The 72,089-nt window shown below is 46.8% G+C and overlaps 1 pseudogene; it reads left to right on the forward strand.

The window, feature by feature from the left end:
* The first annotated feature begins 25,289 nt into the window (after positions 1-25,289).
* On the forward strand, positions 25,290-35,476 carry LOC147737783 (protein-L-histidine N-pros-methyltransferase pseudogene; annotated as a pseudogene).
* Positions 35,477-72,089: the final 36,613 nt, after the last annotated feature.

The following is a 72,089-nucleotide window of genomic DNA, read 5'->3' on the forward strand; positions in this document are numbered from 1 at the left end:
TCCGCTGAGAGTGGCCCAGGCGGTAGAGGGAGGTAAGAGGAGTCAATTCGAAGTTAAAACGCTTTTTTAAATCAAGCGAACAGTTTTGCACAAATAAGAATTAAAACACCTAAAATGCCTTTTTGGTCAAGCGTAGGTCTGCTGGCAGTATAGTGAAAAAGACAGAGCATAAGAACCTCCGGCTTCCGCCTCAGAGGGTGAAGAGTAAATTGGGGAAAGAAAAGGAAAAAGGCTGTTGGGGGAGGGGGGTAGTCTGGACCCAACAAGGTAACGGTAAAAGAATGCACACACAAACACGGCCGGGGGGAGCATGAATGGTGGCTGTACCGTTAACAAAGTCGAGCTCAGGTACTTACTGCGCGATGTCGCTGGGCCCGCAATGAACCTGTTGTCCGGGCAGAGGCTCCGTGAGAAATGAGCTTCATTGTGGAGAGCACTTAAATACCAGGAGAAAGCGCCAGGTGTTGCTTGTTAGCAGTGTCAGGTGTTCTGGCATGGGCACTTGTAGCGGGGCGTGTTCCTGCTTCCTGTTGTCTTGAGGAGGTGCCTGTAGTAGAGGAAATAGAAGAAAGACCCACAATAGAGGAAATAGAAGAAAAATAGAAGAAAGGCGTGCATGCTGGTGTATGTAGCGCTTTTTCTAATTTTTCTCATTGGCGCTGCTAAGCAGGATTACAAAAGCCTAGTTCGTTTATATGTGCGTGCAAGTGTGCGGTCATGTAGGAGAGTGCTAATCCATATTGGGGCAGTCGCGCTCCATCTGTGCACTATAATGGAGGGAGCCCTCTCTATTTATGCATATTGCAGCAGCTAGGCGGGACAAAGATGGTAACAGGCGCTAGTATGCAGTGATGTTGATGCATATTGGTTCTGCCATGAAGGGAGGTGATGAACCCACTGTGCGGGGGCTCATGGGGATGTGCAGGGGGATTACACCTGTGGTGGTTCACACGCTCTCCTTGGAAGGGACATCGCGGGGTCCTGATGGTCCCGTGTGGGTGTATACCCTGGCACGGTGTAGTAAGTCGGGCCGTGGAGGCTCAGTGCCCTGTCGTGGAGTAAGGTTCGAGGGGCATCAGTGGGTGAGATCTAGTGTCGTCTCACAGAGTGTTGGGTTAGCGCATTCTAAGAAGGAACTGTGAGTGAGTTGGTCACAACCTAGGTGTTAGATCCAGTACGTCTCACTGTGGACGTTTGGCATTGGAACATGTGGCAGGGCAGGGACATTCCAGGCCCAGCAAGGGCGCTGTTGGTGAGATGGCACTGGGAGAGTGTGATGTGTCAGGTATTGACAGGGGGGAGGCCTTATCTACTGAAGCTGTTCCACAGAATATTATCATTCAAACCCTCCGTGTCGGCTGACAATCTGTAGATCCAGCGTTGTTCTTTGGACAGTAGGTGCTTCTCGTTGTCTGTAGGGTGGACAGGGGTCTGCTCGATGACTGTCCATCTGAGGTCATTGGTGGTATGTCCATGCCTTGGGAAGTGGCCTGTAGGTTTGCTGATAGTCTTCTTGCACCGAACCGTACTTCTGTTTTCAATGATTCTGGTGCGTACTTTTCTCGTGGTCATCCCCACGTATCGGAGCTGGCATGGCCACTCAATCAAGTATACTAGGTTGGTAGAATTGCAGTTCGTGTGCTTGCGTTGGTGCCATGTTTTACCCGTTTCCAGACTGAGGGTTTTGGTATGTTATGTTATGTTAAAATAGCTTATATAGTGCTCAGCTGCCCCAGCAAAGGGGCGTCCCGGCGCTTTGTAGCAGATAGATAACTGACTCCGATGAGATTCAGCAGGGCATAATTCCAGAAAAGCTTAGTTTAGGGGGAAGAGATGGGTTTTGATTGCCTTTCTGGAGTCCAACAGGCCTTCCCGTTCTCGTATGTGGGCTGGTAACGAGTTCCACAATTTTGCTGCTAAGTAGCGGAAGGAGCGTCCTCCCGCTCGGCACGCTTAATCCGGGGTACCCTGACCAGATGTTGACCTGCAGAGCGTAATACGCGAGTTGGAACATACGGGGTCAAAAGGTTGCAGAGCATTTTAGGAGTAGCAAGTTTTAAGATTTTGAAAGACAGGCATAGAGTCTTAAACTGAATTCGCTGAGCCATAGAGAGCCAATGAAGGCTCCGGATGGTATCAGAGATGGAGCAGAATCGGGGAAGGCCTACTAAGGCTCTATTAGCCGCATTTTGGGTGCGCTGCATCCAAGAGATCTCTGCTCAATTGGCTCCCAGCAGCAGGGAGCAGGCGTAGTCCAATCGGGAAAGAACCGTGGACTGGACTATCAGCTGCCTTGTAGATGAGTCACAGAACTTTAAAATAGTTCTTAGACCTCGTAGAATGCCAAAGCATGTAGCAGCGACTCTTTTTTGGTCTGCAAGCAATAATTAAGGGAGGAATCCAGCCAGACCCCCAAGTATTTGACTTCTGTTTTGGGTTCTGGGGCTTTACCCAGAGCATTGGGCCACCAGTGATCACCCCATAGGTCTACGTTTTTTCCAACCAGTAGAATCCTCTGTCTTATTTGCATTTAGTTGCAGGCAGTTAGATGTCATCCAGTCTGCCACGGCAGTCAGGCCGCTTTTAAACCTGGAGACATTTGGGGCCGATCCTTCCGTTAGGGCAACCACTAGCTGTGTGTTGTCAGCATATAAGATGATGGCGAGGTCCCATTGGTTGGCGACAGCAGCTAGCGGCTGAATATAAAGATTAAAAATTATGGGGCTCAATGCCGAGCCTTGGGGGACACCCTGCTAAATAGGATGTGCCTGAGATAGGAAAGGAGGGGTGGATACACAAAATGACCTCTCGGTCAGAAAAGATCTGAACCAGGCAAGGGCCATATTAGTGATCCCTGCCTCCTCAAGCCGGTGGAGCAGAATCTTGGAAACAGTGTCAAAGGCGGCACTGAGATCTAACAGGATCAGTGCCGCCGTTTGACCATGGTCAAGGATAGATCACAGGTGTTCCGTCATGGCCAAGAGAGCGGTCTCGGTGCTATGACCAGCGCGGAAACCATGTTGTGTTTCATCTATAAATGTTATTGGAGCTCAGAACGTTGGTAAGTATAGTATTAACATGTGATTCTGCCACCTTCGCTATCCAGGGAAGAAGAGAGATAGGCCTGACATTTTTAGGCTTCATAGGGTCTAAATTAGGTTTTTTAAGGATGGGAGAGACCCACGCCTGTTTCCATTTCACCGGAACAATGACGGATGAGAAAGAGGCATTAATCAGCTGGTGTAGCGGGGCCATACAGGACAGAGAGGATTATCTGAACTGGGCACCTTTGAGTGGATCAGCCGGAGAGCCGGACTTAATTTTCACAGTCAATTTGCAAAATTCTTCCCAGGAAATCTCAAGAATAGCCATCAGATTAGAGGCTAAGGCTGGTCTAATGAAAGGAGATGGACCGGGCATAGTCATGGAAGAAAAAGATTGATAAATAGCCCATATTTTCTCCACGAAGAAGGAGGCCAATTCTTCACATTGGGATTCTGACGTGGGAATAGGCGCTGGAGATTTTTTGGCACTGAGATCTTTGATAATTTTGAAGATGACTTTAGCGGGGGTTGGAGCTCAATTTAATCTCAGAAGCATAGTACTCCGCTCGAGCCCTGCATACAGCTCTATGATATGTTTTAAGTTTGGCTAGATAGTAAGCTTTTTTTTCGGGAGCATAGTCTTTCCTCCACTTGCGCTCATACCTTTTGCATGTCTTCTTCAGGGAAGTCAAGGTGTCATTATACCAGGGGTTAGAATCCTGTGTGCAACCTTTAATCCAGGTTGCCGGTATAAGAGTGTCAAGTGCCCGGTGTGAGAAGTTGGCCTGATATATAATGTTCACTATTCTAGTGAGCACTTCGTATCAGTCCAAACAACCCTTATTGATGATTGGTTGTAAGTCAACCTTATAGACCAGCTATCCTAGTAGCATGGATACGAGCAGTCTTCGGGCTAAACTCTAGAGGGCGTGTTAAGCCAGCTGTTATACCATCACATATACCCCTTGAACACCAAGTGAAAGGACACCACACAAGTGTTATGAAAATAAACAGTGTATTTATTTAGATCACAACAGCCCTGTACTCTTTATGAGGACAGGGTACTAAGCACACAACAAAACTCTTCCGAAAATACTTTAAGTCGCACAATTTACACAAATGCCCGAGGGGCACGAAAAACCATATACTCTAAAAGTGGAATGCGAAATTACTAGCAGGTAAGTACTAATCTCATAGGGTTTGGAATCGCTAGGGCTGGACTACTGAACCTTTAGATTATGAGCAGGAGGCCTAGGGGACTCTGGTGCAGAGTGTGCACTCTCACGCGGGATGCGGGACAAAGTCTATGGAGGCTAGTAAAAGCAAAAGTTAGTGTTCTCGGGCGAACGCGACTAGGTAGGTCAAAAACGAAAGTGGATCTGGACCCTTGGATAGTGAGGCTATGCTGGGGCACCGAAATGCCGAAGTTACCTAGCCCAGGGGCTGCGGCTGCATAGGTCTGAAAAGACGTCGGGAATCCTCGTTGACGAACCAGGAGCCTGAAGAAAGAAGTTGCTGGCAGGCGACCAGTGAAGATTGTTCGATGGATCCAAGCCTGGATCGAAGATGGATGACACCTGAAAGCAGAGGGGACCAAGTTCTTAATCACTAGCCAGTGATTGTGTGGGCACCAGGATGGCACCGGGCGAAGTCACCTCGACCAGGTGAGTGGGCGACGCTGGGCTCTGCAGTCTCATGGACCAGGAGGCGTTGTCGGCGACCAGGATGGAGGTGCGAGCTGTCCCACGATGGTTGATGCTGTCGACGTCGCTGGACCCAGGATTGGGGCAACAAGTCTTGGCAAATTCAAGCCCACGTGGTGGACCTAAAATGGCGTCTGGAGTGGACCAGGAGGGTCCGGGGTGCTCCTCTTTTGGAAGGGAGCAAGGGCCAGTCTGGAGCAACCAGACCAGCAGTGTTGTCATCGTTGATCGTCGTCGGGAAGGCCACAAGCCAGCGGGCTAGTAGCCAGACAACGCGGTGAGCAGCCAAAAAGTAGAAGGGCCCCACGCCGATCTCGTGGATGCTGGGGGGCTGAACTTCGGTGCTGGAGCTGCTCAGGGTCGGGGCTTCTCGGACCCCAAAGCACTCACCAGAGGATCCCTCGGCGGTCGTGCTGGATAGAAGTCGTGCAGTTCTGATGATGGCCGGTCCCTCGAGGTCTCGTCGCACCTACGGTTCTCAGCTTAGCTGTAGATGTAGGTAGCGGTCAGAGGTGCCAGGGAAGCCGGGTCTCGTCGTGCTGGTCAGTCGGATTCCGGAGGAAGGACGTGCAGCAAACCGCAGTGTTCTTAGATGGTGCCTGCGGATGCAGGGTGACTACTCCTTAGTCACAAGGGAGAAATCTTGAGAAGAAGTCGAGAGTTCCTTTCGTAGAAAGTAGTTTCAGGATTCAAAGATGATCTAGTTTGGAAGGGGGCCTGCTCCTACCTTTATCCTGCAAAAGGGGGCAGGCGCGCGTCTAGGTCCTGCCCATGGGTGGGACCAGGAAGGGGGGTGGTTACACCCCTCTCCCATGCCGGACTTCCCCCAGCTCAGGGGCTGGTGTGCCCCTAGAACTGGTTTGAGCCGGCCTATGCATAGTGAGCACCGGGGTGCCACTTGCAGTCACCTTCCTCTAAAGCCCTGCCTACCCAGGATACACAAAACCCTGTCTGGGATGGTGCTAGCACCGCCCCGGACAGGAAACCCTTTGTCCAAGCTCTCCTAGCTGGAAGGACTCCCAGCAGCAGGAGGTCAAACTCGTGTCTGTGGTGGCAGCATCCATTTTGTGGAGCTGAGGCTCGAGTTAACTTTAACCGGGGTTCACAGTTACATCCATGTCGTGTCCCTCTAGAAGGGTGGAATGCTAACCCCGTCGCCAGAATTGGCGAGGGGTTAGTATTCCAATTCGTATGACACCTTACTCGACATGTTTTGATAAAGCGATACCAGAGTTGGCATATAACCGCGAGGATTATAATGCACTTAAGAGTATATGGTACGCGTTATCATGGAACAGCTATTAGGACTTGGTTCCGCAAGCTGCAGACAGGCTCAGCTCAGGCCAGAGCACCATCTCACATGATTCCAAGCACTCTGCCTTCAGGATTGTCAAGGCCTGCCATAGGAGTGACTGATAGGAATCTATGTGTCCATTTTAGGGTTAGATATAGGTATACTATATCTACAGCAAAGGGTGATTACACCACCTTGCCCCAGCTGTCGTGCAGCCAGTTGTGTCAGATTTAGATGGCCAGCCAGGGGTGGCATAATACATGCTGCAGCCCCTGGTAGGCCCTGGGTACACCTATGCCCTGAGTTACAGGGTCTGATAAGGTGGCCCAGTACCAATTGGATATGTACCTAAGGTACATGGAATCCATTTTACAGAGAGAGCAGTAGGCCTGGGGTCCTGATTGGCAGGGTCCCAGGCCAACTATGTCAAAAACCAGCTAAAACACAGGGCAAAAAGTTGGGGGCAACCATAGTCAGGATCTACCTTCCTACACCCGGGTGATCCAGGCACAGAATTAATCATATCCTGTCTCGACAATTACTAAAAGGGCCTAAAGGGTCCCCTCCTAGGAGTGCGTGGAAATCTTCAAGTCGAAACTTGCGCCACGGTCTTTTAAATACCGAACGTTGAGTATTGTTGTGTGAAGATGCAGGTGTGGGAATGGTCATTTCAACTAGGAGATGGTCGGACCAGGCCATAGGAGTAGGGGTAATCACAGTGGCCATCTCAATGTTTGTAAATATGGGGTCTAACAGATGACCTCCTTTATGTGTAAGGCTTTTAACTATTTGATGGAGCAGAAATGCGGCTAAATCGGCAAGCATAGTGCGAATAGTCTGATCCTGGTCCAGACCAAAGTGGAGGTTAAGATCGCCAAAAATGCTAAAATTAGCCGATTGCACGGCAAATGCTCCAACTGCCTCTAAGAGAGCATTGTAAAAACCGGAGGCAGGTCCGGGAGGCCTAAATATTAATAGACCGGAAGCACATTCACCTCGCTCCATATTAACTTTATCAAAGGGACAGGAGTAGCTAGACCTGGTGATCACAGCGATACCACCTCCCCTAGTTGCTCTATTCACCAAAGAAATCGAGTATTCAGAGGGTAGCGCCAGATTCGGTGTGGCCGTCATATCATCACTCAGCCAAGTCTCAGTCAGAAAGAAAATATCAGGAGTTTCATCAATGATACGGTCATATATTTCCGCATGGTGTTTAGCTAATGATCTTACATTTAACTGTAGTATTTTAAGCCGATGTTGAGGGAGTATGACAGGAGAAACAGATAAAGGCATAGGTTTAGAAAGTACAAAAGTGCAAAACTGACAGCATAATGGACCACTCAGGGGATGAAGTGGGGGAATGCTACAATGGTGAGATGGAGGTCGCAGATTTAATAAAACCTCTCTGGAGTAAAGATAGCTACCTGGCAGATTTTGGCCAGCGTTTCTGGCGAGAGGTGACCTACTGGCGCGGACGGGCGCAGACGGGCTTGCCCGCGCCATATTGGATATAAATAGTTGCCAGGGGGCGTGTAGCAACTAGAGCGCCGACCAAAATGGCGTGCTCCCGGAAGTAAGTGGTTCCGGTCTTTGCTCTTGTCTATGCCCTCCACATCAATAAAATTGATCTACCCTCCACCCACTGAACCTGAAGCCAAAATGCAGGAAATAGCCTTAACGATGTTTCCCCGTGTCAGCAGGATCGGACAACTTCACAAACAGTATGCCCGCGCCGTCTCTAAGCTTTAAATAGGAAAATGCGGCGTGCAGCAACTAGAGCGCTGACCAAAATGGCGTGCTCCCGGAAGTGAGTGGTTTCGGTCTTTGCTCTTGTCTATGCCCTCCACATCAATCAGCCACAGGGCTGCGGTGCACCGGGGCCCAAGAGTGTATAATAAGTCAGGTAGGTGTTCAGGGTTATTCACACTATTTTTAAAACAATGACGAAATAAAATAAATCTTCCCTCCACCCACTGAACCTGAAGCCAAAATGCAGGAAATAGCCTTAACGATGTGTCCCTGTGTCACCAGGATCGAAGAACTGTGTCGTGAGATGGCAAATGCTGCAACCGCCACAGGGGTAGTGACCCGTGACTTTGGGGAGGTTCCATACTAAATGTAGTGTAGGGTTGGTGGTGGTTTCCGTGGTTCTAGGCCGTGTAGAGATGAGTTGATCCCGTAGGCTCTTCGATTTTTTTGTAGGCAAAGAGGGGCAGGTCCCAGTCTCGTTTTCCTGTGTTGATGATTCTCCAGTTTTTCTTGATGATTTTACCCACTGAATTGGAGATAGGGTTGTACATAGTGACACAGGTCAATGGTGTTATTGTTTCTTGATGGGTCGGTGTTTCCAGGAGGGCATCTCTATTTTGTTTTTTGCCCGTTTCTTGGTCCTGTCGATGATCCTTCTTGGATAGCCTCGTTGTTGTAGTCTGTGGGAAGGGTCTGTGGCCTGTGTGTTGTAGTCCTCCTTATTGCTGCAATTGTGCCTTATGCGTAGAAATTGGCCATAGGGCAGGTTCTCCCTTAGTGGTCGTGGGTGGAAACTTTCAAAGGCCAGTAGTGAATTTCTTGCCGTGGGTTTGTAGTACGTGGTGGTTGATAGTTTGCCATTGGTGACCTTGATCAGTAGGTCCAGGAAAGGTAACTGGTCTTTGCTGCTGGTGTACGTGAAGCGTAGGTAGGGATCACGTGAGTTGAGCCAGGTCAGGAAGTTCTTTAAGGACTCCTCCGAGCCTTCCCAAATCATGAGGACGTCATCAATGTATCCTCGCCAGAAAAGTATTGATTCCGTGAAAGGGTTGTTGGGTTCAAGGATATGTGACTGTTCCAGGTGGTGGACGTATAGCCCCACCACACTGGGCGCAAAAATACTGACCATGGATGTTCCGTTTGTTTGGAGGTAGTATGTGCCCTCAAATTCAAAAATGTTCTCTTTTAATGCCAATCTTGCGCAGTCTAGGACAAATTCCCTTGGTGTGGTGTGTTCCCATTGTGAGTTGGTCAGGGTTTCTTCTAGGACCTTGAGGGTGACATCTTGGGGCAGGCTTGTGTACAGGCTTTCAATGTCCAGTCCCACAAGTAACTGGGTTGTGGGGTCAAAATCCAGGTCTAGAAGGAGGGACAGGAGATGTTTGGTGTCCTTGATGTAAGTGGTCGCTGCCTGTACTAGAGGGTTAAGAAAAAAGTCACAGAACCTTGAGAAGGGTTCAAGGAGTGAGTTGCAGCCTGAGACAATCGGTCGTCCGGGGGGTGGTCTCGTTTCCTTGTGTACTTTTGGTACTGTGTAAAAGTACGGTATCCAGGCTTGTGTGTTGCAGATGAAGGTAGCCTCCTCTTTGGAGATGTGGTTGTTGTCTGCCGCTGTGGTCACCAGGTTGGTGATTGCTAGCTTGAGTTGATTAGAAGGGTCGCCATTGAGGCGTCTGTAATTGCGGTTGTCATCGAGGACTCTCTGGCACTCCGCTCAGTAAGCCTCGGTGTCTTGTATCTCAATCCCACCGCCTTTGTCGGTGGGTTTAATGGTAATGTTGTTGTTGTCTCGGAGGGTTTTCAGTGCTGCCCGTTCTTCTTTTGATAGGTTGTTATAAGTCTCTGATTGATTGGTTTTCTCTACTTCATTGTAGACGGCCTGCTCGAAGGCAATGAACTCTACAGGTATACTGGAAGGTGGAGGCATGAATGTAGATTTGGGTCGTAGACCAGTCTCATTGGTTTCCCTTGTGTCATTATTGGTGTCTTGTCTTTCAAAAAAGGCGGGGAGCTTCAACTTCCGGAAGAATTCGGTTAGTTCGGTATGCAGGAGGAATTTGTCAACTCTCTTGGTAGGGACAAATATTTTGGTACATCAGTATGTGCGAGTGAGGAAACCAGGCCTAGTGGAAAAGGGGGCACCTCGTTGGTCTGATCCATTGAGGATCATAATGGTGTTAGAAAGTGCAGTGAAACTTAAAGATGGGAGAGTGCGGAATTTATGCCATGTGAGTAAGTGCAAGGAGGTTAGCGGATGTAGGAGTGTAGGGTCTGCTTCCTATGGTTACCCCCACTTTTTGCTGTGTTTCGCTGGTTTATCTACTTTAGTCTGGCTGTGGCCCTGCTAATCAGGACCACAGCCTAGCTGTTCCCTCTCTAAATTGGTTACATGTACTTTAGGTACACTCCAGATTGGTTACTGGGTTATCCTTATGAGTCCCTAGTATATTGTACCTTAGGTACCAAGGTCATAGGTACCCCAGAGGCCTACCAGGGGCTGAAGCATGTGTTATGCCACCCCTGGGAAGACTTCAATAATGGCACCACAGGTCAGCACGTGCAGCCTGGGTAAGGTGGTGTAAGCACCCCTTACTTAGATATAGTATACCTATATCAATATTACCTACTGGCGGTCGCCAGTAGGTAGTTATAGTTAGGATCTACTTTCCATAGGAAATCCGCAACATTCTATTGGGAATAACTTTGGCGCCGGTGGATGAATCTTCGCAAATTTCTCAAAGTTCCTGGCCCGCTCCGCTCCGCTTCTTCCCTGAAAATGTGGGAGGGATTCGTCAAGCGGGGGCCGAGATAAAAGGGGGGTCCCAAAACGTGTTTTCTCCATGTTAATTTCCATAGGGCGGTCGAACTCACTTTTAGCCCTAACGGCTGAATGGATTTCCACCAAACTTGGCAAAATTGTAGGGACTGGTAGCCCGATGTGCCTTTGCTATGTCTCAAGATATGTGCTCCAGTGGATTTTGAGTAATTTAGGTTCAAAAAAATATATAGATCTATAAGCGCGCCCCGGTACGCGCACCGGGCGTGCTACGCGACTTGCGCACGGAAAGCTGATTGGCTCTCGGGTGTCTGTAAACATTCCAAACAGTCCGGAGCGGCCGCCATCTTGTGTCTCGGTAAAATTGAGACACAAGAGGTGGCAAAAACAAAGGGGGAAATGACCATAAGGGGGCTGAGTAGACCCCCCCTGACCCCCTAGGTTTGATGTGGGGGCCATAAAAGGGCCCCGCGGGGCAAAAGAATTCTTTATTTTTTTCGATTTGCGCGGGGGGAGCGCCCGGTATGCGCACCGGGGAGCGTACCGGGGAGCGTACCATAGGGAAAAAAGAATGACAGAGTTTTCAAAAAATGTAGCATTTTTTTTATAAATTGGAGGTAGTTCTAAAAAGAACTGTTTTTTTCTTCTTTTTGTTGTTTTATATTTTTTTATCGTTTTTTGGAACATTTTTTACTTTTTTTGGCTTTTCTGAACACTTTTATATTTTTTTGTATTTTTTATGGGGAGAAACAAAAAACAGGGAATTGTAAATGGCTCAACTGGAGCAAAAAAAAATCAGGAACATTTAGGGTTTTCTTGGACACTTATGGTTATCACCAGCAACCATGATAAGTTCGATACTTTGCTCACCATAGCAAAGTGTCTTGTTACAATATTTGCACACGATTTTGTAATCGGCAAACTTAGGTTGAATAGTAGCCAATGTGTCTCTTGCCCCCGGACCCGATGGAGTGGGTTGTTTTGATGTTGAGCGTCTAGACGTTGATGGGGGTAGCTTACTGCAGAGATCCCTTAACTCTGCATTAGAATAATTGTTTGGATGCAATCATTGTATGATTCCCGAAGGAATACTTATTGTTAGGGTTCCCCCTGTACAACTCAGCATCACAAATTAAACAAGTCACCTTTGCAGCGTTGACTTTTTTAAAACCCCTTGGGATTTTGTAGAACTCCCAAATAAAGTGCTCTTTTGGTTGGTAGGGCTGTTTATTTTCAGGCAGGAATTCCCTTCTCTGTTCCTCCTCTTCATCATTCTCCTCCTCATCCTCTTGACCACCAATGTAATCTTCTGGTGGTCTTTTAGATGGTGGTGGTGGTGGTGGTGGTGGTGGTGGGGCAGATCCTCCAGCTGCTGCTGCTAATGTAGCCATTTCAAACTAGTAAAGAGTAGAGATAAAACTCCAAAAAGGTCTTCCTCAGTCAAAAGACAAAGTCAGAATAAGGAAAAAAGGTGGGGGCTTTCATCATTTGGAAAACAAAACTGTTCTGGACCAATGAAAAGTGTTATTTTTAAGTCACATGACACAGGCTTTCATCATTTGGAAACCAAAACTGATCTGCACCAATGAAAAGTGTTATTTTCAGATCACATGACCTGACCCGCTTACGCTACGCGCCCCGGGGCACGCGGCGTAAGCGCGTCGAGACGTTGCGCGATCGTATGCGATTGCGTGCTTCCGGGTGCGCTTGCGCAGTTTGTCATATGACGCATCACGCGACTGCGCGAAACGTCACGATGTTGTTTTCGTTCGCGGCAATAGCGCTAATGGGACGCTCCCCGGTACGTGCCCTGGGGCGCGCTGCAAAATTGCGCTGACCGGGGCGCTCCCCGGTATGCGCCCCGGGAGCGCTCCGGGGCAAAAAAAAAAAAGTAAAAATATAAAAATATTATTACATAATTATACAATATAAAATTCGTTATGAAAAATATTACTTTTCATACCTATAGAGATTTGCTATTCAAAAACCATTGAAATTCACTGAAAAAACCATAGGTTTCACACCAGTTATAGTTAGGAATTAGCATTTAAAAAACCTATTAAATTCACTGAAAAAACCATAGGTTTCACACCAGTTATAGTTATCTGGAAATTTTACTCGCATAAAGCAATTGAAATTCCCACGTTATAGTTAGTTGGATTCACTATAACTTGCGCGTGCAATGCACTGCTGATGACGTCACATATTACATCACTCATGACATGGTCAGTGACATCACTCATGACATCACTGATGACACCATCCTTGTGACAGAGTGACAGACCTCCTTTCACTGTAATGTAACTCTTGAAACACATATTCAAAAATAGAAACTTAAATTTACAAAAAAATAGACATACCGATATCAGTTACAACAACCAATTTAGTAATTCCACCATCTATATACACATCCACTCATTCACCAACAGTTCTATATAATCACTCATACGTATACTCACTCATCATATGTAGTGATACACCTATACATCCTGTTACACACCGACAGTCATCCATAAGTTACTCACACACATACTCACACATGCAACTAAACTATTGAACATCCATTTATTTGCATATAGAGCTGTACACACACTACCTCCTTACTTCTATGGAAATTTACACATATTTATTCTCTTAAACAATCACTTATAGAAACATATACTTATTTAAACAGGAACTCTGACAATCTCTTACTCTCACATATACTCACTTATATGCATCAATATTCACATATTCTAGATTAAAACATATGTAGTTACTGATAAAGACACTAGTGAGACAGTCATCCACTCACTAACATACACATATACACACTATTCAACCATACAGTCCTGCACATATGCAGTCTTTAAAATACATACAAACAGAGAGTCAGCCACTCATGCATCAATGTTGTAAGTAATACCCACACTAAACAATACAGACACTCATACTGATACTACAAAAACATCTAATAACAAGTATACATACACATGTAGTTACTCACCAACCCATGCAGCCACTTATATACAAAGTGAAACACTAATACATATATTTAAATATTTAAACATTACTCACTAATATTTATTTTTCAGAAAGACACACATTCACTGGATGGTGGACATCAGTGATGTCATGAGTGATGTCACTGACCATGTCATGAGTGATGTAATATGTGTGCAACTAATAACATGCCATTCTATACCTGTCAATTGGAAAGTATAATTATGTTGACGTTAATTCACCATTCCAACATGTCTGCCATTTACTTGCTTACTAGTCCTATGTTTATGTTGGTATGTGATTGACAACGCTGAACTTTATTTAAATACCGGTGTCACTCGTGTTGGTTTACACGTGAACAAGGCTGTTGAGCTGAAACGCGTTGTGTAAATAAACTGCTTATCTTACACTTTGGATTCCTTTGCCTGATTGCCTGAGAGCGCAAGACGAACTTTGTTTTCCTTGGATGTTGTAAAAAACCGGACTGCTTCGCCGGTATCTGCGCCAACTTTCTCGGGTCCCAGCACTTCGGAAGAAGCTTTGCTTTGTTGTGGATTAATGGAGGAGTGCACCGGACCGGCCCAGTAAGGTGATTTTCACCAACGTTTGTGGACTTTTGCGACGATCTTATCGCATCACCTCCCGTGCAAGGTAAGCTGTGTCACTTGAGGTCAGTCCCTTGTGTGGAGAAACAGTGACGGAGGGTCGGCGGACCCTAGTCATATCTTTTTCCCCGGGGCAGCGGCCTGATGTGCTGTGTTTACTGTGCCGAGGGGTTCCACACAAATTAAACCGAGACTTTTCGATTGTGGAGAAGTACGGTAACCACCCTTGGATTTTCTCCAATAAGGGTGAGATATCTGGACTGTGGCAAAAGGAACTTCCCATCATTAGGGAGGGGGCAACTGGCAAAGGGAGTCCTATACGAATTTGTCATCTGCAGTTTTTTTCAAACACGATTATGTCGGAAGAAGAGTCTGGGAGAAGAGCTGCTGCTCTCGCTCTCTTTTGCAGGAAACCTAGCGGTACGACAAATACTGGCAACATCAAAGCCTCTGAACCAAAAAATCAACCGATAGAAGAAAAAATCAGAAGATTGGAAAAATTAAAACGCGCAGAAATATCAAAATGGTGGGAAGCTATTTCCCTCCAGAACTATGTAGACCAATCTATGGTACCCCGTGGTTTGAGAATTTTCATCACACCCACATATGAGACACCCAACCCGCTGATGCTAAAAGAGTGGTCAGAACACTCAGCCAGTAGTTCCAAAGGTATGCTAGAGATACTAATCAAGTATGCTTGGATAGACAGAGAGACACTTCTGAAAGAGATTGGTGATATAATCTCAGAGCTATCCACACTTATGGATGAAGAAACACCCAAAAAAACTCTTGATAGTATGAAGGAACGTCTTACAAAACAGGAAGATGAAATTAAATTACGAAAACAACGCAAAATGAATCGTGATTATGCTGACTATGATTGCAGGAGAATACTAACCTTTAGCCGCAAGTATGATCACCTATACAAAAAAGACAACGTTCCAACTGGCTCTGTAAATACGAGTGGGACTCCTAATAACAATCAAACCATCAGCGATACTGAATCAGACATCACAGTGGAAAGCGCGTCAAGCGATGAAGTTGTCCGTAGAAAGAATTTTTTAGACGAATTCCGGGTGATGCAGGAAAATCGTCACAAAGAAAAACAGCACCAAATGGAGTATGCCTCTCCAAAACCGAGAGGACGAGGTCGCGGAAGGGGCAAAGGCCGAGGAAGAGGAGAAACCGCAAGAAAAGACTCAGACAACATTGGGAATACCGACAAAACAAAGGGCGCAGTGGGAACCAGAAAGACACGCTCAAACAAGAACTACTAATGGATGCAAAAACGGTAAACAAAACTGTCGTTAATTTATCCAAAAGGCTGATATCTGATTTTGACAAAAAGACACTGTGCTTGGGTCTCTCTTTTTGCCCCACCACGGGTTTCAATTTTACTGACACCAGAATAGAGGTTTTCAAATTTGTGCGTAAACTAAAACTAAAAAAATGGCACAAATTAAAAAGATTGGGTCAAAATACCAATACCCATAACAATACGAGATCCAGTTCCTCAAATGTAATAATTGGTGAAGTTGACACACTTCTAGCTATATCCAACCTTAATGACAACAACGATAACACAATAGATGATCAGATTACCACTACCACTCAATGTCTTGATGATATGAATTTGACACAAGATGCACCAGCCAAAACTAACTTCAGGGTCAAATCGACCTATATACCTATACTTCCACATGACTGTATAGATACTTTCCATGATTGCATTATCAAGGGGTTGGTTGGTTTACGGAAAAAGAAAAACACTAGGAGGTACAGAGGGTTCAAACACAACCTCTCATTTACCCAAAGAAAAGCACTCAAAACACTATATGAAGACACCAATATAGTGATACGTCCAGCTGATAAGGGCGGTAACATTGTTATTTTGGACCGAGAGGCTTATATTGACGAGGCACAACGACAACTCAATGACACTAACTTTTACATACCTGTCAACATTGATGTATACAACCAAAGCATCACAAGCATTTGGGAGAAATTAGAAACATGGAAAGACAAGGGGCTCCTTGTTTGGGAGGAATATTGTTACTTGAAAAGAGATTTCCCGAGACTCCCTATTCTATACCTGTTACCAAAACTGCACAAACATGCCACCAACCCCCCCGGATGCCCCATAGGGTCCTCCATTGGTAGCATCAGTGAAAATATTTCAAAATATGTGGACCATTTCCTTCGAGACTTTGTCACCACACTACCCAGTTATATCAGAGATACTAAGGATTTTCTCTGTCAGATTGAAAACATAACTTGGGAGTCTGATTTCATGTTTATTGTTTTGGATGTACATTCATTGTATACGATAATTAACCACCAACATGGTCTACAGGCATGTGATCACTACTTGAGCTATAGACCACTATGTTATCGTGAACATTCCAAAATGGTAATGGAAATGCTGCAATTTTGCTTGATTAACAACATTTTTTCCTTCAATGGCGCCATCTACAGGCAGATCAACGGTACTGCAATGGGGTCTTGCTTTGCCCCGAGCTTTGCGAATTTGTTTATGGGGTTTTGGGAGCAAGAAATCCGTACCAGTACCACCTTAGCAAGGGACTTTAAAAGGGTCATCGTGTGGCTTCGCTACATTGATGACCTTTTCATCGTATGGAAGGGAACCAAAACTGATGCAGAGAACTTCATCACCAAACTAAATTGCAACAAGTATAATATTCTCTTGTCAGGCAACGTCAGTAATATCCAAACTGAGTTCCTAGATGTGAAATTAGAGATAAAAGACCTCAAGATCTGCACTTCTCTGTACCGAAAGGCCACTGCAGGCAACAGTGTTCTTCATGCCCTCAGCAGCCTTCCTGAGGCACTCAAATGGAGTATCCCCTACGGGGAGCTGCTGAGGGCTAAGAGAAACTGTAATACCATTGATTCCTATTTGAGAGAGCAGAATATCATAATGACTAGATTTGAAAGCAGAGGCTATCCTAGCTGGGTTCTAAAGAAAGCTAAAGAGAGAGCCAATGGCATTGATAGATTGTAAACCCTTGAGGAACATCCAATCACTGACTCAAGTGAGAACGATGAGCCCACAAGACTGATATTGACCTTTAACTCTGAAACAGATAAAGTCAAAAAGATCCTCACCAAGAATTGGGAGATTCTTAAAACAGACTCCATTCTAGGTAGCAGCATACCAGATCGACCTACCATCACCTATAAGAGGAATAGGAATATACGAGATTTAGTGGTCAGAAATGACATCACGTTATATCCTAAGATCTCCCAGCATGGTTTGAAAGGTTTTTACCCCTGTGGCCACTGTAAGGCCTGTAAATACAGCAAATACAGGGGGTCTGTGGAATATGGTGGCATCACCAAACATTGACTCAATTCCTCACATGTAGTACAACTTTTGTTATCTATGCCATCGAGTGCACTTGTAAACTCTGGTATATTGGGAGCACCAGCTGTGCTGCCAAAAAAAGAATTCTCGAACATCTTAGAGCCATTTCTAACCATGACCCCAAATACCCTGTTGCACGTCACTTCGAACAACAACACTTTTCCAATACTGCTGATCTAAACTTCTTTATATTGGAACATGTCCCTAGGCATCCCAGGGGCCGTGACAGGGTACTAAGCCTGAGACAATGTGAATCCAGGCTCATAATTGAGTTTCAAACCAGATTCCCGGGGGGACTCAACATGGATGAGGAACTTGCTAGTCATCTGAGAGAATAAGGTAGACTATCTGTTAATGGCTCATGTTTTGGTTTTATTTTGTTTTATTTTATTTCTAGCGATATACAGTTACTTATTCTGAGACTCTTCTTCTGACAATGGAACGATATCTATATGCCAATAGATTTTAAGTATATGTGTTATGTCTTTTGTTCCACAGGAGGAAAGGAGGGGGCCTACCACTGGACTTCACTTGCACGGGCGCACCTATCCTTTGCACTCTGGGAATCACTGTTTTCTGTTAAGTCACACTCCGGTACACCGGCGCTAAGGTTTGACGACTGTCATCACTAATAACAAAGGAATATGTAATTTACAGGACTTGTTGACGTCTTTTAATCACTCTGTCCGATTAGCTTGATCTTCACTATTCGTGATCTGCAGTGTAAGATTAGTCTGAATCTGGGTAGACGAGTATCTTTTCTCATGAATTTTGGATATTTTCCATTGACAATTATCATGCTCTACTCTACACAAGTTGGAACATCTTACTTTGAATTTGTTTTGTAATTTACAACTTACGTCTATTGTAGTTTGGATTACCTTTCTAAAATATGCAACATATTGTCGATAGTATGATTCCGTGTCTAGCTTCATGATCATATATTTCACATTGATTCAATGCATGAGCGGGTGTGACACAACATGTTCATACCATGTTCACATTATAATATTTATGCGGATCTTTGTCAGACTCAGGTATTTTACATCTATTGTATGTCGGGACGAGTGAGAAATGATAAGATCAATTTCCGTAATGAGTAACAAACTCTTGATTTACGCAACAGGTAATCCAATATTGTTTTTGGGGGCAGGTTGTATGATTTCACGTATTTTACATTATTTGTTTTTTACGGAATTCACTGCTTATACCGTGATGTGCAACTAATAACATGCCATTCTATACCTGTCAATTGGAAAGTATAATTATGTTGACGTTAATTCACCATTCCAACATGTCTGCCATTTACTTGCTTACTAGTCCTATGTTTATGTTGGTATGTGATTGACAACGCTGAACTTTATTTAAATACCGGTGTCACTCGTGTTGGTTTACACGTGAACAAGGCTGTTGAGCTGAAATGCGTTGTGTGAATAAACTGCTTATCTTACACTTTGGATTCCATTGCCTGATTGCCTGAGAGCGCAAGACGAACTTTGTTTTCCTTGGATGTTGTAAAAAACCGGACTGCTTCGCCGGTATCTGCGCCAACTTTCTCGGGTCCCAGCACTTCGGAAGAAGCTTTGCTTTGTTGTATATATATATATATATATATATATATATATATATATATATATATATATATATATATATATATATATATATATATATATATATATATATATATATATATATATATATATATATATATATATATGAAGAAAGGCTCCTCCCCAGCCTGCTCTGCGCTCGCAGACACTGCCTCCACGCCAGCAAGGAAGAGGGACGGACCAGCAATTCAGCAAGATGGTAATTTTTATTGCAGATTTAAAACAGAACCAGCGACGCGTTTCGGGCGGAAAGCCCTTGGTCACGCTGCAACATGTTTACAATCAATTATGCTCTTTTTATAGGTGTATGCAGTGATTTAGGCGCCACCCCCTGGTGACGCCCACCATGATCTTGTGGTGAATAATAAACAGTGAAAATGCACTACCGCTGATATATGGTTGCTATTGCTGAATAGACATACAAGAAATTATCACTGGTTAAATCCAGTAAATCATCAACACATAATCAATTATATGCAAATCTACCAAGGTACAATCCTTTCCTGTTGAATTTCATTTAAGAAAAGAAATGTCTTTCATATGTGCAAATAAGCAATCTAATATCTTTAGCAGCAAAAATAGTAAAGTGCATGTGCCTAAAAGTGCATAAGTGATGAAAAAATTGTAATAAAGTGCAAGATTTTAGCGGGAAACATATGAAACTACCACTGAAACAATTATTAATAATTAGGCATCAGTTATCAATGTTTAAATACAAAAATTCATCATCCTAGTTACTAATATTTCTATTTGAAAGGTCAAAATAGAACAAGAAGAACCATTCTAACAGGAAGCTAAAAATTACAGTATGTATAAAGAGATTTCTAATTCATGTATATACATATCTATACACATCCCCACCTATATACCCACCACCCCACAAACCTAGCCTATTTTATAACAAGTGAATATTTCAATGGATTACTAGAATCCTATGTGTTTGTATAAAGCAAAATAAAGCAACATACATGGCAATAACTGTATATATATACACACCCCACTAAAAAACTATATACACACCCAACTAAAGAGCCCTCTCATAATTATTTACAAAGTATTTATCTGTGTCATTCAATATATACATATGCTCTTTCCTGTGCAACACTAAGCCCAAGATCAAAATAATATCAATATCAAAATTCTATACATGGTACTCACGAAATGGTAAAAATCACTGTACATTTAAAAGATAATACATTTTTATCGAAATATAGTACGTGATATGTGAATAAGAATGTATGAAAATTGTGTATATATAACGATGCCTAGTGCCTAAAAGTTGCCAAGTAAAGTGCATGGATGTCCCTATGGGTGAAGGTCGATGTGAGTTTCACCAGTTGTAATAGCAGAATAAGGGACATATATATGGGACTTCTAATAGGGAACCTAACTAGAAGAGCCCTGAATCAGAACACAGATGAAGGTGGAATCAGAGGCTGGCAAGGTCCAATGATTTTATAGAAAGTGATGCATCTCCTCAATATTGTTGAGCCCGTTAGGCCAACGGCTATCGAGCTCCAATATATATTTAGACTCCAATTTTCTAAGTTGGACCTCACGATCTCCTCCTCTTCTAGATAAAGGAACTGCCCCTATCACGAAATAGCTTAAACAACTAAGGTCTTTGTTGTGCATTCGTTTAAAGTGACGGGCGACAGGGTACGCGGGGTCACTATGCAAAATGGCCCTGAGATGCTGTAAAATTCGGGCGTGCACCTGGAGCTTAGTGCTTCCAACATATCTAAGCCCACAGGTGCACGTCAGAACGTAAACAGCATGATCAGTCTTGCAGTTGTAGTTGCCATGGATGTTTTTGGCAACTTTACTGAATGGGGTGTAGTACTGGGTGGTAGTGACCCCAAACTTACACACCCTACAACTGGAGCATTTAAAGAAACCGTTGGTTGGGCGAAGCCATGGAATTTTGGATTTCAATTCCGGTGTTGCTTTATCTAAATGGCTGCCCATGGTTCTAGCTCGCCTGAAAGTCACTGTGGGAGAAGAGGGCAACCTAGTGTTGAGAATGTGGTCGCTCATAACAATCGGCCAATGTTTGTTCAAAATTGACCTAATTTTTCTGTCTTCTCTACTGAACGTCGTGATCAGACGTGGGCACTCCAGTTGGGGTGTAGTTGTAGGAGGAGGTTCGATTTCCAAAGATGAGTCAGGGAAGAGACTCTCCCTAGATCTAGTCAAGGATTTTTTTAATGCAGTATTTAATATCCGCTCAGAGTAACCCCTGGCCCTCAATCTGGCCATGAGTTCTGCCAAGCAGGCATCAAAATCCGAGGGGGAGCTGCATATTCTTTTTAATCTAAGGATTTCACCATAGGGGATCCCCGAGATTGTGTGTCTGGGATGCATGCTGGAAGCATGCAATGTGGCGTTGCCAGCCGTCTATTTTCTGTGGAGGGTGGTGTTGACTATTCCATTGGAGACATATACCTCCACATCCAAAAATTGGATGCGATTTTCACTGATGTTGGCCGTGAAATGAAGGTTAAGCGAATTATCGTTGATGTCATCAATAAAACGCAAAGCTTCCTGTTTGCTACCCTTCCAGATAATAAAGATATCATCTATGTATCTTAAGAAGTATCTAACATGATTCTCCATCCATGTCTTGTGGCGCACTTTGAGGACCCGCTCCTCCCACCAGCCAACGTGCAAGCACGCATAGCTGGGGGAGAAGCAGGCCCCCATCGCCACGCCCCTTTGTTGCTTGTAAATTTCTTTCCCAAAAGAGAAGAAATTGTTGTTGAGGCACCATTTAATCAAGCCCATGATTATCTTATTGTGCTCATAATAATGGATGGGTCTACTGGAAAGGTAGTGTTGTACTGCTGCTAACCCTTTGTCATGATCTATGCTGGTATACAGCGATTCCACATCAAGCGAGATTAAAAGCATTTCATTTTCCCATTCTAGTGTGGATATTTTAGATAAAAAGTCACTAGTATCTCGGATGAAACTGGGAAGTTGTCTCACAAAGTCTTGTAAAAAGTAATCAATGTACTCTCCCACTTTCTCTCCCGCACTTCCAATGGCTGAGACTATCGGCCTGCCTGGTATTGGTTGTATGGATTTGTGCACTTTAGGGATGAGATAAAGAGAGGGTAAAATTGGAAAGTTCACATACATGTATTTGTGCTCTTCTGACGAGATGAGACCTTCCCTCTTCCATTGATTTAAAGACTTGTGTAAATTGGATATCGCTTTGTCGTAGTCCTTTTGGGTGCTTTTTATGTAACAAGCCGGGTCTTCTAATTGGCGTTTGGCTTCGTTGATGTAGTCTAATTTTGGCCAAAGAACCAAATTGCCCCCCTTGTCCGACCTTTTGATCACTATGTCTGGGTTGCCTTCAAGCTTTTTCATTAGTTTGTTGTAAGCCATCCTAGTGTATGTCTCTTTTTTACCTCGTTTGTTGTTGGTTACTGTGTACAATTTTTTGATGTCATTTGTGACGCAATCGTGGAAGATGTCGATCGCGTCCCTTGGCATAAGTGGTATAAATTTAGATTTACTAGTGAAAGGACTTAAACCTGCACCTTTAGGAAGGATAGGAACGTTTCTAAGACGATCTTGCGTAGAAATTTCTACTTCTGATTCTAAGTCGTCATTAGTTGTCATAAGGTCATTAGCATCAAGGAAAACATGTGTATCAGACGCCCTTAATGACATGCTCTCATTTTCTCTCCCAGTTTCTTCTTGGACGTCCGAATCTTTAGCTTTTTGTAAGGCAAAGTGCTTTTTTAATTTAAGTTTCCTTATAAAGCAGAAGACATCTACCCTGGTGGTAGTATAATCAAAATGTTGCATAGGAGAGAAATTTAAACCCAATGAAAGTAGTTGCTCTTCTGCTTTGTCAAGGACCACATTGGAGAGATTAATAATGGTATTATTTTTTATCGCCGTCTCCCCCATGTTTTTTTCTTTTTCTTTTGCTGTAGTTGTTCCTCGGCTTTGTTTCCTTGTGCGACGTCGTTCTTTCCTCCGTTTGTTCCTCCTTTGTTTGGTTGAGAGTTGTTCTGCCATGATCTCAGGGTTTGTAGCCTCTCGTCTACCACGAAATCCATTTCTTGCTGGATACTCAGTGTTTCCAGTCCATTTAAGTTTAAATCACTATTGGTGGAGCCTGATGATAGTGATTCCATGCTGGACGCACTCGTTGTTAGGGAGTCCGTCGACTGCATCATTTCATTAGCAGCATTGGATGTAGCTGGACCAGCACTACCTGCTGGTCGGGTGCTATTGGGATTGGAAGTGGAAACATTCTTCTTTTTAGTGTATGCCTGTCTTTTAGCCGAATTGTACTTTTTAGAAAAGGTAAAAATCCTCCCTAATCGATAGTCATCTGCGTCACGAGCAAATTTTGTAGCCTTGCGAGTTTTTATTTTTTCTTCGTGTTTCCGCAGTTGCTCATTCATGTTGTCGGTGAGTTTTTTAGTTTCTAAGGTGTTTTGGCAGGCATCAATTTCCATTTCCAAAGCTCTGATTTGTTCTAGCAGTTTGGCTCGGTCACTGGTGGCATATTTAATTAGTATACATACTAAGTTCATTGATGCAGCCAGGTTGCTCTCGCCCCACTCTTGAAGCATGGCTGGGTCTGGATTATCGAAGCTGGGAGCTAACAAAATCCTGAGTCCTCGGGGTACACGTCCAACTTCCTCGTATTTACTGAGGGATTTGTGCTCCCACCACTTGGTGCATTCCGCTTTACGTAGTTTCACTAGTTCTTTAAACAATTGTTTTAGATCTTTCGTTTGAGAATTGCCCACATCGCTTTGGTTTTGTTCTTGATTTTGGCCAGAAGGTGGCGCTGTGGCATCAAAAAGTGACAATGCGGCTTCCTCCCGCTGCTTGTCAATTTCATCTCTATCCATGTTGTTACAGTTCTGTTCCGCGTTATTGAAAATGACGAGCACAATTCTGACTCGTCCTTTACTGCTGTGTGAAAACTTTGTCACCGGACGGCATTTCTTTGAAACACTCACTCACCGTAGGTCCCGGGCGGGAACTGCTCCGCGTCCCACGTCCTCCGACGCGAATCCTCGGGGCTGCTCACACCGCCCAACCAAACCGGCAGGGGTTTCAGTTCATCCGGGGGCCAGCTGCGATGATTCCCAGGCGAGATTCAAACAAAAGGTGATTTGAAGCAGCTGCCGGCAGTAGACGAAGGGGTCCGTTACAGAGGCAAATCGACCTCCGTTATTACGTGAAGAAAGGCTCCTCCCCAGCCTGCTCTGCGCTCGCAGACACTGCCTCCACGCCAGCAAGGAAGAGGGACGGACCAGCAATTCAGCAAGATGGTAATTTTTATTGCAGATTTAAAACAGAACCAGCGACGCGTTTCGGGCGGAAAGCCCTTGGTCACGCTGCAACATGTTTACAATCAATTATGCTCTTTTTATAGGTGTATGCAGTGATTTAGGCGCCACCCCCTGGTGACGCCCACCATGATCTTGTGGTGAATAATAAACAGTGAAAATGCACTACCGCTGATATATGGTTGCTATTGCTGAATAGACATATATATATATTCACTGAAAAAACATAGGTTTCAGGCCTTATATAGTTAGGAATTAGCATATAAAAAACCTTTGAAATTCACTGAAAAAACCATAGGTTTCAGGCCTTATATAGTTAGGAATTAGCATTTAAAAAACCATTGAAATTGCTCCTATATAGTTAGTTGTACTAACTATATTTCGCGCACCCGCAATCCACTGCTGATGATGTCACATATTACATCATTCATGACATGGTCAGTGACATCACTGATGACATAATTCATGTGATAATATGATGCACCTCCTTACACTCTAATATAACCTTTGATACACCCAGTGTTATATATATATATATATATATATATATCGACGTACTTTTCTTGTGAAAGAAAATAGAAGCCACCATGGGGAGGTTCCAGGGAGCAGCCTTTATTCTCAAAGCAACAGGCAAATGCATTTCGGCCGCGAGGCCTTTCTCAATGCCCACAGTTGCAGAAATGAACACGCCTCCTACCCTCGGACTGCTATCAATATCCTGCTCAGTCCTGATTGGCTGTAGTCACTATTCCTCCCACTCCGGCCGGAGTGGGCTGCCCAACATGCAGCTCTCACCAGGTTGCTGAACTGCATGTCCCAGAATGCCACATTCCAGCAAAGGGATTTCAAGGTTCGAGACGTCCGCCTGTTCAAGTGTGTGACTGGCAGGTGAGTTCAAGAGTAGAGCGTGCCTCCATTTCCATCATTATCGAGTTAATAGTGCTCCCTCAAGTCCCCAAGCCGCAGCTACCTTAAACGCCCAGGTTGCGTTTATACGAGGCTCCGAATGACACAGCATCCGATCCACAGAGAGGCGGAATTGCCTCTACATCGCATCTCTTCCTTCTGGGGTCACCAGGTGTGCACCGGACAATCTGCTACCGCAGAAAACAATCACGCACCAGCCAGAGCTGCCGCTGCCAATGGATCCGGTGTAGCTTGCGCTGCGGGTTGCTTCCAAACCGTGTCACTGGCGAAACACGGTAATTGATATCGACGTACTTTTCTTGTGAAAGAAAATAGAAGCCACCATGGGGAGGTTCCAGGGAGCAGCCTTTATTCTCAAAGCAACAGGCAAATGCATTTCGGCCGCGAGGCCTTTCTCAATGCCCACAGTTGCAGAAATGAACACGCCTCCTACCCTCGGACTGCTATCAATATCCTGCTCAGTCCTGATTGGCTGTAGTCACTATTCCTCCCACTCCGGCCGGAGTGGGCTGCCCAACATGCAGCTCTCACCAGGTTGCTGAACTGCATGTCCCAGAATGCCACATTCCAGCAAAGGGATTTCAAGGTTCGAGACGTCCGCCTGTTCAAGTGTGTGACTGGCAGGTGAGTTCAAGAGTAGAGCGTGCCTCCATTTCCATCATTATCGAGTTAATAGTGCTCCCTCGAGTCCCCAAGCCGCAGCTACCTTAAACGCCCAGGTTGCGTTTATGCGAGGCTCCGAATGACACAGCATCCGATCCACAGAGAGGCGGAATTGCCTCTACATCGCATCTCTTCCTTCTGGGGTCACCAGGTGTGCACCGGACAATCTGCTACCGCAGAAAACAATCACGCACCAGCCAGAGCTGCCGCTGCCAATGGATCCGGTGTAGCTTGCGCTGCGGGTTGCTTCCAAACCGTGTCACTGGCGAAACACGGTAATTGATATCGACGTACTTTTCTTGTGAAAGAAAATAGAAGCCACCATGGGGAGGTTCCAGGGAGCAGCCTTTATTCTCAAAGCAACAGGCAAATGCATTTCGGCCGCAAGGCCTTTCTCAATGCCCACAGTTGCAGAAATGAACACGCCTCCTACCCTCGGACTGCTATCAATATCCTGCTCAGTCCTGATTGGCTGTAGTCACTATTCCTCCCACTCCGGCCGGAGTGGGCTGCCCAACATGCAGCTCTCACCAGGTTGCTGAACTGCATGTCCCAGAATGCCACATTCCAGCAAAGGGATTTCAAGGTTCGAGACGTCCGCCTGTTCAAGTGTGTGACTGGCAGGTGAGTTCAAGAGTAGAGCGTGCCTCCATTTCCATCATTATCGAGTTAATAGTGCTCCCTCGAGTCCCCAAGCCGCAGCTACCTTAAACGCCCAGGTTGCGTTTATACGAGGCTCCGAATGACACAGCATCCGATCCACAGAGAGGCGGAATTGCCTCTACATCGCATCTCTTCCTTCTGGGGTCACTAGGTGTGCACCGGACAATCTGCTACCGCAGAAAACAATCACGCACCAGCCAGAGCTGCCGCTGCCAATGGATCCGGTGTAGCTTGCGCTGCGGGTTGCTTCCAAACCGTGTCACTGGCGAAACACGGTAATTGATATCGACGTACTTTTCTTGTGAAAGAAAATAGAAGCCACCATGGGGAGGTTCCAGGGAGCAGCCTTTATTCTCAAAGCAACAGGCAAATGCATTTCGGCCGCGAGGCCTTTCTCAATGCCCACAGTTGCAGAAATGAACACGCCTCCTACCCTCGGACTGCTATCAATATCCTGCTCAGTCCTGATTGGCTGTAGTCACTATTCCTCCCACTCCGGCCGGAGTGGGCTGCCCAACATGCAGCTCTCACCAGGTTGCTGAACTGCATGTCCCAGAATGCCACATTCCAGCAAAGGGATTTCAAGGTTCGAGACGTCCGCCTGTTCAAGTGTGTGACTGGCAGGTGAGTTCAAGAGTAGAGCGTGCCTCCATTTCCATCATTATCGAGTTAATAGTGCTCCCTCGAGTCCCCAAGCCGCAGCTACCTTAAACGCCCAGGTTGCGTTTATACGAGGCTCCGAATGACACAGCATCCGATCCACAGAGAGGCGGAATTGCCTCTACATCGCATCTCTTCCTTCTGGGGTCACCAGGTGTGCACCGGACAATCTGCTACCGCAGAAAACAATCACGCACCAGCCAGAGCTGCCGCTGCCAATGGATCCGGTGTAGCTTGCGCTGCGGGTTGCTTCCAAACCGTGTCACTGGCGAAACACGGTAATTGATATCGACGTACTTTTCTTGTGAAAGAAAATAGAAGCCACCATGGGGAGGTTCCAGGGAGCAGCCTTTATTCTCAAAGCAACAGGCAAATGCATTTCGGCCGCGAGGCCTTTCTCAATGCCCACAGTTGCAGAAATGAACACGCCTCCTACCCTCGGACTGCTATCAATATCCTGCTCAGTCCTGATTGGCTGTAGTCACTATTCCTCCCACTCCGGCCGGAGTGGGCTGCCCAACATGCAGCTCTCACCAGGTTGCTGAACTGCATGTCCCAGAATGCCACATTCCAGCAAAGGGATTTCAAGGTTCGAGACGTCCGCCTGTTCAAGTGTGTGACTGGCAGGTGAGTTCAAGAGTAGAGCGTGCCTCCATTTCCATAATTATCGAGTTAATAGTGCTCCCTCGAGTCCCCAAGCCGCAGCTACCTTAAACGCCCAGGTTGCGTTTATACGAGGCTCCGAATGACACAGCATCCGATCCACAGAGAGGCGGAATTGCCTCTACATCGCATCTCTTCCTTCTGGGGTCACCAGGTGTGCACCGGACAATCTGCTACTGCAGAAAACAATCACGCACCAGCCAGAGCTGCCGGTGCCAATGGATCCGGTGTAGCTTGCGCTGTGGGTTGCTTCCAAACCGTGTCACTGGCGAAACACGGTAATTGATATCGACGTACTTTTCTTGTGAAAGAAAATAGAAGCCACCATGGGGAGGTTCCAGGGAGCAGCCTTTATTCTCAAAGCAACAGGCAAATGCATTTCGGCCGCGAGGCCTTTCTCAATGCCCACAGTTGCAGAAATGAACACGCCTCCTACCCTCGGACTGCTATCAATATCCTGCTCAGTCCTGATTGGCTGTAGTCACTATTCCTCCCACTCCGGCCGGAGTGGGCTGCCCAACATGCAGCTCTCACCAGGTTGCTGAACTGCATGTCCCAGAATGCCACATTCCAGCAAAGGGATTTCAAGGTTCGAGACGTCCGCCTGTTCAAGTGTGTGACTGGCAGGTGAGTTCAAGAGTAGAGCGTGCCTCCATTTCCATCATTATCGAGTTAATAGTGCTCCCTCGAGTCCCCAAGCCGCAGCTACCTTAAACGCCCAGGTTGCGTTTATACGAGGCTCCGAATGACACAGCATCCGATCCACAGAGAGGCGGAATTGCCTCTACATCGCATCTCTTCCTTCTGGGGTCACCAGGTGTGCACCGGACAATCTGCTACCGCAGAAAACAATCACGCACCAGCCAGAGCTGCCGCTGCCAATGGATCCGGTGTAGCTTGCGCTGAGGGTTGCTTCCAAACCGTGTCACTGGCGAAACACGGTAATTGATATCGACGTACTTTTCTTGTGAAAGAAAATAGAAGCCACCATGGGGAGGTTCCAGGGAGCAGCCTTTATTCTCAAAGCAACAGGCAAATGCATTTCGGCCGCGAGGCCTTTCTCAATGCCCACAGTTGCAGAAATGAACACGCCTCCTACCCTCGGACTGCTATCAATATCCTGCTCAGTCCTGATTGGCTGTAGTCACTATTCCTCCCACTCCGGCCGGAGTGGGCTGCCCAACATGCAGCTCTCACCAGGTTGCTGAACTGCATGTCCCAGAATGCCACATTCCAGCAAAGGGATTTCAAGGTTCGAGACGTCCGCCTGTTCAAGTGTGTGACTGGCAGGTGAGTTCAAGAGTAGAGCGTGCCTCCATTTCCATAATTATCGAGTTAATAGTGCTCCCTCGAGTCCCCAAGCCGCAGCTACCTTAAACGCCCAGGTTGCGTTTATACGAGGCTCCGAATGACACAGCATCCGATCCACAGAGAGGCGGAATTGCCTCTACATCGCATCTCTTCCTTCTGGGGTCACCAGGTGTGCACCGGACAATCTGCTACTGCAGAAAACAATCACGCACCAGCCAGAGCTGCCGGTGCCAATGGATCCGGTGTAGCTTGCGCTGTGGGTTGCTTCCAAACCGTGTCACTGGCGAAACACGGTAATTGATATCGACGTACTTTTCTTGTGAAAGAAAATAGAAGCCACCATGGGGAGGTTCCAGGGAGCAGCCTTTATTCTCAAAGCAACAGGCAAATGCATTTCGGCCGCGAGGCCTTTCTCAATGCCCACAGTTGCAGAAATGAACACGCCTCCTACCCTCGGACTGCTATCAATATCCTGCTCAGTCCTGATTGGCTGTAGTCACTATTCCTCCCACTCCGGCCGGAGTGGGCTGCCCAACATGCAGCTCTCACCAGGTTGCTGAACTGCATGTCCCAGAATGCCACATTCCAGCAAAGGGATTTCAAGGTTCGAGACGTCCGCCTGTTCAAGTGTGTGACTGGCAGGTGAGTTCAAGAGTAGAGCGTGCCTCCATTTCCATCATTATCGAGTTAATAGTGCTCCCTCGAGTCCCCAAGCCGCAGCTACCTTAAACGCCCAGGTTGCGTTTATACGAGGCTCCGAATGACACAGCATCCGATCCACAGAGAGGCGGAATTGCCTCTACATCGCATCTCTTCCTTCTGGGGTCACTAGGTGTGCACCGGACAATCTGCTACCGCAGAAAACAATCACGCACCAGCCAGAGCTGCCGCTGCCAATGGATCCGGTGTAGCTTGCGCTGCGGGTTGCTTCCAAACCGTGTCACTGGCGAAACACGGTAATTGATATCAATGTACTTTTCTTGTGAAAGAAAATAGAAGCCACCATGGGGAGGTTCCAGGGAGCAGCCTTTATTCTCAAAGCAACAGGCAAATGCATTTCGGCCGCGAGGCCTTTCTCAATGCCCACAGTTGCAGAAATGAACACGCCTCCTACCCTCGGACTGCTATCAATATCCTGCTCAGTCCTGATTGGCTGTAGTCACTATTCCTCCCACTCCGGCCGGAGTGGGCTGCCCAACATGCAGCTCTCACCAGGTTGCTGAACTGCATGTCCCAGAATGCCACATTCCAGCAAAGGGATTTCAAGGTTCGAGACGTCCGCCTGTTCAAGTGTGTGACTGGCAGGTGAGTTCAAGAGTAGAGCGTGCCTCCATTTCCATCATTATCGAGTTAATAGTGCTCCCTCAAGTCCCCAAGCCGCAGCTACCTTAAACGCCCAGGTTGCGTTTATACGAGGCTCCGAATGACACAGCATCCGATCCACAGAGAGGCGGAATTATATATATATATATATATATATATATATATATATATATATATATATATATATATATATATATATATATATATATATATATATATACACATTTTAACCTATAAGTCACTCTTATGGCAGGCCTCGAAAATCCTGAAGGCAGAGTGCTTGGTTTTGTGTGAGAGGGTGCCCTAGCATGAGCTGAGCCCCTCTGCAGCTTTCGGAAACCCTTCCTTATAGCTGTTCTATGATACAGCCATGGGCGGCAGTCAGAGATGTGCGTTCTATGGGACAGTCATTGACGCCAATTAGTTGTAATATAACTAGTGAGGCCTGGGTGAATCATTTTACAACTATTTACTGTGCCCCACCGGAATCTGAATTGACTCCTATCTCTGGCGACCCTAAACCACTAGATATTGACATTGCAGAGGTAACGGAGGCTATAGACCAAAGTCTTGGCAATAAAGCGCCTGGTCCCGACGGGCTGCCGATAGACTTGATTAAGTGGATCCCGGCATTCTGGGCCACCTTACTTTTGAACATTTTTAATAACCTGATTTAGTAAGGATTCCTGATACATGGGAAAGAAGCAAAATTGTACCAATTTTCAAAAAAGGCGACAGATCACTACCGTGTAATTATCGCCCAATCTCCCTAATAGACAACACCCTTAAAATATTAGGTCGAGTTCTTTAGTAGAATTCCACCCTTCTAGAGGGAGAAGACATGTACACACTGGTATACCCGGTAAATGTTTAAAAGAGCCTCAGCATCACAAAATGGATCCTGCTGCCACAGACACGAGTCTGACCTCCTGCTGCTGGATGAAACTCCGGCAGGGGAGGCTTGGACAATAGGTTTCCTGTCCAGGGAGGTGCCTGCACCTCCCCAGTATTGGGGTAGGGTGGGTTGCATTCAGTGAATGCTTTTCAGACACTGCCTGGGGCACACAAAGTGGCCCATGCATTTCCCAGTTCGAACCGGTTGCTGGGGCACTCAGCTCCAGCTCTGGTGTGAAACTGGACAAAGGGGGATGGGTATAGCCACCCCTCCCCAGGTCCTCCCATAGGTGGGACCCTAGAGTTAGTCCAACCCCTAAACTTAGTATAAGTATCGGAACCCAGTCACTGAGACTTTAGATTACCCTGGACGAAACTCTGCAACATATATCTTGGACCTTTGACATTCCATATCGACAGGAAGATGGAAGAAATCTCCCTTAGGGTCAAGGAGTGACTCCCCTGTTCAAACAGTCACCAAAGAAGCATCTTGCCAGTCTGCATTTTCAAGGCTCCTCACGGATCCCGAAGAATCTGCGACACAGGACACAGACTTCCAGACATTTCCTGAAGTTGTGCATTGGGCTACTTGTAGTCCAAGCCCTGAGCACCTTTTGCTTTGAAGATTGTGGGCCTACACTCCACGAGTGTTCCGTGGGCCCGCTTTCAGCATTTCCGCTCAAGGTGCCTTCGTGATCCCTAGTCCGTTGGCTAGTGGGTCCCCCTGAAGGAATCTACTTTGTTTCTATGGCTTCCCTGGTTGCCCCAGATGTGCCCTGACTCCCCTCCAAAGGGTGAGTTCCTCAGACCTCGCGGGTCTGCACCGAAGCCAATCTTGTCATCTTGTCATCTTGCGTGGGTTGCTGTTGCCAAGGCTTGTTAGGTCCAATCCAGATTTGTTGTTTGTTTCTTTACTCCTGGGTGGAGTAAACCGGAGCAATGAAATTCTGACATTTCAATTTCACTTATAATTGGTGATCATAACTAGCTCACTCTCAATAACTCACTCGCTAACTCTCTCACTCTCACTAACTAAATCTCACTCTCTCTCTCACTAACTCAATAACTCTATCTCACTAACTAACTCACTCGCTAACTCTCTCACTCTCACTAACTCTCTCACTCTCTCTCACTAACTCAAAAACTCTTTCTCACTAAGTCACTTGCTAACTCTCTCACTCTCACTAACTAAATCCCACTCTCTCTCACTTACTCAATAACTCTCTCTCACTAACTAACTCACTCACTAACTCTCTCACTCTCACTAACTCTCTCACTAATGTTATCACTCTTACTAACTCTCTCAATTTCTCACTATTTCTCACTAATTAACTCACTAAATCTATCACTCTCACTAATTAACTAACTTTCACTCTCCTGTTATTTATACCACCCCTTTAACAATAAACACCATAAAAAGCAACGATTAGAACAGGCAGATACAAGTTGCCAGCAATCAAACATAAAAAAAACTCAAATCATTACTTCTAATTAATAGGTTTTTTATCATCTTCATTTTGTATCATAACTAAACTAACAAAAATGCTTCTCACACTTCTTTATTATAACATTTCAGCATACTGCAGACTTCTGCACAACACAGCTTAAAAACAAACACAAACTCAATATCTCTGCCTTTACACTTATTAGTTGCGAAAGGCAAGACCTATTGGCTATGCCAATGCTTGTTTTGTTTATTTCAGCAGCATTACTTCTAGTGGGTCTTCTAGTGTCACTTTTTGTCACTATTAAATTAGCTTCACACATTCCCTTTATTGTTGGATTTTGAGACTCTTCTCAGCCTGGATCCAGAGCACAAGTTACCAAGGGGCTGCTGCAGGATCCTTGCTGGCACTGGAGGGGGCGTGCCTAGGCACCACTATTTGCATACCCAGAAGACTCTGCGGCAAACTCCAGATTCATTACTACAGGCGACACAGGCGTCTGTTTAATAGGAGAAGGAGCGGGTGTAGCTGTGCACACAAAGGCATTCTTGAGAGCAACTGACACGTCACCGGTGTAAAGTCATTCTACTAGTAGTAAGTTATATTTTTTATCGTGATTGCGCGAACGCTTCGTCAACTGACTAAGGTTTCTATAGCAGACTCGTTATCGCTGATCACGCGCACTCCGAGGGGCCGTGAGAAGCGGAGCTATCGCCAATTTTTGGAGGGTTTCTGTACAAGAAACTCTTAGTTTAGTTGAAATGAGAGTTAACTGGGGCGTTCGGGCCCTCTCGGCCGCTGAGGAGAAGAGGCTCCCGCAGGCGCCACCGGAAGGCGTCACATGGTGTCACGTGACGCAGTACGAGGCGACTCCGCGAAGAAGTGGGGAGGTGCAACGCTCCCTCCTGTCGCTAGAGGTCAGGATGCTCCGGAGGAACTCAGCGCGTCAGCAGCACTCTGCATACCCACAATCCTGTGCGCGCCTCACAATGCTGCTTTACTTTCATATAAATGCAGGGCTCTTTGTGGCATTGAAACGATAAAGAGCGGACATTTAAGAACGAGGGGCCAGAGTATCAGCCCGCTAGTGGGAAGGCACGAACCGTTGTTGTGCTGGCTGCTCGGCTATGTTTTATCGCTGCTGGCCCTGAAAAGGATGTGGACCGGCCAGCACCTGAGGAGCCCTGTAACCCTGTACATGAATATGATGAACCACAGCGAAGCCACCGACTGGAAGGAGAACCAGGAGTGGTATGTTTGTGAATCTCTACGACCAGTCGTTGTCCAGAGTTTCCTCCCGCTGGCTTTCCATACAACTATATCACTCTTTCATGTCATCTGTTTTTAGCATGTTTCTTTCTAGGACTTTAGTCAATGGGGTGCTTGGAAGAGGCTCAATGTTTGTGTTTCAAAGACTTCTTCAAATAAACCCAGACTGGAAATCTTACAGGCTTCTTGATTTAGGAGATGGAGAAGTTACGAAAGTCATGGGCCCTCATTTCGAAGAAATCTACGTAACAGAGATGTCGCAAACTATCATACTATGATGATAGGGTACTTGAAATGGCAGAACACAGGATTCCAATATGATGCAATCAGCTGCTTGAATCTTCTCGATCGCTGCGATCGACCTGTGACTTTATTGAAAGAAATCCCAAATGTACTGGAGCCAACTAGGGGCCAGGGGGCATATTATCAAGGGGGTTTATCTCCGCTTTTTTGGCTTTAAAAGCCAAGAAAGCGGAGATAAAATTATCTCCCTATTACCAAGCTGTCGCTAACACCAGTTAGTGACAGCTAAAAGGAGATAGCGACCATCTTGGGCCCCGCTTTGCATGTCAGTGATATTTATCACTAATGAGATGCAAAGTGGGCGTGCCAAGATGTTAGAGACTGAAAACAGTCCCTAACATCGCTATCTCCTATTACCAACTTTTGGAGATATTCGCGCTAAGCGCGAATATCTCCAAAAGCTAACACCTGCCCTGAGCAGTTCTTAGCCATGTTATCCAATGGGAGGTGGATAACATGGCTAAGAGCATTTGCTCGATAATGCATGAATATCGCTGACTTTTCAGCGATATTCATGCATTGCGGCCGTTTTTTATCGCATTTGCGATAAACCTTGCTAATAGCAAGGTTTATCTGCGATAAAAATCGCCGATGTGCGGCGATAATTTTTGTCTCTAAACAAGTTAGAGACAAAAATTATTGCTAGTTGTTGGTAATATGGCCCCGAGTCATTCTGGCACTGGTTCCTCCCTTTCACCCACTTGCACGTGGGTCATCTCCAAATTCAAGTGGAAAGTGGGAGGGGAGCAAACATGTCACCATTTCAAAGGCCAAAATAAAGATGTGTTTCCTCTTAGTGTGGCTGAAGGACATTGTTTTATACGGAATATTCAAACCCAAGAATCATCTTTCTTTTTTTATTATGAAAAACAAGTGAAGACTGGCACTTACTTCAAAGCATTGTTGAATATATAGCGTTTTGGCAAATGTTCTTCCATGTTACAAAGTAGTATTTCTGATCTTCATTATCAAGCACATGTTTTTAATTATGCCAATAAATGTTTTGGAGACGAGAAAAAAAAATAATAATAATAATTTGTATCCATTTAGGAATGTTTGGGAGCGGCCGCCTCGCATTTCACTGGGCAATAAAAACAACAACAGAAAAGTGGGGAAGAAGGGATGGAAATCGATTGACCCCGCTCCAAGTCTGCTGGAAAGCGTATTTCAGAGATCTGGGGGCAGATTTACAATAACCGCTCCATCCCTTTACATTCGCAGGGGTGCGCCAGTTATTGTGCGTCACGGCTTCGCCACCATGAATGCGCCGCCACGGGGCAAAACGGCACAGATGCGTGACACATCTGTGCCCTAAACGCGGCTCATTGCTGGAGTTGCGTCGCAAGCGTGACGCAGCTCGAGCAATGCTCTGGGGGCCCTGTCTGTCCAATGCTGCGTCAATCCTTATGCCTGCTTCAAGCAGGCGCAGGGTTTTGACGCAGCATGGACGTAAAAGTGACTCAGTATTTCACTCAGCCACTTTTAGGAGGCGTTCCTGCGCCTGAACGGCTCCTTCTGGCGCAGGGCTTTATAATGTGACGCATCTCCCAGATGCTTCACGTTGTAAATACCCCGCACCATGGTGCATCTTTTGCGCCGCCGCTGTGTCACAAAAGTGACGCAACGGCGGCGTAAAAGAGGCGCAAGGGGCTTGTAAATCTGCCCCTTACTCTACAAGGTGGAAATGTAACTTTTTTTGTATAAATGAGGAGGCATATAATCAAGGGCTTATCGGCAAGTTAGCAGCCAAAGTAGCGTGCTAACATCCGATATCACCAATTTCCCTGCAATAGCAATCGCAAAAAGCTTCGCCAAAGATGAAAACCGTCAAATTGCTAATGAGATGCAGAGTAGGCGTTCCCGTGCAAAAAGACGTGACAACACCACTTCTTAACATTCTCAACGACCAGCCAAATTCGACATAAGAACACAAAACATGTGATAAGGTGCGATAGCAGCAGGAATTTAACATCTGCTCTTACCTGGTGTAATGTCAGACGACAACCTGAACAAGACAGGGAGCGAGAGAGAGAGAGAAAGAGGGAGAGAGAAAGAGAGGGAGAGAGAGAAAGAGAGGGAGAGGGAGAGAGAAAGAGAGAGAGAAAGAGCGAGAGAGGGAGAGAAAGAGGGAGAGAGGGAGAGAGAGAAAGAGAGGGAGAGAGAGAAAGAGAGGGAGAGGGAGAGAGAAAGAGAGAGAGAAAGAGCGAGAGGGAGAGAAAGAGGGAGAGAGAGAAAGAGAAAGAGGGAGAGAGGAAGAGAGAAAGAGAGGGAGAGAGAGAAAGAGAGGGAGAGAGAGAGAGAGAAAGAGGGAGAGAGAAAGAGAGGAAGAGAGAGAAAGAGGGAGAGAGAGAAAGAAGGAGAGAGGGAGAGAGAAAGAGAGGAAGAGAGAAAGAGAGGGAGAGAGAATGCAGACACTGAGGACCCAGGCCTCACTGCTCACCTGCTACCACCGGTGTGTGTCCAACCAGGTGCCGGTATAGACTGCAGTCCACCAGTCCATTATCTGAGTCCAGAGTAATGAATGGCAGAGTCTATACAGTTGCACACGCCATCATCGCTTGCCCGCCCCTGCGCACACTGGCTGCTGCACCCCAGCCCCTCCCACCGCCCAGCGATAATTGCACGCCCTTGCGCATCCAGGCCTCACTGCTCACCTTCCGACCCCGTCGAGTCTCCAAGAGGGCCCACCACGCGTCGGTGCAAGCTTCAAGCCTGGGGCCCGTGCCCATGGCAGCCTCAGCATCATGCACCCCGCACCACAGGCCACCAGGTCACACACTTGAGTCTGGGTCTTGATTTCGCAATGGCAGAGATCATATCAGTGCACACGGCATCATCGCAGGCTGCACACCTGCTCAGCCCTTTAGGTCCCACTACCTCTGTTTGCCCTAGAGGCCTTGCCACGTGGCAGTAGACCCGCACTGCCCGCTGGCTCAGGCCTACACTGCAGTCCAGCAGGGCTCACCAAATCCTTACCAGTCCAGACCGCCAGGATGGGGTATCATCGCAGGCTGCACACCCGCTTAGCTCTTTAGGTGCCCCTACCTCAGTGCACTGAAAGTCACCATCCCGAAGCGCTGTGCCTCTGCCAGCGGCAGTGTATCCAGTGCCAGCAAGTCTGTGCCCCACAAGTCATGGACCCTTTATGATTGAGTCTCGTGGTGCGGACACCATCATGTCACCTCCGGCAATAGGGAATGTGATGTGGTAGGGCCCTAGTCCCTCATGCATAAATAATAACCACATGGATACACCCAGATAGAGAGTGGAAATGGTGTCCAGCACGTGCGCCCTGCCCTTTTAATTGGCAGGGACACATGTCCTGTGAAGCATGTCCCGGATGGGTGTGGGGTGGGTGTAAACCAGCCATGAGGGAGTGGCTGTGACATGCTGACAACTAGACCTGTGATCAGCAGATCACTACAGGGAAGACCTGGGACATGAAGCGTTGTTGCCACGCCTGTGAGGGTAAGAGGAGTGGGCTGGCCTGGCGTATGCCAGTCCAACGCAAGGGTGTGAACAATGACCCCGGGGCTCTGGGCGTGGTTCCATCCTGGGCTGAACAAGGAAGGAATAAATGCGTGTATCTCTGTTTTAGTGTCGCGCCACCCGGACCGCAATTGGCAATGTATCTCCCTGTGACCCAAGTCCCACAACATGAGCAACATGGACGTAAGGGGGAACCACTGACCCTACATCATCCGTACTTCCACACGCGAAAGATCATAGACATGACACATCTGTGTGAATATGAATGTTTAATGCACATTCAGTGGAGTGTTGCAGCTGGAGCAGTACAGGGCGATGCAAACCCCACTTTACATTGATGGCCCGTGGAGGGCCAGCCAGAGTCATTTAGGGAAGGACAAGTTCATCAGAAGAGGAAGAGTTCAGTCCGAAGTCTGAATGCAGTGTCATTGGTGACCAAACAGAATATGGCAGTCCATGTCAAAGGTCCGCTTCATGGTCTCCATTATCCTCCGCATGTGTGCCAACTCCCGGTTGACATCGCTAGACCCACTCTGAGTGGACAGTTGTTCTTGTCTCTGAGTGAGGACTCCAGCGATGTCAGTCATGGATCATTGGAGAACATGGAGTGGACTGGGGGTGTCCGTTAGGGACTGAGAGTGGTCCCTGATGGGACTTAGATACCCACGTATGGCATCTAGTTTGGCTGTCATGCGGTCGAACCCCGCCCACACCTGGTCAGCCAGTTTCTCCTGGCATCCCAATACACGGCGTTGGAAGGCCAGGTGTTCTTCGTGGGGGTCCTGGGAGGCAGCTGTGGTGGTGCCTGCTGTGTGGTCTGTGCAGGGGGTGGGGTCTCATAGATGCAGCTTGGCTGCCCTGCTCCTGGAGGTGGGGTGCGGAGGCTGTCAATGAACTCTTGGATGGCGTCTGTGTCGAAGGGTTGGTGGTCCTCTTCATCATCAGAGAAGAGAGGTTCTGCCTGCTCTGCAGAGGTGTTGGTTTTCCCTCTGCAATGTGAAGGGGAGATGTAGTTTAAGATTTTGTTCACATGTATGTTGATGCATGGTGATGTGCTCTGCATGTTATGTGTTTGTGCTGCATTTTGGGATAGTCACCCCTGCAGCTCTGATTTTGCTGCCCCTTATCCTTTTCATGCGGTGTGCCTTTCACTTCTCTGCTTATACAGTGCTGAGATGTTGCAGACTTGGGTACATTGGTCTCTTGTTGGGAGTTGGGGGTCTGGGACATGGTTTGTCTACAGATGTGCTACACTTAGTTGTGCATTTGTGCCATTGTGCCCATCTCTAACGTCCCCCCAGTCTCTGGTTGTTACTCATCCTGGTGCTTTTGTGTCAGGTCATGTTGAGCGGTGTCCGGTCCCCCAACTCCTGCCACCGTCTCCCCACTGATGACGGTGGACACCATTTCCTCCATCTCATTCAGCTCCTCCTGTGGCGTTGGACTCCCAACTCCAGTCTGCATTGCTGCCTTCTGGTTGTTAGCGAGTTTCTGCTGGGTTTTGCGCTTCACATTCTTCCAGCGCCTCTTAACCTCTTCCATTGTCCTCTTCAGCACTCCGACTGCATTCACCTTGTCCACGATGGACTGCCATATTCCATTTTTTGTTGCCAATGACGCAGTGAAGGTGACAAACAGTTGTTGATGGTGTTCTACCACCTCCGTTATCAGGATCCTGTTTGCCTGCGGACTGAACTGCGTCTTCCTCTTCTTCTTGTCCTTGGCCATCCCTGACCTCAAGGTCCCAGGCTGGTCCTCCGGGGGGCTTGTGGGGCTCTGGCTTTCCTCTGTATTTGCTCCGGCTACCTCGATTGTGCTTCGCTGATGTTTTGCTTTTGTTTGTATGTTTTTTTCTACTTTTATAGTGATTTTTCCCACCTGCCGTGTGTGACTTGCAGGCCCAGTGAAGATTATTGCTGATTTATTTATCGCGGTTGAACCCATCGCAACTTCATTTGCATTGGGGTTTACATTTTTATTGCCGTCCTGGTGACTTTATCACGGACATTTGACGCGTTATCGGGAGCATATCGCATGTAATCGCCGTGTTGGAAATAGAACGTTAACACAGAGTTATTTTCCCATGAAGGACGGCGATATGAAACATTGCGATAACCGATTTCGCCGATGATTATCACACGTTTTTGAGAAGATCCCCCTGAGATGCGAAGAGATAAGCCCTATACCAAGAAAATGGACGAGGACATGAAGTGGGCTGGACAAATGGAAGACCTACCTAACCCAACTGATAGAGTACCAAAGCGAGTGACTATCATGAACGCAGCCAACGTGGATGCAGAGGACAGAGGCAGGAGGGACCTACCTCTGGCTCTAATGAAGATAATGAATGAATACAGTAAACAAATGCACAGCTCGAACTGGGCTCCCTTGCTGCACCTCGGTTAGACAACATAAAGTATGCCCTCTTCACACTCTTACAACTCTCAGAGTTTCAAGATTTATTGCCAGTCACTTAAGGAAAGAACATTTTACTTTAACATTTGATCTACGTCCGGCCTTTAAAGTGTAAGAGGCTAAAGTGTGCAAAACATGTTGGCAGAAGAATCAGTGGATGTCCTTAGCAGACTAACACCAGCTGGACAGGGCATGGAAAGGAACAATGTGCAGGCACAGAAAGACCTGAAATGTGTGTTGCTGCCCCACTGACATCCCTGAGTGCACGCACAAATAGCTACAAAGACTGGGCTTCATTTATGAGGCTGTGCGTCACTTTTACGCCACTGGTGCGTCACTTATTGTGACGCACCAGTGGCGTAAAAAATGCACCTTGTTGCGCCATATTTACAAAGTGACGCATCTAAGTAGATGCGTCACTTTGTAAACCCCTGCGCCACATTATACCTGCACCAGGTATAATGTATGCAAGGGGGGCGTATTGACGCAAGAAAGGGTCGTAGAAGTGACGCAGTGAAATCTATGAGATTTCACTGCGCCACTTCTAGGACACAAATGCGTCAATTTCTTAAGCCTGCCTCACAGCAGGCGTAAGACTGACGCAGGCCCTTTCACATGGGGCTTGCCCCATGTGAAAGGACACATTGCTGGAGTTGCGTCACTTTTGTGACACACTCCATCAAGGCGTCACTTTTGCGCCATACAGATATGTCAGAAAGACTGACGTATCTGTAACTCCTTGCGACATGATGCGTCATATTATAAATATGACTCATCCAGCATGTCGCAAGGAGGGCGCAATGAAAAGTGACGCATTGCTGTTTTCACGCAGTGATGCGTCACTTTCCATAAATGAGGCCCACTGTACATTTGAAGGAACAGTTTGCACAAAATGTATCTTATTGTGGTAGGCGGGTGGATTGGTAGGGCAAATGATCTGAACAGTAATGGAGGTGTGGCCACCACTATGGCTCAGCAATCCTTGCTGCTGACTCAGGGAGCTATAATCCATCCGTGTAACTTTTTCATTAGTAGATTCACACACACCGAGCTTTGGAGATTCAGGAGTGATCCACCGACTGCCAGTGGCTAGGATTTTCTGGACTAAAATAGACAAAAATTAATGTCAGATATTACACCTTTAGATAACAGAAGCGCTTCCGACGCCATTAATTAAATGCTGTTCAGGGCTTAGTATGTCAATTAGGGATGGACTGAACTGGGACGCCAATGGCACAGAACTGGATGGTGCCTCGGGCCCCAACTGTGCCACATATCACTTTGAAAAATGCATTTTTGTGCATTTTCAATGCATATGGAAATTACCATCAACTTGAAGCTGAAGGTAATCAGCGTTTTCTAAATGCACAGTTCGCATTTAGGCTACGCGCATCGGCATTAGGGAATGACCAATTGCAAAGTCCTGAATGCATTCGCCATATAGGTAATTTAAAAAATTGCAATTACCTAATTTGCAAATACAAAGCCTTTCATGCTTCAGAAAAGTCCTTTTTGCCCTCGCGAGGGCAAAGATGCGTGATGCATGTGGCTCTTGATCTTCTAAAGCTATAACTCTGGGGTTTGACCTGTGTGATTTCCGACATGTCCATTGAGAGTGTTTTAAGTAGCATGAAAGGTAATTATCCACAACATGATGTTCAGAAAAGCAGTAAACTGAATGTTTTCATATGTGCTCGAAGTGAAATTCCCAAAACATGCGCACAGAAAATAACAAGAGACAAAAAGGGGTTCCAAATCCCCAAATAGCAAAGAAAGCTTTGGGGATTTGCGGCTAGGTTAACAATAAAACACTTTAAAATATAAGCTCTTCGTAAGGAAGAAAGAAAGGAAAGAGGATAAAGGCATTCAAGCAGCATGCACGGCGCTGCTCGATCCAGAGGCAATAATCCATGGGAGTTAACTTGACCCTACCAGGTAGGTCGCTCCCCCTCCGCACAGCACCGCCTGTGTGTCCCTGCCCCAGCCGCTGCTGATGAATCTTGAGGCCCCCCTCAACCCGCAGGCTACCACCTGTGCCTCATTCCTGGTGGCCAGTGGTAGGTCATAGGTTTGTTCATCTCTGCTATTTTTCCGCTATTTATTGTATTGTATTTACTGTGTTGCCTTTATTATCCTTTTTTTGTGTGCCTGTGAATGCTGTTCTCTTTCTTCCCCTGCTGCCGGTACTTGATCTGCACTTCTTCAAAAACCAAATCAATGATGATAATGATTCTGAGTAAGTCGTCAATACTGGCTTAAGATCTAAATCCACCTTTCTCCCACCCACACATGCGGTACCCCCACAGGTAGCCACATTTGAGCAGGCGGTGAAAGATGCCATCGAAAAGATCTGGACTTCTCCTAAGAGTGGTTATAGCAACCTTTCAGGAGTAGAAAAACAAGCATTAAGAGCCCTCACACAAGATCCCTCGATAGTCATAAAACCCGCTGACAAGGGTGGTTCCATCTTTGATACAGGCTGTAGATACCTATAGGACGGAATGCTTAGGACAACTGAGCAACACTAGATCTTATCGACCACTGGCGACTGATCCTACCACCAGATTGTCGAACGAGATCAAGACTCTGGTGGAAGAGGCTTTGGCAGAAGGCTGGATAACTCCCTAAGAATCACAATTTCTACAGACACAACAGCCCACCATGCCTTATTTTTACACCTTGCCGAAGGTGCATAAGCCCCAAAGGCCACCGCCTGGGAGGCCGATCATTTCTGGCCAGGGATCACTACTTGAGCCACTCTCTGCTTTTGTGGATCATTTCTTAAGACCCATAGTACACACTATGCCCACGTACCTGAAAGATACCACGGACGTATTGAGAGCAATTCCAACTATAGAATACCATCAGGAGACAAACTATCTGGTCTCTATGGATGTCGAATCCTTATACACCTCAATCCCCCAGGATGAGACCTTGGACACCATCAGGTCCATCCCGGAAGGGCGAGATCTCGACTCTATCACTCCGGTCCCCTTTATAATGGCCCTGGCAACCATTGCCATGAAAGACAATTACTTCAGGTTTGAAGACACAATCTACCTCCAAACCTCGGGCACTAGCATGGGGAGCATTTTTGCTCCTTCCCTGGCTAACCTGTACGTTCACATGTTCGAACAGTCATCTGTGTTAACAACATCTAACCCCTTTTTCACATCTATAGTATGGTGGAAACGCTACATAGATGATGTGCTGGTGGTATGGAGAGGTGACCTAGACTCAGTCCTACGCTTCCATGAGTGGTTGAACTCTCAGAACAGATTCCTGCGGTTCACCATTGAGATAAGCAAAGAGAGGATTGCATTCCTGGATCTCTCCATTCATGTCACCCCAACTGGCCTGGAAAGTGAACTCTTCCGCAAACCCATGGCAAGGAACTCGCTTCTATTGTATGAGAGCCAGCACCCTAAATCTCTGCGTGACAACTTATCATTTGGTCAGTTTCTCCGCCTACAGCGAAACTGCTCCACCCTGGAGACCTTCTCATACCACGCAGCTAATTTGTTAGACCAACTGGTAGAGAGACACTACCCCAAGAAACTTATCAAGCGCTCTCTCAAGCGTGCTACGAATAATAACCGGGAGGCACTTTTAGAGCCCCGGGTTGCAAAGCCCCCCTTGGACCGTCTGACCTTTGTAAGCACATTTAACAGCAGGTCCAATTGTGTCCAGAATACCATCAGACGACATTGGCGTATCTTGAACTGTACCAATGGTAAAATCAAATATCCTCTATTCGCTTTTAAACGTTCAAGCAACCTACGTGACCAACTAGTACATACGCGCCCCAAAGAGTCACCTAAAAGAGAGATTGGGACACTATGGACCTTCCAGCAGTGACCGGACATCACCCGTGGGGGGCTTGCTCGGTCTGTCCTCAGACATGTAAGACAACCAGTATCGATATTGGTACCACCCGGCCATGGGAGCTAAGACACTTCACTAATTGTAATAGTGCCAACCTTATCTATCAACTGACTTGCCCATGCAATGAAAGGTACATCGGAATGACCACAAGAAAGGTCCGCACTCGGATGCTGGAACACAAAAGCACCTTTCGGTGTAAGAAAAGTGTCTCCAAATTAACTAAACATTTCATACAGACTGTTCTTGAAAAACCTTTCATTCCCACCCACGTAAGTGATATATCAAGATTTTTGTTCATTAAGGAACAAAAATGGGTTTACAAACTACATACAGACACTCGAGGGCTGAATGGTGAGATTCCTTGGTTTAGCCTTCAGTAATTCCATCTCTGTAAGGAAACCATTGCTGTTGACTTCTGTCTGAACTAAATTTACAATGCACAGAGGTATCTGGTCAACCTGCAGTAGATATAAGTTGGATCTTGTACATAGCATTGGGCCCCTACATAAAAACGGGTTACATGTATACCTATCCCTGTTTGACTGCCCACTTTTGTAGATGGATACACAACTAGCAGTGTCTCCTTTTTCTGTATGGATGATTTACCCGACAAGTGATCAAATTGTGCTGCTACTTTCTTGGCTAGGTACTACCTGTGACTTTACTACATTTACCTTATTATACTTCGTTGTATCTGGTAGCTGGGGGACCATGCATCTGTTGGGCGTGACCACTCGCCTTTACCTCAGTTGTCTTCTGTTCCTTACGTGATTTGTGGTTGACAGTTTGTCTGCTGTACTTTTAGAACTACTTTTTTCATTGAAGTGATGTCACTTTGTAGTTCTTCAAATTTCTATACAAGAGCCATGATTTTTAATATTATAATGTCAAGAATTGTTGGGGTACACTTGTTGTATTCATTGAGTTTTATGTAACTTTCAAAAATAATCCTAGCCTTGAGACCCGCGCTACGTTGCGCCCCCTCGTTCTGTGCCCCCGCGACCTAAGGAACTACAGACGTCCATGTTATGACGTCATTTTGTAGTCCCGCTAGTATCGCGAGAGGACGCGTCTCTCTGCTAGCCCAAGCTTGTTCCCTTTTCTTTTGCGCTAAGGAATTACAACTCGGAATGCATGGGCAATATCTATGGCGTCTCCAGGTAGGGTTGCTCAGCCTAATATACTGTTCGTTTTACAACTATAAAACAAGGCGCTTTTTTGGATGAGTAACCTATACTGATTGGCCACATATGGATGCTTTGGACCAGTCTTAAAGGCTGTACCTGTCCTGTTCGTTGCCTCCCCCTGACTCAGTGCCGGCCAGAGGCAACGACGGACAGGTAAGCCACTTGTATGGTCAATCCCTTTGTTGTCTAATAAGTGGTTTTTAAAACATTTTGCAAGCAGGTTAACCTCTCAAGGGTGTATTTAAAGGGGTTTCACTGCTGGACATTCATTATAAAGGGCTATTTTACCTAAAATCTAACTATGGCCTGTTGAACTCAGCACCACATCATAGCTGCTATATTGGAAGTGAAGTGGTCTGTGCCTTGGAGTATTGAATCTTGGGTACTGGACTATGATAGGTAGTGAGGTCTGGGGGTAAGCTGCATGATAAACCTGTGCCATGTATATATAAGACAGAGCAGGATAGACGTATATATTCTCTCTGTTGTATTTAAGGTCAAGTTGTTTTACTTCAGCAGAGCGGGGTCTCACATGTCCTGAGCCAGGTCCAGGAGAGGTGAGGTCTGTTCCCCGGGCAATCTGAGTGAGTAGATAATGTCCTTACAGTGTAATATTTTGGACATGCAATCTTTTACAATTAATCCTTACAGCGGGGTCACTGTGTGTTTTTTCTACTGTAGATGTAACTTATACACCAGGTGTCACTGAGGAGAGTTAACAGACGTCGGATATATATCCTTTGCTGTTATAGAGTGATACTCACGATTGTTTTTTGACATTTTTGCTTTGGCACATTATTTGCATTACATGCAGTAGCATTACGTTTGAGAACAGAGGCCCTGAAGAAAGCCTGGGTCCCTTTTTCCCATTAGGCTGAAACACGTTGGCCCCTTTGCAGATATTTGGTTAAACTGCTATGATATTGCGTAGTTCTTGTTTTTAACAGGAAGAGACCTTCCCTATTAAAAATTTCTTCTCTAGGCTCTCTATCCTATTTTAATTCACCACTCTTTATTTTCTGCACTGCACCAGATTCCATCAGATCAATACCACATGGTCCAACAGTGATTGTGGGTCGGAACCCTTATCCACCACAGGGTACAATCTTTGTCTCAATGATCCAGAGACACACGACACTAAGGACGACCAAATGATAACATTGATCATCACAAGTCTTTGATGGGAATCCTATAAAAGGTTTTTTTCATCTACAATCACTGGTGGCCCCCTGCTTTAGGTTTTTCGTGTCCTGTCAGAACTAGTTAGTCTTGACTCTAACCAGATGTACTATGTTAGACGTCGGGTTAAGTAAATAGGATTTTCCACGATACTGTCCTGTAGAGACCCCTAGGTTTTCTTGTTGTTTGGTACTTGATCTGTGACATTTTTTCCTTCTGTTTGCCTCGATGTCCCAGTGTCTCTCTGCCCGGTTTTACCTTCTGTACCCCTCGCTGTCTCTGTGTCTCTCTGGCCGTCTTTGCCTTTTGTTCCTTAAGCTGCCCCTGTAACCCTCTGCCCTTATTTGCCTTCTGTTCCATTTGTTGCCCCTGCTTTCCGTGCCCTTTTACCTTCTGTTCCACTTGTTGCCCCTCTATTTTGTACCCTTTGCCTTCTGTTCCCTTAGTCGCCCCTCACTGCCGCTGCCGCTGCGTCCCCTGTAGCCCGCCCCCTGACAGACCCCACCTCCTGCCTCCCAGCTTCTCCTCCCTCCCACCTCGCCATATATGCTGGCTGCTGCCCGGTGAGGAGAACGACCCTTGACCCTACCAGATAGGTCAACCAAGAACACCATCAATGTCTCGACCAGCACCGATGACACTCTCAGCACCGCCAAACACATGCATTTCCAGAACCACACAGACCCCAACTCCACCCTCAGAGGCCCCCTCATCTACCGACCCCACAACTCCGCCCCCAGTTCAGCGACTACATCGCTGACTTTATCAGCACGCACACCCTGACCTCCTCTGACTACATCCTCCTTGGAGACCTGAACTTATGCTTGAGAACAACAACGACAGCAACTCCACAACCCTGATCGACAACTCGTCACAACGCCCACCCACTACGCCGGCCACACGTTCAATCCCGTCTTCTCCTCTAGCCTGCACGCCTCCTTCAACCACACCATCGAACTCCTCTGGACCGATCACCACTGCATCCACTTCACCTTCCAGAAACCCACCACTCACCACCGCATTCAACAGATCCCCCACCGCTGCTGGAGCAATATCACCGAAGACCAACTACATGCAAACCTCGCTCTCAGCCCACTCACTGTACCCTCCAACACGACAACGCTGACCACAGCCTCAGACGCTGGATCGAGGACTGCGCCAACAACCTTGTCCCACTGAAGAAACCCCCCCACAGAGACACCAACAAGAGGGCCAGCTGGTTCACCCCAGAACTCCTAGCCTCCAAGCGAGCTTGCTGGAAACTAGAGAAGAAATGGCACAGTGAACAGACACGGACAGCCACGCAGCACACAAGGACGGCATCCGCAACCACCACCATCTCGTCAGGGCTGCCAAGTGGACCACCTTCAAAGACTGACTCGACAACACTACAAACGATAGCAAAGAGCTCTTCAACATCGTGAAGGAACTCTTTAACCCCAGCTCCAACACCAACGACATACCACCGTTGCAAGCCATGTGCGACTCCCTCGCCACTTTCTTCCACTGCAAGATAGTAGACATCCAGGACAGCTTCAACACCCAGACAGCCCCAACAGACAGCAACACAACAGACTCTCAGCACATCATCGACCATGACCCCATGCTAGTCTGGGCCAGCGTGAGCACTGATGACACCATCAAGACCATGAGCACAATCCACTCGGCTCTCCGTTAGACCCACTCCCGCACCACGTCTTCAACAAAGCATGCAGCTCCATCACACCCCACCTCCGCAACGTCATCAACCTCTCCCTCAAGACCGTGACCTTCCCAGAGAGCTGGAAACATGCCAAGATCAACGCCCTACTCAAAAAAAACCAAGGCAGACCCAGCAGACCTCAAGAACTTCCAGCCCATCTCTCTGCTCACATTCCCGGCCAAGGTCATCGAGAAGATCGTCAACAGACAGCTAACTCGATACCTCGAAGAAAACAGAATCCTGGACCCTTCCCAGTCAGGGTTCCACAGCAACCACAGCACCAAGACCACCCTGCCACCGATGACATCAGGACCATGCTGGACAACGGTGAGACTTCAGCACTCATCCTCTTAGACCACTCCCTGCCTTCGACACCGTCTGCCCCCGCAGGCCTCCACGCCGCAGGGATCCAAGACAAGGCTCTGGAATAGACCACCTCCTTCCTCTCCAGCAGAACCCAGAGCGTCTGCCTTCCCCATTCTGATCCGCAGCCTCTGGGATTATCTGCGGCATACCCCAGAGATCCTCCCTCAGCCCGACACTGTTCAACGTTAACATGGCCCAGCTCGCAGACGTCACCCGACAGCACGACCTCAACATGATCTCCTACACCAACGACACTCAGCTGATCCTCTCCCTCACCAAGGACCCCATCACCGCCAAAGCCAACTTCCTCAAATGAATGAAGGCCGTCGCCGACTGGATGAAGATCAGCCGCCTGAAGCTGAACTCAGACAAAACGGAGGTCCTCATCCTCGGCTTCAACCCTTCAGACTGGGATGACTCCTGGTGGCCGACGGCACTGGGGGCAGCCCCGACACCCACCAACACCGCACGCAACTTGTGAATCATCCTCGACTCAACGCTCTCAATGATCAAGCAAGTCAACGCCGTCTCCACCTCCTGCTTCAACACCCTCTGCAAGCTCCACAAGATCTCCAGATGGATCCAGACAGATACAAGAAAGACAATCACCCAGGCTCTCGTCAGCAGCAGATTCGACTATGTCAAGTCAAGTCAAGTCAAGAGATTTATATAGCGCGCTACATACCCATAGGGTCTCAAGGCGCTTGAGGAAGGGTGGGGAATTACTTGTCGAATATCCAAGTTTTAAGCTGTTTTCTGAATGCTAGGTGGTTCTGAGTGAGGCGAAGGTGGGTGGGAAGAGAGTTCCAAGTTTTAGCTGCCAGGTAGGAGAAGGATCTACCTCCCATGGTGGTTTTGTTGATGCGAGGTACAGTGGCAAGGGCTTGGTTGGAGGATCGTAGCTGACGGGAGGGGGTGTAGAAGGACAGTCGTGTGTTGAGGCATTCGGGTCCAAGTTCGTAAAGTGCTTTGTGTGCGTGGGTTAGGAGGCGGAAAGTAATCCTCTTAGTTACGGGGAGCCAGTGGAGGTTTTTAAGGTGACCAGAGATGTGTTCTTTACGCGGGATGTCTAGTATGAGCCTGGCTGAAGCGTTCTGGATGCGTTGGAGTTTTTTCTGGAGTTTTGCGGTGGTACCGGCGTATAGGGTGTTACCGTAGTCCAGGCGGCTCGTGACCAGTGCGTGGGTGACCGTTTTTCTAGTTTCGGTGGGGATCCAGCGAAATGTTTTTTTGAGCATGCGAAGAATGTTGAAGCAAGATGATGAAACGGCGTTGACTTGTCTGGTCATCGAGAGTGAGGAGTCCAGGATGACGCCCAGGTTCCGTGCGTGGTCCGTCGGGATGGGTGCTTTTCCAAGGGCCTCTGGCCACCAAGAGTCATCCCAGGCGGAGGGGGAGGTGCCTAAGATGAGGACTTCTGTTTTGTCTGAGTTCAATTTCAGACGGCTGTGCTTCATCCACTCGGCTACTTCTTTCATTCCTTCGTGTAAGTTGGTTTTGGCGGTGTTAGGGTCTTTGGTGAGAGAGAGGATCAGTTGAGTGTCGTCAGCATAGGAGATGATGTTGAGATTGTGTTGGCGAGCGATGGTCGCAAGGGGGCTCATGTATACGTTGAAGAGGGTGGGGCTGAGTGACGATCCTTGTGGCACGCCGCAGATGACTTCAGAGGCCTCTGACATGAATGGTGGGAGGCGGACTCTCTGGGTTCTTCCGGTAAGGAACGAGGTGATCCGTTCCAGTGCTTTTCCTTGGATTCCGACATTTCTGAGGCGCTGTAGAAGGGTGCTATGGCAGACTGTGTCGAAGGCAGCGGAGAGGTCGAGGAGGATGAGGGCGACTGTGTCTCCATTGTCCAGTAGAGTTCGAATGTCATCAGTTGCTGCGATAAGTGCGGTCTCAGTGCTGTGTTTGGCTCGGAAGCCGGACTGTGAGGAGTTGAGGGATTTGTTGGTTTCGAGGAAGGTGGCAAGCTGGTTGTTGACAGCTTTCTCGATGACTTTGGCCGGGAATGGAAGAAGCGAGATGGGGCGGTAGTTTTTGAGTTCGGTGGGGTCAGCTGTGGGTTTTTTCAGAAGGGCGCTGAGTTCTGCGTGTTTCCAGCTTTCCGGGAAGGTGGCGGAGTTGAGGGAGCAGTTGATGACATCTCGGAGGTGTGGTGCTATGATGGAGTCTGCTTTGTTGAAGATGTGGTGAGGGCATGGGTCAGTTGGGGATCCTGAGTGGATGGAGTTCATCAGGCGGATGGTGTCCTCAGTGGAGATTGGGTTCCAGTCGTTAAGGGTGTTCCAGGGGGGTGAAGGTCCTGCAGAAGGTTGGGTGGGTTGGTCTCCGGGTCGGTTGTCGAAGCTGTTGTGGATGTCTGCGATTTTGTTGTGGAGGAAGGTAGCTAGGGAGTCGCAGAGGGCTTGGGAGGGGGTGATGTCGTTGGAGTTGGCTGATGGGTTGGTAAATTCTTTGACGATGTTGAATAATTCCTTGCTGTTGTGGGCGTTGTTGTCTAGTCGGTCTTTGAATGCGGCTTTCTTGGCAGACCGGATTAGTTGGTGGTGTATGCGGGTGGCGTTTTTGAAGGCGTCCCTGGTGCTGGTGTTTGGGTCTTTTTTCCAGGCCTTCTCGAGGGAGCAACAGAGTTTCTTCGATTTCTTAAGATCATCGTTGAACCAGGAGGTGTTTTTGCTGCCTAGTTTGATTAGACGTTTTTTCAATGGTGCTAGGATGTCGGCGCTGTAGGATAGCCATTGGGTGAGGTTAATGGCTGCTTGGTCGGGGTTTGAGGAGTGGGCCGGGGGGTTTAGAAGAAGCGATGAGGAGATGTGGTCGATGGTGATTTTGTTCCAATTTCTTCGCAGGGTGGATTGAGGAAGGTTGTGGATTGTGGTCTTATTGTAGATAAAGTGAACGCATCTGTGGTCCGTCCAATGGAGAGCTGTGGTGTGACTGAACGAGACATGTTTGCTGGAGGTGAAGATAGGGTCGAGTGTGTGACCTGCAATGTGGGTGGGGGTAATGACAAGTTGTTTGAGTCCGAGGTTGGCGAGATTGTCCAGAAGGGTGGTGGCGCTGCTGTCATTGCTCTTATCCAGGTGAAAATTGAGGTCTCCCAATAGAATGTAGTCCTTGGAGGGGAGGGCGTGTGTGGTGATAAAGTCAGTGATGTCGTCACTGAATTATGCACAGGGTCCTGGGGGCCGGTAGAGGAGGGTGCCTCTGAGTGTGGTCTTGGGGTCGATGTGGATCTGGAAGTGAAGGTGTTCAGTGTTGGCGAGATTGACGTCTGAGCTGGTTGAGATGCGGATGGAGTTCTTATGGACGATAGCGATGCCTCCTCCTGTTTGCTTGATGCGGTCCTTACGGATGATCTTGTATCCTTCCGGGATGGCATGGTGATGTCTGGGGCTGAAGAGGCATTCATCCATGTTTCTGTTAGGAAGGCGATGTCCGGTGAGATGGTGTCTAGTAGATTCCAGAGGTCGATGGCGTGTCTGTGGACCGAGCAGGTGTTGAGCAGGATGCATTTTAGGTGGTTGGTGTCAGGTCTCTGTTTGGTGTTGGTGGCACCACGGCCACATCACCCCCCACCTGAGAGACCTGCACTGGCTCCCCGTCAACAGGAGGATATCCTTCAAGCTCCTCATCCACGCACACAGGGCACTCCACAAAACCGGCCCAGCCTACCTCAACAGACGACTTTCCTTCTACACCCCCAACCGCCAGCTACGCTCTGCCGACTTCTCACTCGCCACCGTCCCCGTGTCCGAAGAGCAACCACCGGCAGAAGATGCTTCTTCCACCTCGCCGCCAAGACATGGAACACCCTCCCACTGAGCCTACGTCAGACCCAAGACCTGCTGACCTTTGGGAGGGCACTGCCTGTTCGATCAGTAGCGGCCCTAATTACTGATTGATTGATTGATTAAACTTGCAAGAAAAGGATGGGCATGTGCCAACCATTAACCAATTGTAGGCTATGATTTTGGAATGACACAGACATAAACCAATCCGAACCAGTGGGATGTGTTGACCTCTGTGACAGCCCTTGGGTCTAGCCAGCAAAAAATGAAACAAATTTATCCTGAACCTGGTTAGAAGAAACTTCTCCTCAGTGGACAGGGACCCCAGGAGTTTGGGCTCCGTAAGTGCGGTTGTTTTGAGCATTATAAACCTGCGGACATTTACTGTTTTGAGTTCCTGCTCGTCCCTATCCAGTACAAATAGGCTAACTTTACTGACTCCACATCCCTCCTGGTGATTGTTTCAGGCTTATGACACAGCTCTACACGTCCTATCTCTTCCAGGCTTCCTTTGATGAAATTAAGCCATGGAATCTGGAGTGCTTTATCCAGAGTCAAATACTCACTCCATATAATGTGAGTGAGATTTAGCTCAGGATTCAGCCAGCATTTAAACCAAAATGCAATAGGGCGCGAGGCTAGAGTACCACACAAAAACGGAACCCCAAATTCTTCGCGGGCCGACAAATTAGAAAGGCTTTGTGGGGCGCACATCAGGCGCTTTAAAAACGTGTTCTCTGCCACCTGTAAGGGGCTCACCACAGTGTGACCCCAGATTTCACTCCCGTCACTGGCTATAGCCAGGCTTTTTGCCCGAAATACCTTTAACATAGCACCTATTGGTTTCCTCCCTATCTTTGTGGAAATATTAAATTGCCACATTAGCCCTGATCAGAGCCCCCCTGTTCTTAATGATTTGAGGCCCCCATTGTAACTTATCACCCAGGAGAACCCCTAGGTATGAGAAAACATTTGTACAGGCGATGGGGGAAGAGCCAACCCTAAATTGGAAGCTTTTCTTGGGGCGTAGTCCCACTTGCATAACGTACGATTTCCAGTGGTTGATAGCCAGATCCCAGTCGGACATAAAGCTAGAAAAAGCCTCCAATAAAGTTTGGGGGCCTAATGCCGTCCTCACATCGACTGCATACAGTAGAACAGGAAGTTCACAACGCCCTACATATGGGAAATCTACCTCAAGGTTACTGAAGACTTTGTCCAAATCATTTATATATAAGTTGAATAAGAATGGAGCCATTATACAACCCTGTCTAACTCCCCTTTTAAAGGCCAGGTCCCTGGTAACCCTGAGGTCCTGCGAGAACCTGACACTGGCCTTAGATGACCTGTGCAGATCTTCCAGGCAGAGTGTTCCCATTTTTTGCTGCCAGATAGCCAAATGAGCCTGCACACATCCTTGCCCTTTTGATTTTCGTTACTTTGAGCAGATGTGCTCCTGTCGATCTCAACTTCTGAGTAGGTTTGTAGGGGGTCAGGAGATCATACAGGTAGCTAAGACCTTTTTCCTGTAGACTCTGGTGACAGAAACATAAAGCTTTAAAGAGAATTCTTTTACTGATTGGCATCCAGTGAAGGGAGTCCGGGGCTTTCGTCGCTGCAGCCCGTCTAGGTAGATTGAGAACTAGGCGTACCACTGAATTCTGAATCCGATGCAACCGTTGCAGGCTTTCTTTTGATGCTCCCAAATATAGGACATTCTCATAGTTCACCTGCGAGTTCATCAGAGTGTGGACTACAGTTTTCCTTGCCGAGGCGGGAAGGATGTCCAAAGTTTTCCTTAGCATTTTAAGGGTGACAAAACATATAATGTCATATCTGGGGCGTCTAATCCACCCTGCCGGAGGGGCAGGGTGAGGACTTCTCATGCTATCATGGGCTGTTTCTCAGACCACGCAAGTGTTAATAATAGTGATCTTAGGCGCTTTGGGAATTTGGAGGATAAGGTCAGGTTGCCAAATTGATACAGGAATTTTGACAGAACCACCATATTGGGTATTGCCAACAGTCCCGAGAGGGAGAGCGGTGGACAGTTGCATATTGGGAGTCTGTCCTCTAGCCAGATGACCCTACCGTAATTTTCTGTCCAGAGGTCTCCGCTGTCGTGGCTAAGTCATACCCCCAGATATTTGACTGGTTCCGTCACCCATGTTAGTGAGTATTCCGATTCAATTTGTGGGGTGTTTTCCGTGACTTAGTCCAGTTCATTTTGAAGCCCGACAATTCCCCGATGTGTATGACCTCCCAGATAACCGCTTCAAGGTTAATATGGGGTTCTAGAACATAAAGGGCTATGTCATCTGTAGACTCTGAGACCATCACTCTGCGGAGTCTGAAGTTAAGCCCTCTGTGCACGTGGTGTTGTCGTAGTCGGGCTGCTAGTGGTTCTATTACCATGGCGAACAGAATGGGAGAAAGAGGACATCACTGTCGCGTACCTCTTAGAATGGGGCTGATGTCATTCCGTTAAGGTGTAATGGTGCAATCGGGGACTGATATATCAAAGTAATCAGGCGGATGAACTGGGGGCAAAATCCTAATCGCCGAGGAGACCAAACAGGAATGGCCATTCCAGGGAATCAAACACCTTTGTGGCGCCTAGGAGGGTGGTGCCCGCCGCTAATGTGGGCTCCACACTTTGCTTGACTGTGAACTGTGTTCTGAGATTATGTGCTGTTGAATTGTCTGGGACAAAGTCTGATTGGTCGGGGAGAATTATGTCTGGAAAAATGGGCCATATTCGATTGGAAATCAGTTTAGCTAGGATTTTGTTATCACTGTTAATCACTGACACGGGGCGATAAGAGTCACATAAATGTGGTGATTTCCTGGGTTTCGGTATGGAAATCATCATTGCTTCTCTTAAGGAGGGTGGCAGCATTTGGGCCTCTAACGATCCTTGGTACATAACTACCATATGGGGGACTAGCAGGGTGGCATATTCTTTATGAAAAGAGGCAGGTTGGCCGTCTAGACCAGGGCCTTTGTCATACTGGAGACTGCGTTGACTTGCAGGACGTCCTCTTCAGTGAAGGGTGAGTCCAAGTACTGTCACCGCACATCAAGAAGCCACAGCAGTTCAATGGAATCAAAGTATTCTATTAGCATTTCCTCAGGTATCTCTTCCGTAGTATGGTAGAGATTAGAGTAGAAGGAGGTCATCGTGTCGAGTATGGCCTGTGGGGAAATCTGGTTTGTTGATTGCTCATCCTGGCGTTCCGTAATATAGTGTTGAGCTCTAGGCCTGCGTGGCATGTCTCCCAGGATTTTACTAGCACCTTTGCCTTCCCTGTACTGTCTCTCTTGGGATTTGCGGGTTAAATATTGAAGTTAGCGGTTTGCTTCTTCCTCGTATTCGGTGAGTTTCTTTCATATTGACACTAGTGTAGCAGGGGATCTCATGTCACAGAGTAGCGTTTCGAGTTCACGCAGATCTTTTTCCAACAAGTCTGGAATGGATTACTTTTAGCACCCCAGTCTGCTTTGTGATACAAGCCCCTCTTACCACTGCCTTGAAGGCCTCCCATAGTATCTGGGGGGAGCTGACTGAGCCTTCATTGCCTACAAAATATTTTGGGATGGCCTAGTGTATTTCAGCCTAGAATACCTGATCACTCTGTGTGCCGGTGCGGGTAGCGCCATGTGAAGGCGCAGTTTGAGGTCGAGGGAAAGGTACGCTCTAGAAGCACTGGAACATGGTCAGACAGTGTCCGATGGTGGCGTGTCATGGCTGTTGCTGTTGACCATGTAGTCAAGTCTCTGGTGGTCAGCAAGTGGTCTATGCGCGACCAACCTCATGTGCTAATGTCACTCATGTTCCCTCCCTACGTGTCCCGTTCTTATATCTACATGCATCGTTTATGTTGAAATCTTGTATTAAAGCATGGAGTTGTGCCACTGCTTTAGGGTGGGGCCGCCGAGCAGCTCCCGATCTGTCTAGTTCAGATCTAGGATTACATTAAAATTTCCCCCAGGTTACAGCTCCGTGGCTTATTTTCACTATTTGCTGCCACAGCTCAGTGTAAAAGTCTGGGTCGTCTATGTTAGGGCCATATATGCAAACCACTTGGAATATCATCAAGTAATAGCTGGCAACAAACAAACTACTAAAGTTCATACATTATTTAGCAGTAGTATACAAAACACCTTTCGCATGAGTAATGGGTTTTCAAAACACCATGTTGAAGAAAATTAAATACAGTATATAAACATATTTACAAACTGTAAAATCAATAAATGTGCGAATGGGTGTTAGGTGTGAGTGAGCTGTATGGTGATTCACTAGGCTGGTGGTCTTTCCTCTTTTTGGTTGCCACTACGATTATTGCACATTCTTGGTGTTGGTGACTTATTATTGATTAGTTGGGACTTACACAAGTTGTTTACACTGAGGCTGTTCTTATTTATTTATTTTCTTATTTGTTTTCTTTTTGTGTTGACATTTTCTTCTTAGTCACAGGGATGATATGTATTGTTCTCTATTGCATTAGATGTATATGTGCAACCCTTCCGTCCTGAAGATGGTCTCAAGGATCTGGTAGACCAACAGGGGACCGAAACGTCGACGCCTAACACCCATTTGCACATTTATTGATTTTACAGTTTATAAATATGATTATAAGCTGTATTTAGTTTTTTTCAACATGGTGTTTTGAATACCCATTACTCATGTGCAAGGTGTTTTGTATACTACTGCTAAATAATGTATGAACTTTAGTAGTTTGTTTGTTGCCAGCTATTACTTGATGATAAGTGGAATTAAATATACCTGTTTGATATATTTCGGTATATTGTGCATATATTTCCTGTGATTATATAGAAATTTGATCATGAATATGACATCTATACAAATTGTAAATCTGTTTTAAATGTGTCCTTTGGGGACACTTTGCTATTGTGTTATTGAATATACCCAGTCCCGAGGGGATTATTGGGTGGCTCTATTCTATTTAGTAATATTTGCAAACCAGCATGAGAGGTTGCTGTTGGAGTTGTCCTGCCTCTATAACATACTGCCTCATAGTATCTTTTTTAATCTGACTGAGCATCCATGAGATACCTTTCCTTATAGGTATTGCAGTGCCCCTGGCATAGTTGGAATTCAGGGAGTGGTGTACCTCTGCACACCAGCGCACCTCTAGGTGAGTGGAGGTGGGTGGGGTCAGGTGTATTTCCTGAAGGAAGCAGATATCTGTGTGGTGTCTGTTAAGGTATGAGTGGACAAGGCGAGCTTTCCTGGGGTTGTTGAGCCATCCAATATTCCACGTTAGAAGCCTAAGTCCTCTGGGTGCCATTGGTATGTTATGAGTATCTGGGTGCTGGTATGCAGGGTCATCTTCTTGGAACGCCGTCTACTTGGTTGGGGTCGTTGTGAGCTCAGTCTGGTGTCTACCGTGTTACAGTAGGGCAGTAATATGGGAACTGTCCTATAGACTGTCTGCTTCAGTGTCTTACCTATGTGTATTTGACAGGGGGCTCCTCTAAAACTTAGACAAAATCTAAAACTCTCAAAACAGTAGAAAAATGAAAACCCCTACCTCCCCCTCCCCCTCAACTTCCCCCTCCAATCCCTGAACTTGGTTGAATAATCCATCCCCACCCCCTCCCCAGTCTGAATAGAAGAGCGTGGAGCTCATTCCTGGGGGCAAAAAGGAGCCTCGCGTACACCCAGCCTTCCTCCAGCTTCGTGGGTGGCACAGTGGCTCATGCCTTGTGGATGGCTCCATTGACGGTAGATCACATAAACTGTGTTAAGGAACCCTGAAGTGGGCTCTGCACAGGTCCTCCCCGCCAGATACAGTTCTGCTTTGTACTGTGGTGATTGTTTGAAGTGGATCAGAGAGGTTTGAGTTTAATTTCAGTCATTTTCGTCCAGATTCCCATGATCTTGATCCCTTGGAGAGTGTCTGGACAACTTTGCAATCAGTAAATCAGGAAATTTGAGCGCTGCTTTGGCATCAGTAAATTGATACGCTCTACCGCCATGTGCTATGCGTCGTTTGCCTGGGTAGAGAGGAGCAGATTTTATCACAGCTTTTTGGAGTAATTTTTTAGTTGGTAAAAATTCCTTACGGTCAGTCTGAACTATAATTGTGAAGTCTGGGTAAAAGGAGATCGTATTTCCTTGGTATTGTAGGTTGCCGCGTTCACTTGAAAATCGCAGCACTGTGCCTCAATCCTTGACGTTTAGGATTCACATTATAATGGGGCGGAAAGGTGCGGCTAGGGGCGGTCAGGGGTCCAGCATTGTGTGACCCCGCTCTATTATGAATCAGGAGAGAGCACTTATCCGAACAGTTCCTTGATCATGTTTGTTACGTATTTTTCCATATTGTCAATGGCAGTGGACTCCTGGACTCCAATAATTCTCAGGTTATTCCATCTAGATTGTGCCTCTAGGTCTTTGTTTTTGGCTCTTATTATTTCAAGTATTTTCTCCATCTTGAGTAGTTGTTCATTCCACTTTGTTTGGTCATTTTCTACGTCAGAGACTCTAGTTTCAAGGTGCTCTAGTCTATTATTGTATTTATCCACCTGTTCCTTCATTCTGTTGATTTGACTGGCCATGAGCTCTAGTTTGGCATCTATGTTACAGAGACTGGACTTAACTTCCACCAAGATTTCTTTGATGTCGACATCTTGGGCGTCTTCCTCCTTCCTCCTGGGGGTTGTCTAGGCTGGTCGTGGGTTGTGGTTTGTCTACTTTGCCTGTCTTTTTTTCCCTTTTGAAAGGGAGTTTAGTCTGTCTCGTGTCAGGATTGCCCTTGTGGTTTTAGATTCTAGTTATTGCTTCAGTGTCGGGGGGGTATTCAGTGGGTTCTCAATAGAATGCGGTGGGCAGCCGCAGCATCTATCTGCAAAACTGAGGGGCAAATTCTCAAGGAGCTATCGCGGAGTTAACGTCACTTTATTGCTGCCATAGTAGTGATAAATGTATCTCTCCATTTACAAGCCGGGGGTTAAGGGTCCACAGTACCAGCTCAACCGTGATAGCAGCCGCAAAACACATCGACACTGGTGACTCCTGCAACTATCGCTAATGAGATGCAGAGTAGACATTCCCGTGACAAAAGCCTCAACAACACCACTCCACAATATTCACAACGACCAGACAGAACTGCAATAAGAATACAAAACAGGGATAAGGCGCGTTAGCACCAGAAAAATAACACCTGCTCTGACCTGGTGCAAAGTCGGACCACAGCCTGCACCACAAAAGGGAGAACTGCCCACAGCCATATCGGAAGGGCAACAGATGCCATGGAGCCACTGGTCCTTTGGCCTGGACACCTAAGAGGGCCACAACACCCACCACCACCACCCCAGGACCCTAACCCACACCCGGAACACCCCTCCAGAACACCACAGAGGCAGCGCAGACAAAGACAACGGACCCTCAGGAATTGCACCAGCCTCACAGACCCAACACCTGACAATGTCATTGCCCACTACAGGCCCAAAAGGACAGCCATCCTATGCATCTTGAACAACAAGGCCCAACAGGCCGACTGCACAAACACAGCGGACAACCAACATCCCATCCCACACAAAGATGCTGGCTGTGCTGTACTTGTTGGCCCCTAGTACTCCCCCAACCAACACCCGCAAGAGTCGGAGGAGTCACACAGCCAGCCACATCCAAGTACCTCACACCTGTCCTGGACATCACCACAGCCTGGTACCCAGTCCCGATAAGTCCAACACAATGCGCAGGTTCGGATGGACACCAAGCAGGGACCATACGCCATAGCTGGATGCAAGCATGTCTTGGGGCAATCAACAGCACAATTTGCCTCCTCTAACTCTAATGAGAAAATAGGGTAGCAAGATACTGCCAAATCTCTTCTTCCCAATTTTACCCTTACCTCATAAATCCAAATAGTTACGTTTATTTCTATGGCTAAATCAGGATCACCGGAAGACCTCTGCCCTCCTAGAGTCCTATAAAGTATTGGCCACTTTATAGGACCTTATCTGTCCAAACTGTTTAATCAAATGCTGGCACAAGGGTGCTTCCCTTCGGTTTGGAAACGGACCTGTATTCTCCCTTTGCCGAAGAAAACCAACCTTAATGCTATCGATCCTAACAATTAGCGACTTATCGCCAAAATCCCTCTACCAGCAAAGATAATAGAGAAAATTATTAACAAAGAACTCTCTACATTCATTTTCAATACCGAAGTCCTAGATCATAGTCAATTTGCCTTTAGGTCTGATCATAGTATGGAAACGGCGTTGATTAAAACTACTGAAGAAATTTGATCGTCTCTTGACAGCGGTGGGTCAGCAGTTCTTATACTGCTAGACCTATCCGCTGCATTTGACATGGTAGACCACAGTCTTCTGGTGCAGCGGTTAAAAACTATAGGAATCGGAGGAGCTGCTCTTTCTCTTCTTACCTCCTTCTTGTCTGACAGAACCCAATCTGTTCAGCTGGGCAATTTTAAATCAGCCTCTTTCACACTGACTTGTGGGGTCCCACAGGGCTCTTCGTTGAGCCCCACTCTCTTTAACATTTATGTTGCGGAATTGGCCCCACTAATCAGGAGTTTTAATCTTATTCCAACCTCCTATGCCGATGATACCCAATTGGTTATCTCGACAGTGGACAAGGGTATCAACTTCTCTACTAAGCTCCATGGATGTATGACCAAACTTAGTTCTTGGATGAGTGATCACTTCCTGAAATTAAATTCCACCAAAACGGAGGTGATCATGTTTGGGAATCTTTTTCCTCCCTGGTCCCCAGACTGGTGGCCGGACAACCTCACACTCCCCTCCCCCACACCTGTGATCAAAGCCAAAAATCTGGGAGTTATTATTGATGATAAATTGAATTTCAAATCGCAAGTATCTAAAGTGGTGTCCTCAGCTTACTTCATGATAAAGACTCTAGGAAAAATCTGTCCTTTTATCCCGCTAAAATCAAGAAAGACGGTGGTGACTTCGCTGGTGTTACCCAAAATAGACTACTGCAATGGGCTATATATTAATATTCAAGCAACCCTACTCAAAAAACTTCAAACAGTACAAAACGCTGCTGCAAGACTTGTACTGGATATGCCTAAATATCAGTCGGTCAGAATTGGTATTCAGGACCTCCACTGGCTGCCAGTCGCCCAAAGGGTAAAATTTAAAGCCGGTGCATTGCTCACAAAGCTCTTCATAAGGAAGGCCCCACATTTCTATGGGATCTCTTTAAATGGTATACCCCGAACAGAACCTTGAGATCTTCCAACTCACACCTGATACCTATGAGCAGAATAAGAAAGGTGAATTGGGGAGGACGGATTTTCAGTTATAACACCTCAGAGGAATGGAACTCTCTCCCTCGATATTTTCCCATGTTAAAAATGACGCACCGAGCTCGTCCTGGGGTCCGCGGCGCCGCTTTCTTGCCACGATCCGGCGCTGCCTGCGGCGGGCGAACCACCACGGGCTCCCCTGCCTTTCCTCGTCGAGCAAGCAAGGAGGGCTTGTGCCAGGGGAGCGCATCGGAGAAGCTGCGGCCTACCTGGCCTTGGAGGAGCCGGGGCCTCGAGTTTGGCGGCCCCCGCCCGGAGTCACCTACACAGATCCTTGGCCCGGAGGTGCAGGCGCCTGGGAGCCCCGGGAGCCGAGGGGCCAGTGGTGCGCCCAGCCTGGTCTGCTGTCTTCCCCAATCCGGGGGTCGCCGGAGCTGTGGCCGGAGGTCCTGTAGACTGGACCGGAGTGGCCCGTGCCGCATTGGGGGTGCCGGGCGACCCGGCGTGGACCTGGCGCCGACCCGCGGCGGGACCCGACGAACAGTGAGTGTTGGCCCCCCCCCCCACAAATAGTGCTGTGGTGACTGCTGAGGGACGCTGTGCTCAGGGGGTCATTGGGGGCCCGGCCCAGACTGCCGGACCAGAGGAACCCCCTGGCTGCCGTTGGGGCACGCAGGGTACACCCGAGCAAGCTGACATACAGGGAGAGGTGCCCCGGGCGGAGCTTGCACGCGCTGGGACTTGGCCTGCGAGGGTCAGCGGAGACGAGTCTGGGGACCCCCCCTCCTTACCCTCTGGAGTGAATGGCAGTGGGGGGTGTGAGGAGGCCATCGCTTGTGAGGGTGCCCTGCCCTTGGTAGCCGTTGGAGTGAGGGTTGCCCCGCCGTCAGGAGCCGCCGGCGCTTTGAAGACAGCTTAGCCGGACTCAGCCTTGGCCATGACCAGAGGGGGGGGTGGACCCGCTAAGCAGGGGCCCATCGACAAATTCACGGAGCCACATGGCGGCCCCGGAGCGCAGGGTGGCCAAGGACCGGGGCCGGACAACGCAGCGCTGATGGCAGCTATCACCCAATCAAGGGATATGCTGGATGCCAAGATTGGGGCTGTTGGGGCCGATGTGACACTCCTAAAGCAGGACCTGCGCAACTCAGTGGCGCGCATAACAGAGGCAGAGTCCAGGATCTCGGTAGTGGAGGATGATGTCGGGACCCTGAAGAAGAAAATGGCGGCGATGGAGAGTGTCCAGAGGGGTCTAGCACTTAGGGTGGAGGATGCCGAAGGGTGGGCGGGCAAGAACAACCTTCGATTTGTGGGTTTTCCGGAGGATTGTGAGAAGGGGGACATGGGACGCTTCCTTTCTCGATGGCTAGAGAGCTGGCTCCCTCCGGATACCCTGTCCCGATGCTTCGTGATCGAACGCGCGCACCGGGCCCTGTCGCAGAAACCGCCGGCAGGTGAACGACCCAGGCCGGTGATCGCCAGAATTCTAAACTTTCATGATCGAGACATTATCCTGCGAGAGGCGAGGGCCAAAGACTCCCTTACATTCGAAAACCACAAGATCATGATCTTCCCCGACTACACCAAGATGGTGCAACAACAGAGACACTCCTTCCTAGCCGCCAAGGCTAAACTTCGGGGCCTGAAGATACAGTACTCCTTACTCTATCCGGCCCACCTACGAGTGGTCTTTCAGTCTAGGACTCACTTTTTCGAGACGCCGGAAGACGTTTTCAGATGGACGGATGAGACAGTGAGGGTCAGGCCGCATCCCCAGCCGGGCCTCGATCCAGGTCACACGAGTGACTCATCGCAAACCCAGAGTGACCAACAAGCCCGAAGCCGAAAGAGTAGGAAGTCCAGATCCAGGCGCCGCAATGCCTCTAACACTGGGCGCAATACCGCTGAAACACTTTGTCCAAGCCTCCCTCGCTGGAAGGACTCCCAGCAGCAGGAGGTCAGACTCGTGTCTGTGGTGGCAGCATCCATTTTGTGATGCCGAGGCTCTGGTTAACTTTAACCGGGGTTAAGGCTACACACATGTCGTGTCCCTCTAGAAGGATGGAATGCTATCCCCGTCGACAGAACTGTCGAGGGGATAGTATACCAATTCGTATGACACCTTACTCAACGTGTTTTGATAAAGCCAAACCAAAGATAGCATATAACCGCGAGGATTATAATGCACTTAAGTGTATATGGTATGGCAATATCCCGGAACAGCTTAGGGAGTGGTTCCCGACAGCTGCAGACAGGCTCAGCTCATGCTAGAGCACCATCTCACATATTTCCAAGCACTCTGCCTCCAGGATTGATGAGGCCTTCCATAGGAGTGGCTGATAGGAACATATGTGTCCAGTTTAGGGTTAGATATAGGGATACTATATCTAAGCAAGAGGTGATTACACCAACTTACCCCAGCTGAGTGATCAGCCAGTTGTGTCAAATATGGAGGCCAGGCCAGGGGTGGCACAATACATGCTGCAGCCCCTGGTAGGCCTTGGATGCACCTATGCCCTGGGTACCTAGGGTACACTGTTACAGGGGCCAATAAGGTGAACCAATTCAAATTGAGTATGCACCTAAGGTACATGGAGTCCATTTTAAGGAGAGAGCAATTAGCCTGGGGCCCTGAATAGCAGGATCCCAGGCCAACTATGTCAAAAACCAGCTAAACACCAGGCAAAAAGTTTGGGGGTAACCATAGTCAGATATCCACCTTCCTACAGATCTTTAAGGATTAATGAGGCAAAATATTTGGCTTCAACATCCTGTCAGGCGATTAGCCTATAATTTTTGGACTCGATCTGTCCCCTCCTTTGTAAATGGGAATAATGATTGATCCTTGCCAGCTTTCTGGGATTTGATTGATTAATTCTACATCAGTGTATAGTTTCCCTAGTATTGGGCTCCAGTACTCCGAATCATATTTAAAAGTAGCCGGGGGAATGCCATTTGGACCGGAAGCACCATCCCTTTTTCCTTTCTTTATTATGTTTGTTATTTTTTCTGCTGAGTAGTTTACTCCAGTGATCTGCGATTGCATTCCTTTTTCACCAATGTGCTTCACAGTTGGTAAATGGAAGTTGTCCAGGTCATGTGGTTGTTCGTCTTTAAAATTTTCCCTGAGGAAATTAACCCACTCCTGCTCCTGTTTATGCGATGTTGCGATATTTCGAAGTCTCCACAGGCTGTTTATTGACTTCTCTTGGCCATACTGACTCGCACTTGTTGATAAAGTTTCCTCACTTTCACTTGTCTCCAACTGTGTCGTTTCTTGATTTGTATGCCAATGTGTATGTTACAGACTCTCCGGCTCCCTGCCATACGTGCATTGCTGCGCCATCAGGACTTTGTGTTTCTACTTGGACATTATCATGTCCCTGTTTCATGCTATGCCAGTTACATATGGACTTTTACCGGCCACAGGCGGGTGCACTTGTGTCCTGTGTTTGTTTGTGCACAAGTTGGTGTTTGTACCACATTGTGCTCGATGTTGGGGTGCTCTGCTTCCTATGTGTGTGTGCTGCATTGTGTGTGAGATGTCCCTTCTTCTCTGATTTGGCTCACCCTTCTTCCTTTCAGTTGGTGTTGTCTTAACTTCTGTGCTTGTTCAGTGGTGTGACATTGCCGTGTTGTGTGACTTGTGCTCCTGGTTGGTTTTGGTACTCTTGGGCATGGTTTGTCTGCAGTTGTGCTGTGCTTAGGTGTGCATGTGTGCCATTGTGCCAACCTCCCTCTTCCCCCAGTCCTTGCTGGTTCTTCTCCCTGTTGTGTCTGTTGTTTGGTGCAGTTTCCTGTCCCCGAGTCCTGCCATCGTCTCTAGACTGATGTGGTGGATACCATTTCCTCCATGTCATCCAGCTCCTGGTGTGGTGCTGGACTCCCACCTCCAGTGTGCATTGCTGCCTTCTTGTTATTGGCATGTTTCTGCTTGTTTGTGTCTTTTGCATCATTTCTGCAGTTCTTGTTTTCTGCCATTCTCCTCCTCCGCTCTCAGGCTGCATTCATCTTGTCCAAGATGGCCTCCAATGTACAATGGGGGGGGCTGCGAAACCTCATTCAGTAAAAGGTAGAATGCCGTTTGAGGTGTTAAGAGGAAGGAAACCTTCTTCAAAACTTGTACCTTGCATGTTGAGGATTAAGAAGGAAGAGAAAGGGAAGTCAGAGGCTGAGCTTCTAATGAAGAGGAATGTGGAACGGAGTCAAACTCAGGTCATTAACAGAATCAACATTATTATTATTAATATTTAAAGCTTGTAAAGTGCACAGCTACCCCCAACAGGCGTTTCCCGGCTCTAAGACAGGCGGCAGGAGCGGGTACTCATAGAGGGCTAAGAGTTGGAAAACTGCCAGGTCTTTAAGTGGCATCGGAAAATAGATTCAGATTCAGCCACCCACAAGGACATTGGCAGGCTGTTCCAGGCTTTGGCCGTGATCACTGCAAAAGCTCTGCCACCCATTCTGGAGCGGCGAAAACGTGGAGTCACCAAAAGGCGGAGATGGTTTGATCTGAGTGAGCGGTTAGACTGAGCATGCTCAAGTCAGGCTCTAAAGTAGGCCGGTCCCTGACCCTGCATTGCTCTAAAAGCCAAAACCAGTGACTTAAACTGAATGCTCCAGGTCACTGAAAGCCAGTGAAGCTTCTTCAGGTGGGGAGAAATCGAGTAGCGGTATGGGATGTTATCGATCAACATGGCCGCCGTGTTCTAAACAATCTGTAAGCGTTTGATCAGGTAGCCAGGAGCCCCAGCGTAGAGACATGTGGCATATTCCAGATGTGAGGTGATCAGGGTGTGAACAATGGTATGGCAAAATTCCAGAGGGAGAAAAGGGAGAATTTTGTGAATCATGTACAATTTACCGAAACACGCTGATGAAACTTGGTTAAATTGAAATTTACAGGATAACTCGTTGTTGAACCGGAATCCGAGATTCCTGGCTGAGTCCACAGGTTCCAGAGGGGGGTTTAACTCCAATGGCCACCATCATAGAGGTGCAGGAGGGTTTTTTGATGAAAAAACAGCACCTTGGTTTTATCAGAGTTGAGCCTAAGCGTGTTTGATGCCAACCGGGTGGAGATGTTGCACAAGCAGTGTCTAAAATTTGAGGAAGCTTCTTCAGAGTGATCCTTAAATGAGAACACCAATTGTGTGTTGTCAGCATGAGAAATCACTCTGACATCGCAAGATTCTACCACTGCGGCCAGAGGAGGGAGATATACATAACAAAATAGTGGGCTTAGTGCAGAGCCCTGAGGGACTCCACAGTTCAGTGGTTTCTCCTCAGACATAAATGGCTGAAGGGAGACCTGTTGAGTACGGCGATCTTGAAAGGATCTGATCCAGGAAAGAGGGGTACCCTGAATCCCGAGGATGTAAAGTCTCTCAAGCAAAATATCATGAGAGACTGTATCAAATGCCGCGGACTGGTGGAGAAGCACCAGCATCGCTGCTTCACCTGCGTCCAAACATTCACAAATGGTTTCAGAAACCACCAGCAGCTCAGTCTCTGTGCTATATCCGGATCTAAACCCGGATTGTGAGTCGTGTAAATGATGGCACGTCTCAAGATGGGTCATTAATTGCTCCTGAACTACTTTTTCCAGGACTTTGGCTGGTTTAGGTACCAGGGAAATGGGGCAGTAATTTTTAAAAACGTGGTGAATGGCTCACTATTGGTTACCACTGAGTTTTGAACCGGGCAAACCAGAGTAGGGCCGAACGTAGAGTAAATGTCTAAAATGTTATCTTGAAAGAAGTCCGATAGTTCATTGCAGAGTTTCTGAGTTGGGGGAAACATGCTAGATAATGCGAATGGTTTAGTAAAATATTTCACTATTTAAAAAAGCCTTTACAATGCAATAGGTCTTGCATTTGTGAGAGAGGTATTGGCACTGAACATTAAGTATGGGCGAATTTTGCGGATTTGCGATCCGCAAATTCGCGCGAAATCGGCAAAAAAATACGCGAGTTTGCGAAAAAATTCATGAACTCGCGGATTTGCCCAAAAGACTGTTTCCCAGTGTCTACAGTGGCTAACAGTAAGTGCTACCTCATTGGGTAAATGTATAGTGCTTTTCCTACACCACAGCTGCGTAAAGTGCCAGAAGAGTTGTCTCCAGTGACCATGTGTGTGTTACTATGCCATTGCGCCGAAAGGTGCAGGGGTCCCTTGAGTGAGCTGTCCATTATAGTGGGTAAATGGTGGGAAGGCGGTGCACACAGCTAGTGTGTGGGCGGGGCCAAACGGGCGGGCTTCTATGTGAGTTAACATGCCTCTTGTGTGTAAAAAAGGTCAGAGACCGATCAGAGCAGCAGATGAGGAGAAAAAAGCTCCTGGACACAGGAACTGCATGGGGATTGCGCTTGTGAAAGTCAAAGATGCAGAGGCCTCTTTCCAGCATCACAGCTAATTTTCGACGGTAGATATGGGGAGAAAACACACCTGCCCAGCCTCGACAAAGCTCATAATTGTTATTGGGCTGATGAATAAGTTACTGAACTTGAGCTTCAACTCGGACACCTGCTGTAAGTGCTTCCTGTTGAGGTTTAATTTTTGTGATAGGAGCATCGTGCCAGAATGAACCCTGCCCTTCATATTTATCCAAGAAGACGCCACCATTTTGTGCGATATCTCTACTCACCTGGAGTACTTTCTACTGGCTAATCAGTAAGTGCTACCTCGTTGGGTAAATGTATAGTGCTTTTCCTACATTACAGCTGCGTAAAGTGCCAGAAGAGTTGTCTCCAGTGACCATGTTTGTGTTACTATGCCATCGCGCCGAAGGGCGCAGGGGTTCCTTGAGTAAGCTGTTCATAAAAAAAATTCAAATCCGCCGGCTCGCGAGTTTGCGAATTTTCGGCAATTTCGCAAGATTCGCGGATCACGAAATTACCGAAAATCCGCAAATTTCGCGAGCGTTACGGATTTTTGGCCCATGCTTACTGAAAATTACAATGTATTTTATCTATGTGTTTTGGTTTGGAGTGGAGTGGAGTGGATGTATGTGGTTTCGAGTGGAGCTATTTGGGCTGAATTGAAATTCTTAGTTGTGGAATTTTATGGGGTGGAATTGTGTGGTGTGCAGAATATTTATGTAGTGCAATTATGTCACATGTTGAATACGTGGGTGATAGCTGTATAGAATAGATAGAAATTAAGATATAGAGGGATAGGTATTTTATGCAAGAAGTGATGAAGGAACTCTAGCTGGAGTAGCAGAAAGTGTGTGAGGGAGAGAGAAAGAAGGGGAGAGCATGCTACAGATGCATAAAGAGGGAGCACCAAGTGGCAAGAAGTGTTATAAACAAGTTACCTATATTCCACTTCAACCGCACCAGTTAATCTAACCCTAAAACTCCCCCCACTTTTACAAATTGCGCCCTCTGCTTACACAAGCCCCAGATGCTCACTTGTTAGGGTGTAGAATTTGTTTGTTTTGAGCAGTGCTGAAAGGCTCCAAATCCCCCATTGTACCGCTAGATCAATTCCAGGGCAAGTTTCTGCAGCATTGCAGCACCAAGAAAGTGCAAGGAAACTGCTGAACGGACCTCACTCCTAGCCCGCCTCGAAAGTGCACTCCCACCAATGTAATTCTGACATTGGACGTCTAGCCAGTAAGATGTGTACCTTGTTCCTTCACTATATGGCTGTTATTAATGCCTGCTGCTAAAGTATAATTAGAAAATATGCGTCTATATTTTTTATAACTATTTATATGAATTCTTTTTTTCTGGTTTAACGACAGGTATTTTGTATGCATAAAAAAGTGTCATAAAGCACAAAACTCTGATGAATAAATATAAGAAAGTTTTAATATGATTGTCTAAATCCTATTCATGTTTTTTACGTATGCACTTTTCCTGCTTTAGTGTTTTTTGAAAGTGAGAATATTGGCAGTTTTAAGATGGCGGGTTTATTAGCGAACCACACAGTAGGGTTTGTTTTCCAAATAAGCTACAAACATTGTGCAGCTGGGATGAATTTAGATCTAATCCGGGCGGGAGGAGGTGGTGGTGGGAGGGCAGCACGGTCGAGATTAAGTGAATTGCAACAGGCACAAAAGCTTAACATGCACCCTCAGTGTAACACGAGCATGTAAAGGATTAGGAACACAAAACGGTTGTAAATCACAGCAGACTTGAAGTGTGCAGTGTGCTGAGCATGAGGAACACAAAAGAAATAAGTGAGGCAGACGTGAAGTGAGCGCCGCGATGAGCCAGGAGAACAAAAGGGAAAACAGAAGACTTATAAGAAGTGCTTCTGGCTGTCAGAGTAGAGAACACGCACCCACGGTTAAACATGAGCAGGCAAGAAATAAAAAAGGAGTCCCCATAGAAACACATAACCACCTAAAGCATAAGGATACAGTACTTGGCTGGTGCTCCATGGGAGGAAACAAAAAAAGAACAAGATATACAGGATGCTACATTATCAGATTGCCTTTTGGATGAAAACAGATTAAGTCAGCAGAGGATCACAGAATGATCTCTTTCTTGGCAAACCTCAATCTTAATCAAACAACATCCAAGTTAGTGTGGCACCTGGTGAACTGGATCATGTCTAAAGGATCATAAACACAGAATGTAATCATGAAACATTCATTTAGTTTAACGTTTCCAGTATTGGCCATTTGTTGCGTTGATTGCATTTTTATAAACAAATTAGCCCAATGATGCAAGTCACCGTACAGGGTCAGGCAAAAGCCAGTCTTTCCTCACAGGCAAATACTGTGTCAAACAATCCAAACCATTATCTCTACAAAAGTAACAACTGAAGGAAATGCAATGGCTGATAGACCATCATTCAGGTAGGAAAGGTGTAAAAAGATACTGTACAGCTACAGCTGGGCACTCAGAGACATGGCTGCTGATGGAGCCCAAAAACTAAAATTCTTTATAAATGATGACTCAATCCACTATCACACTTACCAATCAATACCAGGCCCATAAACATAGAGAGTGAGGTGAATGGATACTATATGTTGTATAACTTTAAGCAATAAACTATCTACAATAAACAAGACCAGCTTGTCATTTTGAAAAGTTTATTTTTAAAATTCATAATTGAAAAAATCTTTATTAACTCTCTTTATTAAAATCAAGCATTTAGTTTTATTAATTCAAATCACATAATCATTGGCACAATGTAAGCTATCAAGTTAGAATTGATCAAAATGATGAATTTAAGAAATCATAACTTTTTCTCTAAGTTAATTTTCTAACCTGAAAGAGAAACAAATAATAAACAGATGCATGCTTACACTCCAAAGGCAATCCGACAGCGCTTTGCCCCTCTGGAAAAGACAGTCCCAAACCCTTCAAGAGAGCCAATTTTATATCATTTTTGCTCTCAAAACTAACTAAATGTTATTATTTTAGAAAAGTTCAGCACTGTGATTGGTTTATGGCTGTCAGGCCACCTCAGCTACCAGTCCAGAGAATATGCGCGTCACCATGCCATCGTCCATTAGAGCGACATCAGCTTCCGAGGCTTTGCAACAAAAAGTTGCCAATCTACTTCCACCTAAAGCTCGGCAGATTCACGCTTGTCACTTCCTCGGCCTTGAATAAGAACATTCAGAGCAGTCCATGGAAATATACTTCTTTGTTAGAGTCTCTCTTTTTTATAAAAAAGTCAGAGCCACGAGAAGCAAGTTCAATAAACTCTTGCATGGAAAGTTTTTCAACGTGTAGCTTGGCTCCAGCTTCTGCTCAGTTCAGGCCGACCAACTTTTCTCCAAAGCAAAGACTAGGCCTCAGCTCACTCTTGAGCTATTATTTAAACAAACACAAAAAGAGTGATTAATTCAAGTAAAGCAAACCCTTCTGTACCACCCAGTCCCTTGTTAATTATTTAATTAACCCACTAATAAAAACATTTAGCAAAAGCAAACATTTAAAGCAGCACATAAAATATCCACCATTCTTCATGTAATCCAGCTTTATATTTCTGAAAGAATAAAAAGATAATTAAATGATACACAGACAGACAAACACAACATAAGACTTACATGTAAGCACATATAATAGCACATGCCATGAATGATCAGCTGCATATTAATGGTGACAAAGACAATAGGACAGACATAACAAACAGGACAATATTAATAATGTGTTACAAAAACAGACTTGCAAATGCAACAAGAGCACATGCAATTAGTTTCCCGCGTGTATATGTGTGATGCAAACTTAATCTAGGTTGTGTTAAT

The sequence above is a fragment of the Lissotriton vulgaris genome, chromosome 1_1 (assembly GCF_964263255.1).
Source record: "Lissotriton vulgaris chromosome 1_1, aLisVul1.2, whole genome shotgun sequence".
Classification (NCBI taxonomy): Eukaryota; Metazoa; Chordata; class Amphibia; order Caudata; family Salamandridae; genus Lissotriton; species Lissotriton vulgaris.